The 71,686-nt window shown below is 42.1% G+C and overlaps 3 protein-coding genes, 1 long non-coding RNA gene and 1 other non-coding gene across 6 annotated transcripts; 3 read left to right on the top strand and 2 right to left on the bottom strand.

Moving 5' to 3' along the window:
- The first annotated feature begins 15,901 nt into the window (after window positions 1–15,901).
- On the top strand, window positions 15,902–16,007 carry LOC133453194 (U6 spliceosomal RNA). Its single transcript, XR_009783317.1, has one exon. It is a non-coding gene; the product is annotated as a U6 spliceosomal RNA (small nuclear RNA).
- A 5,489-nt stretch (window positions 16,008–21,496) lies between these two features.
- Window positions 21,497–25,135, top strand: LOC133452253 (dynein regulatory complex subunit 3-like). Its single transcript, XM_061731472.1, has 9 exons — window positions 21,497–21,575; window positions 21,828–21,963; window positions 22,039–22,155; window positions 22,779–22,945; window positions 23,089–23,235; window positions 23,433–23,552; window positions 23,858–24,025; window positions 24,123–24,260; window positions 24,992–25,135. Exons 2-9 carry the CDS (start codon window positions 21,843–21,845, stop codon window positions 25,133–25,135), a joined length of 1,122 nt encoding a protein of 373 aa, XP_061587456.1. The 5' UTR covers window positions 21,497–21,575; window positions 21,828–21,842.
- Window positions 25,136–25,280: 145 nt separating this feature from the next.
- Window positions 25,281–26,253, top strand: LOC133452068 (uncharacterized). Its single transcript, XR_009783236.1, has 3 exons — window positions 25,281–25,451; window positions 25,634–25,756; window positions 25,877–26,253. It is a non-coding gene; the product is annotated as an uncharacterized LOC133452068 (long non-coding RNA).
- A 3,669-nt stretch (window positions 26,254–29,922) lies between these two features.
- On the bottom strand, window positions 29,923–45,408 carry LOC133453034 (Y+L amino acid transporter 2-like). The gene is made up of 10 exons (XM_061732870.1): window positions 45,253–45,408; window positions 44,463–44,995; window positions 41,213–41,338; window positions 40,472–40,616; window positions 36,242–36,365; window positions 35,482–35,585; window positions 35,296–35,392; window positions 35,043–35,192; window positions 31,102–31,285; window positions 29,923–31,000 (listed from the first exon to the last, which is right to left on the bottom strand). The coding sequence occupies exons 2-10, from the start codon at window positions 44,980–44,982 to the stop codon at window positions 30,915–30,917; spliced, it is 1,536 nt and encodes a 511-aa protein (XP_061588854.1). The 5' UTR covers window positions 44,983–44,995; window positions 45,253–45,408; the 3' UTR covers window positions 29,923–30,914.
- A 5,254-nt stretch (window positions 45,409–50,662) lies between these two features.
- On the bottom strand, window positions 50,663–70,348 carry LOC133453032 (receptor-interacting serine/threonine-protein kinase 2-like). 2 transcript variants are annotated; one of them, XM_061732868.1, is made up of 12 exons: window positions 70,334–70,348; window positions 65,050–65,439; window positions 63,081–63,234; window positions 62,481–62,636; window positions 62,088–62,245; window positions 61,429–61,478; window positions 61,159–61,320; window positions 58,675–58,760; window positions 57,889–57,990; window positions 57,617–57,704; window positions 54,721–54,924; window positions 50,663–52,551 (listed from the first exon to the last, which is right to left on the bottom strand). In XM_061732868.1, the coding sequence occupies exons 2-12, from the start codon at window positions 65,250–65,252 to the stop codon at window positions 52,160–52,162; spliced, it is 1,755 nt and encodes a 584-aa protein (XP_061588852.1). In that variant the 5' UTR covers window positions 65,253–65,439; window positions 70,334–70,348; the 3' UTR covers window positions 50,663–52,159. The 2 variants fall into 2 exon arrangements, with proteins under 2 accessions (XP_061588852.1, XP_061588853.1); XM_061732869.1 differs by lacking the exon at window positions 70,334–70,348 and having other exon boundaries at window positions 65,050–65,468.
- Window positions 70,349–71,686: the final 1,338 nt, after the last annotated feature.

Here is a 71,686-nt window from a genome sequence, read left to right as displayed (position 1 = left end):
CCTCTACCTTCACTCCTTCATCCAGAGCTACTCTCCCTCTACCTTCACTCCTTCATCCAGAGCTACTCTCCCTCTACCTTCACTCGTTCATCCAGAGATACTCTCCCTCTACCTTCACTCCTTCATCCAGAGATACTCTCCCTCTACCTTCACTCCTTCATCCAGAGCTACTCTCCCTCTACCTTCACTCCTTCATCCAGAGATACTCTCCCTCTACCTTCACTCCTTCATCCAGAGTTACTCTCCCTCTACCTTCACCCCTTCATCCAGAGCTACACCCCCCACCTTACCTTCACTGCTTCATCCAGAGCTACTCTCCCTCTACCTTCACTGCTTCATCCAGAGCTACTCTCCCTCTACCTTCACTCCTTCATCCAGAGCTACTCTCCCTCTACCTTCACTCCTTCATCCAGAGCTACACTCCCTCTCGACAGCTCCGCTCAGCCAGTAAAAGACGTCTGGTTCTTCCACCGCAACGTGGCGTGAAACCAGTAGCTAGACTCTTCTCCTCCATTGTTCTCCATTGTAACAAATCGTGATATAAAAATGACAGTTAACTGTGGAAGTTTTGGTTAACATAAAGGTGGCATATAACACCCAAAGCATGCGCTGGCAGGTAAATTCTTGCATAATGTTGCTGCCAAGCCGTGATCACCAGAGTTACATTGGAAAACCTTCAGATATGATGAACCCCTCTTCAGTATGTGGGAACAATGCAACCAGACATGGACACACAAAACTGAAGATATACTGGATGTAAATGAAGGTAAATTGTTTTAACTGCCACCTGGTGGTCAGTTTTCGCCAGTGTGGTTTAGCAGAGAACGCAAAGGTAGAAAGGGGAGGGGATGATTCTGCTGCTTAATCTCCACACCTGTTGCATCTCAGCTGTTTCTCCCGTGGGTCGGCTTGGCGTTGTGCTCCGTTTCTTTTGTTTGTTTCATGACCTTTATTCAAGTAAGTTTGAATTTGATGACGGGTTTTAATTAAAATGGTTGTTATTTTATGGGTTTTCTTTCTTTGACATTAATTTGGGTTGTTGTTGTTTATTTTCAAGTTTGATTAATTGTCGGGATGGTTCCCTGAAGGCATCAATCACTGACACTTTCCTAACAAGCACCCTTGGTAGTGGAATGAGGTATTTGTATTATTATTTTAAATCTTTGGGATGTTCTGTTTCATTAAATGATGCTGCTTTTTCCATTTTTTTTTAAATTTTAATACATTTAGAATTTTAATAGTGGTCACTGACTGCGCTCTAATAAATGTATCTTTTTATATTTCTGTTCATGGATGGCATCATGGAATGTGATGTATGTATGTATGTATGTGATGTTTAATTGCGGAATGCTTGCTAATTTACATTAATCCCCCCTTTTTCCTTTTTTCTGTATCTTCCCGTCAGTTTTCATGGTGCCCGGTATGGTAATAAAATTTGAGCACCCGTACGAATCTTTCCGCCTTTTTATTGGAACCAAGGGTCCGCTACAGTGAAAACTCGCCCATCACGCCCGAGCCATCTTCCTGCATCAGACGTCAGGAACCGACGCAGCCTGCAGCCTTGCACACAGGCAAGAGTAAACAGTACGCCGCTCCTGCTTCAAAGGTATAGCCGAAAATGCGGTGAAAGACACTGGACTGAAATAATAAAGGAATGTAAATGGAGTAACGTTCTACAGTGCATTTGAGTAGAATGTTAAGAAATAAGCCCGAAGGTTATTAGAGGTTTTAAGGGTTTAAGAGCTTTTGTTAAAAGTTTGGTAAAAGCTGCAGCATGAATTTTCTGTTTTTAAATGATGTATTTACAATGTCACTTTAAACGAAACATTCGAAAGGGTTAAGTAATATAATTTATGTGATTATAGCACTTATGTGTGTTCAGTTTGGTCACTGTTTATTTAATGTCAAAATTTGTGACTGTGTTAAAGTATCAGTTTGGGAACCAAAAGAACCATAACCCAGCAGATTGAACACAAATCTTCTAAGTAAATCAAGCAACCAAATGCAGAGGCGATTCTAGGGTCTGTTGGGGCCCTAGGCAAAAATTTCTAGGGGGCCCCTCAAACCAGCATTCATCACCGTTATGTTATAATAAACTGACACCAACGAAAACTTTATGAAATTTTGTTTTTTATTCCAAATGTTTTTCTTTACCTTCGGCTGAGCTGAATCGGCTCCATTTAAAACTTCCAGAATGAACGTTAAATTCTGTGCACACGACACTGTGTAGTTTTTTTTTTTTTTTTTTTTGACACTGTGTACAGGTGGATGTTAGACGCAACTGCACTTCCACCCCAGAAATTATTAAGAAAATGGACGCCTGTCTCTCCCTCACCTGTTGAGATTGGGGAACTTGTTGATAAAAGGAAGGGAGATATTGAAGAGACGTTTAATGATGTACTGGAGAAGAAGCGGGTGAGGATGATGCTGAATAAGGAGAATTATGGCTCTATTTTTGGACGTACCAACACAGAGACGGTATGTTCAGAGACGTCTTCCACTCTTCTTCCTCTCACTCCTGTGTGTCTAGTAAACGAGCTGATGCTGAAGCAGAACTTGCAGTAAAATTGAAGCAAGCAGAGGCAACACAAAAAATCCAAGTTCAACAAGCAAGAATGTGCAAACTGGAAAACGACTGGAAATTAACTGAAGCAAAAATGCTGGCCGAAATGAGACAGAAGGAAGCTGAAATGCACCTAAGGAGAGAAAATGAGAAGTTGAAGTTAAAACAGCTGGAAGCAGAAAATGAGGTGGCGGTAGCAGCAGCCCGGGTGAGAGCTTATAAAATTTTTGAAGGCAGTATGAAGAATCCCGAGGAAGAGAATGAACCTGCTGAAATGCACTCTGTTCACCATAGGATGGAATCCAAAGATTCACTAAACCCAAATGTTGTGCCATTCCAGCCTCAGACACCTCATGAAAAAATAAGCCAAGATGTTGTCAGCTTAGCTCAAGTCATTGCAAGCTCTTTAAGTATACGTCGGCTGTCCCTCCCTGAACCAATAACATTTTCTGGTGACCCTTTAAACTTTATTGACTGGAAGATCTCCTTCACGGCCCTCATCGACCAGAAGCCCCTACCAGCTTGTGAAAAGATGCTTTATCTTAAACAATATCTTACAGGGGAAGCACGCAAGTCTGTTGAGGGGTTCTTTTACAGGAACTCTGAAGACGCTTATCAGAGCGCTTGGGCATTGCTTCAGGAAAGATATGGAAATCCATTTGTCGTTCAAAAGGCCTTTCGAGAAAAACTTATGAAATGGCCTAAGATTAGTGGAACTGACCCTTTTGCCCTTAGAGAATTTGCAGACTTCTTGAAAGGTTGTACTGAGGCTATGCCCCATGTTAAAGGGTTAGCCATTCTAAATGACTGTGAAGAAAATCATAAATTACTCAAGAAATTGCCCGACTGGATAGTGCGTCAATGGAGCAGGATTGTCACAGATGAGCTGGATGCATCTGGTGACTACCCAAGCTTTTCATGTTTTACAGACTTTTTACAAAAGGAAGCCAGAATAGCATGTAATCCCATGCCTCGCCATTTATGTTAAACCCCAAAGTCATGGATGACAGACTACCCAAAAGAGCCAATATTCTGAATACAAGTGCCCAGTTTAACAACTCTTCTGCAGGGATGCATAGAACAACCTTTTCCAAGCCAAAACAACCTTGCTTGGTCTGCAAGGATGAAACTCATGGCATAGCTAGGTGTCCTATCTTTGCAGAAACCCCCATTGAAGATAAAAGGGCATTTATTCGAGAAAACCAACTTTGCTTTGGCTGTTTGTGGAAAGGGCACATCTCAAAGGACTGTAAAAGGCGACATACATGCAACACATGTGGTTGGCGCCATCCAACTTGTTTGCATGAAGATAGGGAGAATGCATCTGTGGCAGCATTGGAGTCAGGAAGTCCATAATGTACTGTCCCACGCTGTGGCTCGAGGTTCTTCTTCTACCTCTAATATTGTACCAGTGTTTTTATCATCAGCAGAAGAGCCACATAGAGAGGTACTCACTTATGCTTTACTTGACGCACAGAGTGACTCAACCTTTATTTTGGAAGATCTACTCAAAGAGCTTAACGTGAAAGCGCCATCTGTGCGACTAAAGCTAAGCACAATGACGGCTGTTGATACTATCATAACAAGTAAGATTGTACAAGGTTTGCAAATCAGAGGAATTCATTCTGAATCCCATGTCCAGTTACAGAAGGCCTACTCTAGGGACTTCATCCCAGTGGACAGATCTCATATCCCACTAATCAGACGGCACTGCAGTGGCCCCATTTAAGACACCTGGCTGACAAACTATCTCTGCTACTTGACTGCGAAGTGGGACTGTTGATCGGATATGATTGTCCGTTTGCATTAGCACCTTTGGACATTGTTAGAGGTGATAAGAATGAACCCTTTGCACAAAGAACCGAGCTTGGGTGGGGCATAACGGGATCATCTAATAATCCCTATCTTGACAGACTGGGAAGCCAGAGCTTCGTCCACAGAGTTGCAGTAAAGGAAATGTCCACAGCATCAGCTGCTGACGTTCTTAGGATTCCTGAGTCAGATTTTAATAAAAGGGGTCATGAAGTTAAGTACGTGTCACAAGATGACATTCACTTCCGCCAATTCCTAAACGACAATATCAGGCAGAGGGAAGATGGACGATATGAGCTACCCCTTCCCGTCAAGAGTAGTACTCCACCCTCACTACCAAACAATAAAAAACTGGCTATGGTTCATCTGCAACATCTGAAGAAGAAATTGAAGGCTAACAACCGCTATAAGGCATTCATGGAGGAGCTCAGTGAGGCGAACAGAGTCCTATCCCAAGCTTTGGAAACAAATGGGCTGCATATCATGGACTTGGAAAGCATTGTCACTGACTTGAAAAATCAGCTCACAAGTAGCATAAAAGAGAAGTCACATCAGGAAATCGAGCACCAGTTACAAGAGACCAAGAAACAGCTTTTGGAGAAGAAGTCATTCACCGCAGACCTGAACACGCATCTGGAGAAACAAACACACCTTGAGAAACAGCTGGTTGATGAAAAAGCTGCTCATGAAAAGAAGTTAAAAACCACTTTAAATGAGTTGGAAGTTAAGTTGAAAACCCAGGAAACGAAAATGGAAAAGTTCAAACAGAAGGCCAAAGAAATGCATGAAAACTATAAGAAAAAGCTTCAGCAGATTGAAGAAAACATGAAGGAGCTTGTGAAAAAGGAGATGGCGCTTCAAGCCAAGGAGCAACAAGTTCAAGAGAAAATTGTGGAGATGGCTCAGAAAAGCTCCCAAGGCCTTAGCAGCGCCATGTCAGAGCTCCAGGCCAACCACAAGGAAGAGCTGGAGAAACTTCATACCAACCAGAAACACGAGGTGGAGGAGCTGGAGCTTCGTTGGCGAGAGAAGCTAGCGCAACAGGAGGAGGAAACCTACCTAGTTCCAGTCCTCCTTTTCGCCTTGACCCTATTGAGGATAAGGGCCTACTTCGGATTGGTGGGAGGCTAAAGGAATCATCCCTCAGCCGAAAAGTAAAACACCCAGTCATCCTTCCAGAGAACTCTCACATTACCATGCTCATTCTGTCCCATTATCATAAAACAATTTTCCATCAAGGCCGAAGCCAAACTCAAATGGAGCTCAGAACCAGGCGCGTCATTTTCGCCGGGGACAGTGGGGACGCGTCCCTACCACTTTGTCTGACGAGCAGATTTGTCCCCACCACTTAAAAAAAAAAAAAAAAATTAAGTAGTGAAAGTGCAAACGCCGCTTTTGGTGCAGAAGCTGAATTTTGGTTCAGAAGCTGCTCAAGAACGCCCCTCCCCTAGCCAGGCCTCGCCCTCCTAGTGACTGCTTTCCTAAAAACTATAATTGTATATCATGGCATTCTCCTAACCAAAGACTATTTGCTCCGCTCTGCTTTCACTCTCCTTGTATGAATGCGCTTGCCATCAGCCCCCATTCCTGTTAGCAACTATGTTGAATCCGCTCCGCTCTCACATACTGCGCTTGCGGTCTGCAGTCTGTTACAGTGTAACGAGCGATGAAAGAAGTCGCTGGTGTTGCAGGTGAAGATTCGTCAGTGTTCATGATGCATATCAGGCGAGATACACAAAAAAGACAATTAATGAAAACTTATTTCACAGAGGGGTTGCTGCTCGTTCACTCTTGCCTGACGTTTCATAGCCTGGCAATGTTTGAAAACTTTGTAAGGGCAAGGGCTGTTTGCCAGGCTACGTCTCCTGATGCGCTCTTGCTTGGTCGAGGTTTGTCTGAGATTTGTTGGTGTGTCAAGGGCTGTGCAATTACCGAAATCGTGTCTTGTACTGAAATGCGGATTTTGAAATACGAATAGGGCCTACCCATGACGAATTGTCCCAACCCATGATGTTTCCGACGACCTAAATAAGACCGCGCAGATGGCTTTTAATATGGGGACAATATCGCGTCAATACGCATCATCTAATGCAATGCCTATTATTTATCATGAAACCTCAATTCGGAAGTAATGGGCCTAGCTCGTACCCAGCACTTTTCAAACCTTACTCAGGTTTATGGTAAATGTCCCCAGCACTTCTGAAATCAAACTGACGCCCATGCTCAGAACCAACAGGTTTTGGCTTATTGGTGAGAGTAAATCCGTCGCCAAACTGGTACACAACCATGTGAGGTGTAGAAAGTTGCGACATCAAGTAGAGGAGCAACGACTCCCAAGAGAACTGTAAAACAAAAAAAATAAATCATGTATGATTCTCATGGTCATGAATTATCATAACATGATTGGCAGTGTTGGGCAAATTACATCCAAAATATAATACATTATATATTACTAGTTACTGTCATTTGAAAGTAATTAGTTACATTACAATATTACTATATCTGAATTGTAATGCGTTACACTACTTGTGTATTACTTTTGAGTTACTTTCAACAAAATAGCAAAAAAAGATAAATCTTGTCCCACTGGCAGATTTTTCTACTTATTTCAAGTGAAAATTTACTTGAAACAGGTGAAAATTGTCAAATAAGTTATTTTTCTGGTGTTATTTTTCTGGTGATGACTCTAAATGTTGAAATAGCAGTAAAACCACATTCATTGATGAAATGACATAAGGGATGGAAAGGAGGGATGGCAGTTTTACAGGGGGGATGATTTGGACTGTTTTTATTTCAGGGGGGATGATTTGGACCATTTTTATTTCAGGGATGATTTGGACCGTTTTTATTTCAGGGGGGATGATTTGGACCGTTTTTATTTCAGGGGGGGATGATTTGGACTGTTTTTATTTCAGGGGGGATGATTTGGACCGTTTTTATTTCAGGGGTGATTTGGACCGTTTTTATTTCAGGGGGGGTGCCATCACATCACCCCTCATCCCCTCTCAACTCGAATAGGCTACTGCTCACACGGAACTCAGAACTTCTTCATAAATAACTCCCAGAGAGAAAAAAAAACACCAGCAAGCTAACAAACAAACCAATAAAGCTCTCAGAGTTAACAAAATGAACCAGCAATCAACAACTCGCAGCTGTTTTAACCTCTCCTCCTGATGGGCTGCAGGTGTGGTTTAAGGCTGATTTATGGTTCCGCGTTACACCAACGCAGGCCATACGCCGTGGGTTACGCGAACTACTGCGTACCCTACGGCGAAAGCTCTGCGTCAATTTAACGCGGAACCATAAATCCGCTCTCACAGCGCGACTGACTGTGAGCCCGGCTCGGGCTCCTCGCCGACTCCGCGCTCATATATATTTAATAAATGTATAAAGCCCATATATTAATAAAGCCTCGCTTGGCCGAGCCCTAACGCTGAGACCATGGTAGATTTAAGTTACACGTGGACACGCCGCACTGTTGACTTTTCCCTGCCGGCTCTGCTCACTGAACAGTCCCCACACAAACAGTGTCCAGCGGCGCTACGTTCCGCCGCGCCGCGTTCCCAACGCTTTTTTCTGTTGTTGGGATGTCTCGCGGACGCGGTGTTGGTGAATTCTTTAAAAAACAACAGCTAAACGGGTTAAAATGCGTTGTAACGCGCGTTACTTAGATTGTAACGAGTAAAATATTACCGAAAATGTATTAGTAATGCGTTATATTACTGCGTTACAGCAAATAGTAATACATTACTGTAATTGCGTTACTTTTGTAACGCGTTACCCCCAACACTGATGATTGGAGTGTAAATGACGGTAAATTGTTTTAACTGCCACCTGGTGGTCAGTTTTCGCCAGTGTGGTTTAGCAGAGAACGCAAAGGTAGAAAGGGGAGGGGATGATTCTGCTGCGTAATCTCCACACCTGTTGCATCTCAGCTGTTGTCTCCCGTGGGTCGGCTTGGCGTTGTGCTCCGTTTCTTTTGTTTGTTTCATGACCTTTATTCAAGTAAGTTTGAATTTGATCACTGACTGCGCTCTATATATAAAATAAGAACTTTATTGATCCCACATATAGGCGGGTGCAGTTATGGTTTGACCCCCAAAAAATTGCAACAAAAGGTTTCTCAATGGTTTATTGTAGTATCAGGTGTACTTAATAACATATCAAAAGTCTGCCAAAGTCTGACCACTAGAAAGGTCTGATTTTCAAAATGGCCGCCGCCAGTCTCTAAAAATACCATTATTCCCTCATTATTCATCCTAGACAAGCAATCTTGGTGTCTAACCCCATGATTTGATTATCTAGAATTAAAATAAGCATATACAAATCATAGTGAAGTAATCCAAGTACAATTATGTATAAAAACAATTGATATTAAGCGAATATGTAATGAAATATGCAGTACATAGACATGAAAAAAAACAAAGAAAAACATTTCAAACATAATCTCCTTTTTCCACATGCCATAAAAAAGATGTCACAATGCATGGGGAAATGAAGTTTCTCTCAATTCACATTTGCTGGTGATTTCTGGAGATTAATTTTTATACTAATGAGGAATAAATCAATTATTACTACGTGGTACTGTGAAATTAGTCTAAACAGGGCTGCCACGTGAAGGCTCAGTACCGCTAGCCCCTTTTTTATTTTATTTTTATTTATTTATTTTTTTTTTTGTGTTTTTTTTTCTTTTAGTTTTTTTGTGTTTTTTTTTTTTTTTTCTTTTTTGTTTTTTTTTGTGATTTTTTTTTTTTTTTTTACCGTCTTACTTATATTTTCTATTCCTTTTTTCCACTCCGGAGTAACAATTAGTCATCATCACACTCTTCCTCCCATAATGCTTGATTATGTGGATTCTCACAATTTTCCACTTGGCATGATCCACAGGCAGGCATGCAGGGCAGTCCATATCTTCTACAACTACAACGTTGTGTACGGCAAGCAGTTGTGCAATTACAGTGGACCATCTGCAAGAGGCTCTCTGGGGCAGCAGCTTTTTTTGTCATAACTGGCAGAAAACGATTGTCCTCCAATTTCCATCCCCAATCAACAGGATTCATATCACTATCCATTTCAGTCCACACCATGATCTGGTAATAAACTCTTTGGCAATGATATTTCGTTGAGGACTCTGTAGGAGGGAGATGTTCTGGGGTAACAAATGCCTTCGCAGACACAATTTTCTTGCTGAGAAGATTGTAGCGCAAAGATGCAAGTGCATCGGTATTCTTGCCACCAAACATGACTGCCATCGCCTTGCTCCCAAGGTCCTCTATGGCAGCTTTTGCTTGCTTTGGTAGTGCAAATCCATTCGCACATGCCTGGATGGTCGTTTCCCCATTCACAAGTTTCTGGAAAGCAGTTTTCTTCCCAACACCAAAAATGCGTGATGTTGTATCAGCCTGTGAAGGCATGAACAAACATCAACAGACAACACAAGTCTTTACCCAGGACCTTTGCATCTCGCTTGATGTCATACACCTTGGGTACTTTTGACTTATCTGAACGAAAATAAAGGCCTCTATTGCTCGTCTCACCATAGTAGAGAAGAAGAACAAGTAAATCTGTATCTTCCTCTATCAAGGTTGTGGGCTGATGTTGTGACGCTTGGACTGCAGCCTTGACAATGTCCACATCTGCATCCCCTGGTGCATTGATGACAGTACAGCCCTTCTTCTGCAGTTCCTCAGGGACAAGAAGAATAAGCCCTTGTTTGTTACTGGATCTGGATAGGAAGTCATCCTTTCTTCCAACAAACTCAGTATTTGCATCCAAGCTAATAACCGGGTGTGCATGTTGCCTGCGCCGCTGATGTGTATTGTCTTTGATAGAAGGACCTTCACTATAACCATCAAAGACAACAGTTGCTTTACCATAATGCTTTATCGTAAAGTCTGCATATGACTGTGCAATGGCACCATAACTGTCACCCCTCTTCCATGCAAGCGATGAATCAGGGAGCCACCATCAAGGACATACTGTTCAGTTGGTGGGATTGTTTCAGCCTAGAAAAAAATATTTATTTTATGTATAGGAAAAAGTCTAAAGATGTATTTAGTTTAGGACAAATTTGATCCACAGAGCTATCCACAACCTGTCAATAATTAACTGATACTCCTCACCTGAAATGGGTGACCTTTTCAGATGGTTTTAATAGGGCAAATACAAAATATTGGATTTCATAATTATGTAAGTGTATCTCTGCAGTTTGGACAAGACCAGTGGATTCCCAGGCCTCATAAACATAGGATTAGACACAAAAATTACTTGTCTAGGGTATATAATAAAGGAGCTATACACATTTTAGGGTGATTTTGACCATCTGGGACGCCATATTGAAAATGACACCTTTTTAGTGGTCAGACTTTGGCAGACTTTTAGTATGTTATTAAGGACACCTAATGCTACAGAAAACTGTTGAAAACCCTTTTGTTGCCATTTTTTTGGGGTAAGGTGCTTTTTTTTCATATCTGCACCCGCCTAATAGGAGTAATTGATGTTATATCAGCTATAGAGAACAAGGTAGTGCCGAAAAACAATATATATCCCCCCTCACAAAAATAAGAAAAATAGAGAAACATATTATCTCATCAACAAAACAAATATTAATTTTTGTTTTTTGTTTTAAAAAGTAAAGTAACAAAATCTGAAAAATGGTTCAAATATGTTATTTTGTTACTTGAAAATATTTAAACATGTTTATGTAAAATATGCTTTGTTGATGTATATTGTTTTTCGGCACTACCTTGTTCTCTATAGCTGATATAACATGAATTACTCCTTTGTGGGATCAATGAAGTTCTTATTTTTGCCATCTGAGAAAATGAAATATATTATATTTGGTGCCTAACTGTTTCCCAAGTATATTAGTGCGTGTGTGAATGAATAAATGAGACGTAAAACGTAAATTTCTTTGTAGAAAGGCGCTTTATGAAAATAAGTCCATTTACTTGTATTAGTTTACAGCGCAGTCTTGCCACATCCAATATGGCGGCGACGTTGACGTATCGCAGCAGCTCCGTGGGGCGTCTACGTTTATATGTCTATGGGTGAAACCAGAGCAGTGGATAAAACATTTGGCCGACGTCGCTGTTCTGTCCTGTAAACCGTCAAACTGCTGGATATTCTTATGAATAAAGGGCCGTATAAAGGTTTGAAGATAACTCATATCTCTCGATACCATTTTATGTAATTACAAAACTTTTTTATCGTTACACTGTATCAAAATAAATGACCTGTCACAACGCTGTAACTTCTTAAATAATGTGATTTGTGTTAATGATATAAAGAAAAACTCGACCTAAATTAATTGGTAATACATTTTTAATGCAAAGCGAAGTAATGGAGGGGCTTGTATGTAGGCCAGGGGTCTCGGACTCAGTCCTGCATGTCTTAAATGCTGCCCTGCTGCAGCACATGGTGATACAAGGAGCTGTGTTGATGCAGGAAACATGTAAAACATGCAGGACTAGAGTCCGACAGACACCCTGATGTAGGTCAGGTGTGTGTTTTACCGAGCAGGACCTGGAGCTTGACCAGGACCGAGGCCTGGTCCTGGACCAAGATCTGCTCAGACCTGCCCTTATTTATACGGATTTTAGTAAATTTTTTCTTGTTGTTTATGCTTCTAGTTCCTTGTTTTTATTTGCTTCTAGTGTTAATATTATTATTAAATGCATGCCTTGTCACACGTTTTTAATTGCTCAATACAACCTTGTGTTACTGCTGCAGATGACAGTAAACTTCTTGAACGTGTTTGTAAACTGCATCCAAAATAACTACCCTCTTCTTAAATTGTGTTTTCACTGTCACAGCTGAGAAAAACATCCAATCTAGATCTTATGCTGCGCAGGGCCGGACTGGGCCCCCAAATCAGGCCGGGAGACATACATCAGTCAGGCCACTCACTCAATGCGCGTGCACATTTTTAAAATGAATTAATTCCCATTTTTACCATCCTGTGGATGTATTTTCATACCAGTATTGAGGACTCTATTTCTTTCTCCTGTAGACCTGTACTGCCTTTTGTCCAGCATATGGGCTAGAGTGTATGTGCATATTCTATTACCTTTGTATTTTTGTTCAGACCAACAAACTACTTTGTGTTTAAATTAGTAATACACAGTCTCTTTACATTTCCATTGCCATGGGAAAATAAATAATTAGTTAATTACTTTCTTACTTTCATGAATATTGGTCAGTGATCAATATAGTATTCTCTATTTCCAAACTTAGTGTAATAATGATCAAATGAAACAGACAAGGCTGGTGAAAATCACAAACGTATTATTATTGAATAATAATTCACACTAAACAATTCACACAACACACAACCAAAAATTATAAATACAAAGTAAAGTGAAAAACTAGCCATTATTGCACAACATTATTGCACACAACACACTGCAAAAATAAAGAAATATAACAAAAATAAAGGCATCTGGCTCCTTGTTTTGAGCTGTCCGGGTTGGGACTCAGTTTTTTTTTTAAATCACTAAGCAATTCACATACATTCTGAATATCCAGGAAGACATTGTGGAATCAATACAACTAGAACTAACAAGAGCCAACAAGAACTAAGGTTCATAATTTAAATTAGTATAAAAGACCACAATACTTAATATTGTTGTTATTTGTCATAAAATATTTGTATTAAATTGTTTCATGCTATAACCTATTGTAAATCTCACACATGCATTACTCAATATTATATAATTCAATGACTTGTCCCAATTGTAGTCTTTGTTGTTCTGTACCTGCCACTGCCTGTTCCTCTGAGCTAGTACTGGGCTCTCCTTCTGGAGTTCTGGCACTGGTATGAAATCCACCTTTGCATTAGGAAACATTGACAAATATTGTAAAACTTACTCTAATTTACAACACGGTGGACCCCACCCCATTGTAAACAAGTGTAATGCTTTATGGTGTTATCCACAGTTAACATTTTTGTATTGAGTTGTACTTGAAATGTACTGTAATTCTCCAAATCTGTTAATAAAATTCATCAATCAATCAAACACACACACACACACACACACACACACACACACACACACACACACACACACACACACACACACACACACACACACACACACACACACACACACACACACACACAGGCAGGCAGGGATATAAAACTGACTGCAACCAGCCAAATACAGCACTGAGCACAACCACACTGGCAAACACAATATTGACTAGGAGACAGCAGTATCACTTGTGTTTGATGTTGTTTTTAAATTTAAGTTTAATAAAATCTAATGTTGTTGTTGCTGAGGGTACAGTGGGGGTACATGGAACAACAAAACAATTTAACAAAAGTGTTCTATCAACATTCATTATCAATAATATCAAATTCATTTTTATATCTGGCCTGGCTCTCATGCTCCCATTTCCAAAACCACTCCAGTAATCAGTGTGACAGTTACCAGCCAGAAAGGAGAAAGCAGTGTGTGTTTTACTTTAAACTTACTTTTTGATTGCACTTGTATGACTTGTTCAGAAGATGACGACTGGCTGGCAGTGGGGCCCGGGCCACTGGGGGGGGCGGAGGGCCTGCCGAACATTTCTGTTAATTTTAGACATTTTGAGGCTTCCTCCTCGAGTGCCTTTTTTTTTTTTGTCCCTCTCCCGTTCCGCGCCACCTTTCCTCTTATTTTTCCGATCCATAACGTCACATTAACAGTTATATTTAATTACATTCGCCTGATCGCCTCTTCTCTCTTGACTGTCTCTCATTTTGACCAATCCGCTGCACTGCAGCAGAGGTAGGGGGTGTGCCCCAACCAGGCCAGCTGAGAGCGAGAGCCATGCAGTCCTGGGTAGAGTATCATGTTACGGTGCTCACTCACTGAGTCTCTGTAGCGCATAGAAACGCTGCCTGCCCTGAATGCCTGGCCTGCGCTGGATTTTTTTTAGAAACACTGCACCTGAATGTCTGGCCTATGCTGGATTTTTTTTTTTTTTTTAAGAAACGCTGCGCCTGGATGCCCATTGCCTGGCCTGCGCTGGATTTTTTTTTTTTTTTTTTTTTTTTTTTAATTTTTTTTTTTTTTTTTTTTTTTTTTGCAGGCAGGCAGGCAGGCCACTAGGTGGCGGGCCACCGGGAAATGTCCCGGTTTTCCCGATGGTCAGTCCGGGCCTGATGCTGCGTTCCATTTACCTCGGAACTCGGACCTGGGAATGACGTCACAGCCGAGTTATCAGCGTTCCAGTTACAAAGTAGGAAAACAAGTTTGTAGTTCGCATATACCACATGAAAAATGTGAATCAGAATCAGAATCAGAAAGGGGGTTTATTGCCAAGTTTTCACACGAGGAATTTGTTATGGGGATTGGTGCAACACAATAGCCTACAAATATAAAAACAAATATATAAGAGATAAAATAAAATAGAATGAAATGTATACACAATAAAAAGTATAGACAGTAAAATAAAATGTAGACCGGAAATGTACAAAATGAGGTTTTAAGTACACTATAGCAGCATATATATGCCGAACAATACTGATTTAGTGTGACCAAAACTAGAAAGAAGTGCTACGAATTTTTACAGAGCTCTCTTCTACTGTTTACAACCGGGGCAGCCATCTTGGAACGTGAACTCGGGGGTGGTGAAGACTCTCCCACTTTCCCAGTGGGAAATCCCACTTCGAGGGGCGTTCCAGTTGAAAAATCCGACTGGGAACTGGGAAATTCCCACTTCCGAGGACAAATGGAACGCGGCATTAGTGTACCCATTACATTTGCTTAAAACCTATTAACTGGATTCCTCTCCCTTTCAGGCGCTGGGATCCGCCGGCAGGCTGCAGGAGGGCGGTCAGACAGCGACATCAAGTGGCAGGCAAGTGACATTACATCAACAACAAAAAACAAAAACGACTTCCTTTTTATTTCAGTTTAAAACAAAAGATTATCAAAGCAGAAAAACATTTCTTCAGTAACGCTATCACTCACATGCACTTAATTTAAATACAGAGGCTCTAAGCAGAACTAACAAAAAACCCGAGAGCGTCTTCATGTCCGATCCAGATCTGTTCTGCAGTGCAACAAACAGCCAGGTTTGTGATCCGAGCAGGACACGAGTATCTCCAGGCCCGGAGGAATCCAGATTAGCCTTCTGGTTTATGTTGTACTGGAGTTCTCAGTCCCTGAGCAGGTTTTATTCATGGTTTACTGGTACCCGCCGTCTCGGGTTACTGTGGGGGAGGGACGCCATATCAGCCCGTCTTTGTCTCTGCAGCCACCCAATCACGACTGAGAGCCTGCTCTCTCTCCCTTCAGCTCACTGCATGTTTTAAAGAGAAAGCTGAGGCTAAATGTGACAGATCAGAACCAGATCTTGTCACATTGGGAAATGGATGAGTTGTTAAATGTATATATCTGTGCAGTGAAGTTGCAATACTAGTTTTTGAGTTGTTTTTATCCCATTAGAGCCCATTTCTGCCCTCCGGTGAGGCAGCCATGTGACTCTAGGGTCTGATACCCGGGGTAACTAAATACGGTTCACAGACACCTCTCTGTTGTGTTACTTCGGTATCACATATACTAAAATTGGAACGATACAGAGAAGATTAGCATGGCCCCTGCGCAAGGATGACACGCAAATTCGTGAAGCGTTCCTCATTTTTCCTTTTGATGCGTCCACCAACTCAAATATAGTTTTATATTAGAGTTGGTGGACCGTCTGAGACTGTCTGACCTGAGTTTAATCGCAGATTTTAGCTAGAATGTTCCCTCAGTTACAAGAATCCACAATCTTTCTCCAAAGAAAAGAAAATCTTCATCCCAGAGCCTTTTTCAGAGTAAAAAGTTTTGTATTTAACGTCAAACATAAAACCTTTAGGCTTCAGCGAAAGCTCTGGTTACACATAGACTTACAGGAAGCACAGGAGGATGCGCTAGTTTCAGATTGTCATTTGCCAAGAAGTAGTAAGCAGTCCCTCAACTCTAACTGTAGAATATCTGATTATATGCGTTTAACCGTTTAACCGTGACGACACCCCCGAGTTTTTATGTCAAACCATTCAAAAGTTATAGCAGAAAATAGGGACAACCAATCAGAAGAAGGGGCGGGGCTAATTTTCACCAATTATGGTCAAGGACTCAATACCGAGTCCGATGACACCACCCACGACTCTCTATGTCAAACGATTCAAAAGTTATAGCAGAAAATAGGGACAACCAATCAGAAGAAGGGGCGGGGCTAATTTTCACCAATTATGGTCAAGGACTCAATACCGAGTCCGATGACACCACCCACGACTCTCTATGTCAAACGATTCAAAAGTTATAGCAGAAAATAGGGACAACCAATCAGAAGAAGGGGCGGGGCTAATTTTCACCAATTATGGTCAATGACTCAATACCGAGTTCGATGACACCACCCACGAGTCTTTATGTCAAACCATTCAAAAGTTATGGCAGAGAAAAGTATTCTAGGGGGCGCTGTTGAGCCGTTAGGCCACGTCCATTAATGCAAACCATGAAATATCAAATTTATCGCCAGGCCTGGCTTGCATGCAAAATTTGGTGACTTTTGGGGAACTATCAAATATGGACCAATCAGATGAAGGGGGGGCGCGCTTTTTGGCATCTAGCGTTGCCACGTTAACGCTTTTGAAGAGAAAAGTAATGCGTGTCGTCGCAGGATGGAGACGCATATTTTGATGTATAACACACCTGGGTGCACTTTACGGTTCGGGCCGTATTAACTGCCGAAGGATTAGTATAAATTGCGCCAAAATTACGCGATTAATTCATAATGTTCAAAATGGCCGACTTCCTGTTCGGTTTTGGCCATGGTGCCAAGAGACTTTTCTTTAAGTTGTGACATGATACAGGTGTGTACCGATTTTCGTGCATGTACCTCAAACCGTATTATGGGGCTTGAGGCACAAAGTTTTTTCTGTCTGAACCAATCAGATGAAGGGTGGGCGCGCTTTTTGGCGTCTAGCGTCGCCACAGTAGGCCGTCAGGTCACCCACCTTTTCGTTTCATCTCGCTCCCACGTCTGGGGTCTACATTCTTTTCACTTTAAAAAAAATAACTTTATGTTAAAGGAGCTTGAGGCAGGATTTATGAAAAGAATTCGTATACGTTTTAAGTTTTCTAGTAATGTCAGATGAAGCGTTCCAAAAAGAATGAGCCCTCTAGTGTATCTCTCCATTGCCTTGAACAGGCTGTGTGCTGCAAAAGGTGCTGCAATGCGGGGGCCGAATTTCCTGCGCTGTCCTGCGGATGTGACGTCACATGACGCTGCATGCACGTTCTCCCGTGCCGGCTTCGCTGTTGGCTGCAGTACCCCCGATGGCCATCGTGGCGAAGGGTGGCGCTAGAGAGTCTCATTTCTTAAAAGGAGCCTCATGCATAGGATAAAAAGTTGAACTCGGATTTCTAGGAAGTATTTTCACAATCGTTATTTTAATAGCGGGACTCTTTCCAGCGGCGCCTGTGTCGAGGAGCGCTGCGGCTGCGTCACGTGATCGCGCTGGACCAATAACAGCGGCCCCTGATGTAAACAAACCTGACGTAATCCAATGTGGATGCAACCTTGTCTTCCCAAATATGTAGAAAAATACAATATAATGAGCTGAAAAGTGCACAAAATGACTAAAAACAGTGTTATATGATGCCACAATGAAGATGAATTATAAACTAAAGTGAAATAATAAAAAGTGCCCATAATGTGATTTCGTTTTTATCATTGTGTATCTATCTTTCTCTTTAGACATCTCTATGCAACACTATCCCATTAATGTCACAACCATGATAAGTAATATACCTAACCTCAAGTTAATATAAAACCATTATGTATAACACATGTAAAGTATGTTTATTTGGGGCTATTTCAGCATATCTTGATTGAAATTAAATTAATAACAATCATGGCCCTGTCAGTGAAATGGATTAAAAATAGAATAAAAGAAAGAATAAAAATAAAAAAAATTCCTACAGATACAATAGGGCCTTCGCACTGTCAGTGCTCAGGCCCTAAATAAGTGACAGAAGTGATGTTGAGGCCAGACAAAAACATTGTACGGTGTTTAATTAAAATACGGCTCTATTAGTACCGCAATACATTTTTCTTCTGTTTATAATTTCAGATCTTCCAAGCAATGCACCTGGAGCTGTTCAACGACACCTTCAGAAGAAATGCACGGTCCTTCCTTGAGCCAGCAATAGTGCATACATGTTATTTATATACAACTTATGTTTTATTTTTTTAACAATAAAGTTGCCATTTGTGAAAATTCAGTGTTGTGATTTCTTGTAACATATGAAATGATGAGGAATCTGAGTAACTTTGGTGTACCTGTTTAGAATTAAAAACAGAAAATCTACATGATTGAGAAGCAAACAGCATTCTTAATATCGTGTTGTTTGTGGCTGCTTCCGATTTGTATTTGTTCACAACGGTATTTTTCTTGTTCACTTCCTCCTCAGGAGGAGGTCCAGGGTCCTGAGGGCCAGCTAGGATTTCAGCATGTCCTGAAACTGGCCGGGGCCCTGGTGGAATCCAGGAGTCTCCAGGGGCTCGGAGAGAGACGGGTAGACAGAGCAGAGAGTCGTCTACCCGTCCAGACACCAGGACAGACACTCCAAGGGTTCAAGGCAGCAAAGGGGAAGAACACTTCCTGTCCTGGGAAGGAAAGTCTCCAGCGGTGAGTTTCGCTTCAAACAGATCTGGTCCTCCTTTTGCCGTCTGCCGTATTTTAACAGCGTCTCACCTCCACTGTCTTCCAGCTGCCTACTCCGACTCAACTCCTGCAGACGGGCCAGATGCAGCCGCCTGGTGGAGGCCGTTTGCAGGTTTTTACCCTGACTGGACTCCGAGACGGTAGTTTTTACTGTGAACTGGACTCTGAGACTGTTTTTTTTACGCTGAATTGAAGTCCCTGACCGCGTCTCCCCGATGGCCGGTGCTGTGGGTGACCTGACCCGGGCTCCGGTGCCGTTCGGCCGGCAGGCCGTCCCCCAGCTGTTCCTGTGGCTGCAGGAGCCGCACACCGAGGACAGGCTGGGCGTCCTGGCTTCACTCTGCGACGTCCTGCGCGATCCTCCTTCACAGTCCGTCAACACGCCACACTCACATTGGGGGCGTCTTACTGCCAAGTCTGTGGCGGACTGGAAGGAGGAGATAAAAGGACGAAAACAATAAGGTTTTGTATATAAATGTATATAGTTTTTTTTAAATTTATATATAGTTTGTTTTTATTTTGTATATACATGTATATATTTGCTTTTCATGTGTGTATTGTTTTTCTTTTTGTATGAATAAATGTGGCTTGTTTCTCTTTCAACTTTGAAGCTTTGTCGCGTTCCTTGTTAAATTATACATATATAGTTTGATTATCCACTTGAAATGATTGTTAATTATATGACTGGAACAGATAAGATCCCATTGAGAGAAAAAAAAACAAAAAAAAAAACCTCAGGGAATACCTTTAATTATAAATAACAAGAAGAACTGGAGTAATTAGCCAAAAACAAGAAGGCAACAAAACCAAATGACCAGGATGACTGAGTGGAAGCAGGATCTGGTTTATTTATAAATATATATTTTTGCAGCTTTACTATCCAGAGAGGACAAATTCTTGGCAGGTACGTCGTCTAGTTCTCCGGGTCCACGTATCTGAAAAGATATTTTATTATTCTTTATGGTTTTATCTAGAACGTTTCCCCTCCTCTCCGTTTGTTGCAGTGCATTTATTCGTCCAGCAGATCTTCTGCAATACAGTACAATGTTTTTGTCTGTTAAAGTCAGCTGTGAGTGTGGTGGTTACCTCAGAATCTGAGGAGTTCTGCGGAGCAGGAGACCGGTTTCCAGAGGCTCTGGGAGAGTCAGGGGCGGCTTGACCCGATGGCTCAGACCTGGGTGCCTTTAAATCACGTAAGAATGAAGGATAGAGAGAATGATGCCAATAAAACACAACTTACAATCATTCTTGCTGCCATTATACAGTTTAGACTGGAAACGAGCAGACCACAGTGATGTCACAGTCAGATATTGATCAGTGATAAGACAGTAATGGCAGGATGAGCAGGTTACAATCATGTGGTGTAATTAAACTAATCTGACGTCGCATACAGTTGTTACCGGCCAGCCCTGTCCCGTTAAGGCGGTGTGTGTGTGTGTGTGTGTGTGTGTGTGGCACAGGTATGAGAGGACATGCCGGTGGGAGCGTGTGAATTGAGCAAGTTATGGTTGTTTTGCAGTACAGGCACCATTAAACACAATGTTAAAGTGAGCGAGCTCTCCTGTGGCAAGATGGCCGCCGTGTGACGACGTCGCAGCAACGCGGACGAGTCATCTAGCCTTTATATATGTCTATGGGTTATATAATAGATCCATGCATGGGACACAGTTTGTGTACGACGCAGCCGGCTGCTCTGGCCAGAGCCCTGTGCGAGGGTCAGCGGGGGAGACGCGCCCGATTCGGGGAAATGTCGCCATCTGCTGGACGAAAAAATGCACCACAACAACAAACTGATGGATAATGGATACAGTAAAACGATAATAAAAAGATAAAACGATAATGGATAAAAAACAGATCAGCGGTTCCCATCTCATTTCATCATGTCCTGGTGGAGGCCGTTTGCAGCAGCTCTGCCGTCTCCATCCTGCCGCCACACGCGTGGGAGGATCAAGAAGACCCACTGGTCCCTCATCCAGTGTGAGTATAGCTCGAGATACTGTAGGCCTACTGCATTTTGGTTCTCAGATTTTTGTCCTTTTTTTTTTTTTAAATATATTTTTATTATTTTATAATAGGAGCCCCGACATGCATTGATAAAACAAACAAAAAAAAAAACCCATCCAAACACAGACAAAAAATAGACGCAGACAATGGTTAATAAATACAGCGAATCTATATACAGTGAATACATGAGATAGCAACATTTTTGACAAATGGTCAACTCATTTATTGAGTCATGTCAGTCCATATTTTCTCCCCCTAATTGATTTACGAGTGGAGACCACAGTTCACGGAACATTTGTTCTCGGCCGTGTCCTTTGAGAGTTAGCCTCTCCAATGGGAGATTTTTGTCCTTGAACGCAACTCAGAGTCAACTCGTTGCTAGGCAACAGTCGACAATCATAACCCAACTGACGGACGGCGGTTGAAGTTTTCACCTATTTTGAAGTTCTTTACATTGACAAAAATAACTACAAGATCACTACCTTCTTGTCAGTGGTAAGTTACGACATTAGGAAATGTTTACCTGAGCCGTCTCCAGGGGTTTCTTTTTCCAGTTTTTCCGCCTTCAGAACTATCTGTTAACCGAACCGTTAACGGAAATGTGCTTGATATTTCTGATAAAAGACCCATTTTTAAAGATGTTAAAGTGTGTATTGTACATTTTAGGGTTCCCATTTAGCTATATACAGTGTTGATTTTTTTTTTTTGTGTTTACCGAAATGTGCCTGATGTTGTTGCTTTTAACAGTATAAATAAAGCAGCATGGATTCAGCTCCGGTTCTGATGGATGAGAAGTTCCTGCTCCAGGTTCTCAGACAAAATTACACTGATATTTCCTTCCAAGATGTGGATGACGTAGACGAATTAGACTTGGACTTTAAAGGTGAGAAAGTATATGAAATTAACAATGAACTGATTTGTATTAATTTTACTCATATCAGAGGTGATTTGTTTACAGGAATTGTGAAAATTGAGCTCTTAACGAATTTCACAAATCTGGTCACCCTCAATCTGAACGGCAACCGCATCCAGAAGATTCAAGGCCTGGACGGCCTGGTTAATCTCAAATGGCTCCGTAAGATTAAACTTTCATTTTTATTTTGTTCAGGTTTTCTTTTTTCTGGCATTATTGTGAAGGCAGTGGCAAAAATATTAAATCACATCTTATAAGAACCGCGGTTGAATTGGTTTGATATTGGATATTGGATATTATGAATTCAACACCCATAAAACTTGTGATACATAACACCGATTGTTTTCATTAAACCTCATTAAATCAGCCCATAATATGATTTTATAATAATTACTCTCTTGTGATATATAGTCTAGATGACCATGAACACATCACAAGCAATATGACCAAAATCAGTGGTATGTATCACAAGTTAAATGGGTGTTGAATTCATTAAACCACATTAAATCAGTCAAATATATATGATTTTTAAATCAGCCCATATATATGATTTTTAACTCAGCCCATATATATGATTTTTAACTCAGCCCATATATATGATTTTTAAATCAGCCCATATATATGCAAAGTGGTTTGACCAAAATCAGTGGTATGTATCACAAGTTTTATGGGTGTTGAATTCATAATATCCAATATCCAATATCAAACCAATTCAACCGCGGTTCTTATAAGACACTCAGAAAATATCGGTGGAGCAATGACAGTCTTTTTCTTTGGGGTTTCAGATCTGTCATTTAACAGGATCAAAAAAATGGAGGGTCTGGAGTCGCTGCGGAAGCTTGAAGTGCTGGATTTGTCCAACAACAGAATCTCTGCCATTGAGAACATGGATACACTTGAGAACCTCACTCATTTTGCAATTAGAAACAACCTCATCAGTGAGATGAGCAATGTAAGAATGCTTTATTGCAGAAAATATATTTGCATTGATGCATTTATATTGCAAGCATCCTTTGACTTTCATGATTAACTGCGAATAAAATGCATATTGCAGAACTGTCAAACGACTTCATCCAAATCTGATGCATTTCATAGGTGATGTACCTCAGGAGATTTAAAGAGTTGTACCAAGTGTACTTTTCTGGAAATCCTATCTCTGAGGAGGGTGAATACGAAATGTTTATTGCTGCCTTTCTTCCAACCGTGAGGGGCCTAGACAAGATACGTTTTGACAAGGAGACGGTAAGTATACATCATGGAGTATTTTGACACAAACTGAAGCTTGCATCTTGTGTATATGCATTACTTTATACTCTTACCTCCTGTTAAAACAGCATTTTTTTCATCAGTTTATTGAAAAGCATGACTTTTGTCAGTTGTATTTTGCTATATTGATCCTGCATACGATAACTGTGCCATACGTGACTGTGCATATACAGAAGGAAAAAGCACGTGCCAACTACAAGTCCGCCCTTGACATGTTGGACGAGGAAGTAGTGCAGAAACAACAAGATGCTGAAGCTCAGATGAGGAAGGAAGCTGAGCTAAAATTACACAAAGTATGTTCCAGCTGATGTTTGTTGATGCACTTCATTAAGCATGCACACATTATGCCTCATTTAATTACTTCTCTTTTGCAGGATGCCTTCGTAGAGTCTTTTAATGGCCCCTGTATGTTTAAGAGCATGTTTGAAGATGACCCAGAAGCAGCAAGATTAAGCTGCATTCCAGGAATGGCTTCTCACCTTCAGGAATATCCCTTTTTCCCCCTAATATTTCTAGTACATGTGGCTGTATTTCTGACCTAGAGTGCAAACTGAGCAATTTATTCTTTAAATTCCTTGACTTTGCAATTACATTTGAGGGCCAAATGATGAAGCTGTTCAAGTCCTTATTTGACAGCGGGCTGGCTGAGCACAAACGTAGGGAAGCAGAGCTGAATGATTACTTCAGTGGCCAGGCTGACACTACCAAATACTACAGGGAAAAAGCAACTGAGGTGATGGACAAGTATGACGAGCAACATGACGAGGTAAGCATTTTCAATAAGACTTCCAGTAAACACAAATATCTTATAATAATATAATAGTGATTGGTACTATTGATTTCTCTTGTTATTACCTCTCTAGGTGATATTAAAGGTGATGAAGTTACATGTAAGTGACAAAGACCTGATTCATGCTGAGATTGAACCTCGTTTTGGTGAAATCCAACCACTGGTTGATCAACTCATGATGATCAACTCTGAGCTGACAGACAACCTGAATGTAAGAGTGTGCAAGTGTTTGTGCTTACGTCTGTGTGTATTAATCCTGTGTACTTTTTAAAACATCCTCTATTCAACAAAGCAGTCATTAAAAAAAAGAAAGAAAAACTGATAATATAATTGAATTTTAACGACTTACACTTAATATTCAAGAATGTTGGAACTGCATGAAAAATGAACATTTATTTCATTGGAGACAACAGGAATCACAGGTGTTTAATTATTTGCCTTATAATCTTAATTCTTTTTTCCTTTCTGTCCTGCAACACATTCCAAAAGAAGTTAGGACAATAAACCTTTAACAACTTTGGAATCTTACATTCCTTCTGATAACACGTTTATACTCTTTACTGTGTGATGGTCCGTTCAAGACGCCTCTGAGCCCAAAGATGTCACTGCATAAGAATTCTGTTTTTGCACTGTTTAGTTTTAGGTGGTATTTGTAAATGTTTCTCTGGACTGTGGTAACTACTAATGATTGATCCGACACCTATCTTTGCTTCTGAAAGACAGCCTTTTAGTGTTTTAGTAAATCGCCATGATTATCATCACCTTTTGGAAATAATGTTGGAAAGAAAATGCAAGATTGGATGTACATTAATAAGGAAATATCATGAGGTCACACTCTCAGCAAATAAATTAAATAAGTTCAAAGTAATTGTAAGAATCTTTGTATTTCAAATGTGCGTTTTCCATATACTTAATTTCACTGACAATTTCTGTTCATTTCAGGAAAACTTGTCGACGTTGGACAGCTGCATCTCAGAGATGGTAGACGACTTCTGTAAAACTGCAAAGGAGATATATCCTTTTTTTCTCAGTCAGCATAGGAGCAATTCATTATTTTTAGGATTGCTTCTTTACATTTTTAAGTGAAATGTATACATTGCATAATACATATCAGGTCAACCTGATACTAATGCCAAGTACAGACATTTTAATTGTTTATTTTTGAAAAAAAAAGAATTTCAAATTATTTTCTACTGCTAATTAAAATTGCATAGGATTTGGTAACGTGGCAACTTAGTAGTTGGAAATCCCAGACCCACATAGGTGAGCTCTTTGACACTGTCATACATTTGATCAATGTCGAGATCTGGAGAAGGATTATCATCTCAAAGTTCAACAAACGGCTGTTGCAACTCTGGAAAAAGTGGCCCAGGGAAATCTGGACAAGGATGAGCCAGATGAGGTGGCAATGGTCCCCTTTTTCCCTTTCCAGACAAACATTTTCAGTATTTTATCCCTGCAAATTATGTAGTTTGTTGTAGTGTTTAACAACAATTTTATTTTACTGCATTGAATCAGTGCGAAAAGAAAAATAAATATGTTAAATCTTTTTTCTCTTTTTTTTTCAATATGCTGCTGTTTAAGGACACAAAAGCAGTGATGAGTGCATTGGCCACCAGCCACGATAACCACCTGCTGAAGATCCGTGACTGGGAGAATCAGCTGCTTACACGTGCCAATGCCTGGAAAGTGTCCCTCATTAAAGGGGTAGGACTCTAAATCACTTTGAAAAAAGTACTTGGGTGTGTTTTTAAGTATATGTGACAACCTTTTTTTCTTTTCCTCTTTGTGCTTTAATTTTTGGCTTGTCTTTATTGATTATTACAGTTTCAAGAGAAAGAAGTTATTCATGACAGCACGCGCATCTCAGATATCCATCGTTATGGGCAGTACATAAGGGGACTGCTCAAGAAAGCTCCACAAATGGCCCGCAAGTAAAAAAAGATGTAATTTCCTATTGGCTATATTTATGTAATGTAAATATGTAGTAAAAGAGATTTAATGCTTTTTGTTCCTCCTTGTTCCAGTTGTAACAATATCCATGCTTATACTGAAATTAATCACATTTGACCCAAAATTGTCAGCAAAATGTATCTACCATATTTATTCAGGTTTTATTCAGTGTTCATTTTTTCATTGTGTAAATGAATGGAAATCTCAAAAACTTAAACTGCTGCCTTTATTTTTATTTTGGCTAGTTTTGTTTTGTATACAGTAGTTCAATATTTGTGAAGCAAACTGCTCGATGACCTTGATATAGTTATTGATGATCAAAAAATATCTTGATTATCTTCAACTGTATAATAAGATCCACTTTATTTTTGTGCAACGATATAGATGAATGAAAAGCTATATGGACAATGTTCTGCAGAACTCAATTCATACAATGTTCAGATTATTTGCCATCCCAGAGCCTTGGCACCTGTTTCATTTTGTCATTTGTTAGTTTGTTACGCCTTTTATTTCCCTCCTGTCACATTGTTACTGTTGTTGTGTTGAAATAAAAGTGACTACAATTCCCAGAATGCTTTTCGTTCAATATACAACATGAGTCTGGGTCAATCCACTGCACAATTTTCAGGCAACGCAATTTAAGCAAGGTGGGCCCTCAAATGAAGCATACAGTATTCCTCATCAGTCCGTGGGCAGGTTATGAATTTGACATGTACCTGTATATATAAATCCCATATAGACATTTTTTACGAGTGCAAGATTATATTTTCAAAAATTTCAGTTCAAATGGAGACACCTTGTGGAGTAACAGAACCATTGCAGTTAATAAGAAATCAATCAGTTTTGCAATCATACCACATGCATAAAATGGGGATGATTGTACAGTTTCCCATGCTTTATAGAAATGTATTTGATGTGTTCATTTGGTCTTGGGGAACCCACTTGTTTCGCTGCCAATTTTTCTTTAACATTACATCGACTGAAAGGAAGTTCAGTGGCTGCATAAAGTAACCATATTCAATCTGAAAGTAATGTTGAGGTTGTAATAACCACCTCATTAGTTACCAACTGAGCCAAATGCCAACTCATTTTCAAGAAATTCTGACTTTACATCAGCTGATAGACATAGATTATACAATTATACAAAGGTACAAACCAGCCCCAAAATACTGAGTGCTGGCCAAGAACACGAGGAGAAACACAAAAGTCAGTTTTACTTTGAAGCCCACCAAGAAAATCAAAGTTAAACATCAACCAACCTAATCCTTCCCACTTTATGAGAACCCCTCTAGAACACTCTTGATGTTTTCTTTTCTCTTCCCTTTTCTTCTTAACAAATGTTTATATAGAATAGAATGTTAAAACGTGTTGTCTTTTCGTGGCCATGGCTGTGAGAGGAGAAGGAGGGTAATTGCATGAGCTGAAGAAAAGATTAGGAAGGTAAGTGATGTGAGAAGTTGATTGTGTCAGGGGCTCAGCAAAAGGCCTTCTGCATATGACCCATTTTACCTAATTATAAACCAATTTCCAACCTTCCATTTGTATCTCAAATTCTGGAAAAGGTAGTTGAAACCCAGTTACGTGATCATTTGTATAGAAATGATCTGTTTGAAGTTTTTCAGTCAGGGTTCAGAATGCATCATAGCACAGAGACAGCACTGGTTCCAGTCACGAACGACCTTCTTATGGCCTCAGATAAGGGATTAGTGTCCATACTGGCAGAGGTGGACAGAGTACTCCACCCCAGTACTTGAGTAAGAGTACAAATACTACTGGTCAAAATTTACTCCGTTACAAGTAAAAGTAGCTCAGTCAAAATATTACTCGAGTAAGAGTAGAAAAGTACTTGCTTTTAAAAGGTACTTAAGTATCCAAAAGTAAATGCTTTTAAATTTACTTTAAGTAAAAGTAAGAGTAAGGGTAAGAGTAAATTTATTATTTTCCACATCAGTAAATTACTATATTTTTTCTAAATTAATTGTTGCGGCTCTGTCTTGACAAACGCAAGCTACTTTGGCGGTATCGTTTTGAGGAGGCTTGACGTATTTCCGCTTTACGTACATCCCAGTGGAGAGCGTGCACTGTGATACGTCTCCTCCTTTGACAAAAACAGCTTGTGTCCAATAGGATTTTAGGGAAGAAGAAAAAAGAGCAGACCTGAAAGTAACAAGTACTTTTCAGCCTTCCTAGAAATTTACTCGAGTAAAAGTAAAAATATTTGTCTTGGAAATGTATTCAAGTAAGAGTAATAAGTACCAAAGAAATCTAATACTCAAGTAAAGTACAAATCCTCTGGATATGTACTTAAGTACAGTACTCAAGTAAATTTACTCCGTTACTGTCCACCACTGCATACTGGTTCTACTGGACCTCAGTGCTGCTTTTAATAGTTTAGATCACAGCATTTTACTGCACAGGTTACAGCATGTTGTTGGGATTAAAGGGACAGCTCTACGTTGGATTAAATCATATCTGACAGATTCCTATTTGTTCATGTAAGGTTTCTTCAAAACAGACGAGGGTCTGCTATGGTGTTACGCAGTTTGATCGGTACAAATTTGTAATTTTTTTTATAAAGTGTAAACTGGAATTTACATTTCACCCGCCGGTGAATATCAAAGGATGTCTTCATGGGACCACATTCATTCACTTAAACACATCGTTTTGTACAGCAGACTACGATCTCAAAGGGCCTTAGTTCCTTGAAGAATGTTACTTAAAGCAGCTAATGCATAATATTAGTCAAATGTTGTAGCCAATTTAGAGTTGTGCTGTGTGTGTGTGTGTGTGTGTGTGTGTGTGTGGAGGTTGTCATTACATCACCTGCGCACCTGTGGGCATAGGAGGTAATTGTCAATCAGAGGTTAGATAAGGGAGACACAGGTGATCAGGTGCAGGGGAATTAGGAGCTGGGAAGCCACACCGTTTTTCAACCGTGCACAAAGTGTGTGTCTGGGTCTGCATGGTTTGTTCTATACAGCAGCTTAATGTGTTGTCTTTTTTGATCATATGCAAGCTTGCACTTTATCTTTCATTCAGCACCCGGTTTTTGGTAGGTGTTGTTTTTTGAAGCTTTGCACATGCAAAATAAAATGTTGAACGCAGCTCCCTGTCGGACCACTTCTTTCGGAACCAGCATGAGTTGGAAATGGCTTCAAATTCCCTCACATGGCATTTTTTGTTGATAGATTGCCATAACATGCAGATTAGTTATCGTAAATCTTGTAATACTGATGCAGAGTGAAATGTAAACATGCCTTGCCATGCCGACATGCCTTCCTATAAAGAGGCAGAGCCTTCAAGCTTGGAGGTGGGTTCTCCTTTTTCTGGAGCCGAGGTCACCGGTTAAGGAGCTCCTGGGTGCCCAGGCACCAGGGGTGAGCCTCATCCCTTAAAGCTCTGGATGTTGTGTGGCTGTCTTGGTGGACACGCCTGTGCAACATTGCGTGGACATTGGGGACAGTGCCTGAGATCGGCAGACAGAGGTGGTGTTCCCCCTCTTTAAGAAGGTGGACAGAAGAGTTTTTTTTTTCCAACTACAGATTAGATTAGATGGCGTACAATGACGGATTGTCCCTACATCAGTAGGATCAAATACGCCATCAGACAGGTGTGACTTTCAAAACGAGGATGGAGAAACATGGGGATGAGTGTTTTTTTGGCTGGGTTTTGCTTCTTGCAAAGCCCCGGGTTGTGATGTTTGTGGCCAGTTGTTCTAACAACAACAATGTTTGTAGGTGTTGTACAGGAGAAATGGGGGATTCAGGTAAAAACATCAAGATTTATGCAGCCTGGTTGGTGCTTTGTGTTCATACTTTGAATGTTTTTGTTGACAATTGCACAAAGCTAATAATGAATGACACCATCTTACATGCAAATATATGTATATATATGTATATATATATATATTCAAAGTTTAATTGTAATACAGCATGATGAAAAAACATGACAGATTTCACTCAAGAAAATTCACATTTGTCTTAATGTAGAAAAGGCTCTCAGTTTTCAAGACATCAACGAGTCACATCTTGTGCCGCCTGAAGACAATTAGATGTTAAACTTCACACTTTCATACGATAAAAAGACTAAAGACTGAAAGTGGCGCTCTCATATCTATCAAGACTTCAGTGTACAAAGTAAAAAGCAGTTTCATTTTAAAATATGAACATACAGAGTTTGTTTTGTACTAAATGAGGACGTCGTTGTTTTCAGACATTCAAGCGCCGTCCGACCACAGCTGGGCTGTAAACACCAGGACGGGTGGGTTAACTAGGCGGTCCGACCTTTGCCCTGTGCTGGCAGGAAACGCAGGCGCGGTGCAGGCGGGTTCTGCTCTCGTCCTGCAGATGAAGCAAGCTGGCGTTTCTAAAACTGCTCTGACGGCGGTAAAAGATTCTGGAGGATGAACTTGTGAACTTCCAAATAGGAAGATGAGGTTTTTGTTATACTCCTTGCAGTGAAACAACAGTGCGGCACGGCACGGCTGATGATAATCTGCATCTTTTTTTCTTTCCTTTTTTTTTTTTTTTACAAAGTGTTGTCTGTGAAACATAAAATGAGCACCTGCTAAACGCCGGAAGCTGAAAACTGAGTTTTAGCATTAAGCGTTAAGTAATGTGCTTTTTAAGTCATACTAAAATAATTCTAAACAATGAAATGTGTGCTGGAACTGTCTTTCAAAGGTTTTATTCAGATCCCTCGTGTCGGATCCCAGGAGAGAAGTCAATTCATTTACATGAGAGAGCAAGAGTTCGGGGTTTCCCGTGCGATCGCTGCTCCCCGGTGAGTCATTTCACCTGACAGATGAGATCTTTAAAAATGTTCCAAACCTCGTCCGTCTGTTCACGCCGGGTCTTGGTTTGTTTTTAGCTTTCAGAAAGTCAACGGATGAACGAAGGAGTTTTCCTGCATCTCACTGAGTTTTACCGTTTTCTGGATCATAGTCGAAGTCGGTCAGGCAGCAGAAGAGCATCATCTGGGTGTATTTGGTGGCCCAGGCTGCAGAAGGAGAAGGGGACGGAGGAGAGGATGGGAACAGACACAGAGGAAACCAGTCAGTTTTGAAATGTTCTTTCATGCGCATCGCAGCCTAAACCTACCGTTGAGTTTTCGGATGAATTTGGGCCTCCTCTCCTCAGGCAAGTAGATGGCCACGTAATAAACCGGCAGCCCGGACAGAGCGATGCCAATGCCGATGAGGGAGTTGATGGTGTCTCCGTACAGAGGCACGATGACCAGGAACAGGCTGCACATGCAGTAGACGTAGGGGAAAAACAGGGTCAGCTGTGGAGGAAAGAACACATACAGTCAGTTCGTACCTGCGTGAGCGTTTACCAGCAAAGCTGCAGTCACAGGAAACTGTTCATAGTCAGAGCAAATTCAAACCTGTCAGTTTTCCTCCTGACCCATGTTCTGGGTCTCTGGAAAGCACCTAGAGACAACTTCTGTTGTTTATAGACGCTATATAAATAAAATTGAATTGAAACGTTAACATTTAGCTTCATCCAACATCTAATTTACAGCCCCGTGACTGTGTTGATGAGAAATTAGATTTGGATTGTACAACCCGATAAACTCGAGTTCACTACAAATGAGTCCAACACAACTGGGGAGGAAAAGCATGAAGAACGTAAAGGGGACCTATTATGAAAAACATGTTTTTTCTTTCTTTAACATATATATAAAGTGGTCTCCCCTCAGCCTGCCAACTCAGAGAAGGAGGAAAGCAACCAAATTCTGCAGTGTCTGTACAGCCGCCCGGATGAGCCGTCCAGTGTGATGTGGATCTACGAGCCGTTCAGATTCTGCTGATTTTTGTTACGTAACCAAAATGCAAACCACGCCCACAACTATAAAACCGTGTAACTGCATGAGAGCGTCCGACTATCGCGTCGCACTGCGTGACATTGGACGCTCTCTGTCCATCTCCCTCCAGCAGCTGCCACTTTATTGAGGTTTTTGTAGTGAAATGAGGAGGAATCATAGAGATAACTTCTCATTTCAACTAACTGGATCAGCCGTTCCTCATCATGACTGTTTCCTACAGCGCTTTCAACCGGCTTTCAACGCGAGCGACAGGAAGAAAATAGAAGCAGGGCGTCCGGCAAATGTCCGACAAAACGTCGCGCTGCGTCGCGCTGCGTCGCGCTGCGTCGCGCTGCGTCGCGCTGCGTCGCGCTGCGTCGCGCTGCGCCGCGCTGCGTCGCGCTGCGTCGCGCTGCGTCGCGCTGCGTCGCGCTGCGTCGCGCTGCGTCGCGCTGCGTCGCGCTGCGTTGCGTCGCGCCGCGCCGCGCCGCGCCGCGTCGCGCTGCGTTGCGCTGCGTTGCGTCGCGCTGCGTTGCGTCACTGCGGCCAGTTAGGACAGTCCAATAGAAAATAAAGCAAATGCATGGATGGAATTGATTTTGTCGCTGATGCTTGCTCGCATCGCATGCAGTGAGGACACAGTGTAACTCCGCCGGCCGGAGCTTCCGCCATTTTTCCGTAGCGGTGTATCGCGTCATTCAGGCAGCCAATCAGCACAGAACCTCATTATCATAGCCCCGCCCACTCAGAATCCTGCATAGATAATGAGGTTAGAGAATGGGAAGATAAAGACATGGCTCAGAGGCTGAATTTCTAATTTATTTAGCAAAAACAATCAAAAGCTTGTTTTTAAGACATTCAAGGCCTGTTTAAAATAGGTATTAGATGCCATAATAGGTCCCCTTTAAATATCCACCAAGTTCAGTCTGATCTTTACAGGAATTACATCTCTGCATGTCTGACAGAACTGGGACTAGGAACTGGGACTTCTGCTCTGTCCTTTGGTAAAAACGCTGCTGGAGCTCGTCACGGCTGGACGGATACGACTGCTTTCCTCTGAACTACTGCCATCATGTGACAGGTGTCAATGTCTTCTGGATGTAACTGAGCCGAGCCAAGAGCCTCACGACAAACGGGTTAGATACATAAACACACTTCTCAGTATTAGATTTTACGTTTCATATATCTGCATGTATATTTATATTAATATATTTCATACGTTTATTTGACATTTTGCTTTGTGTCAGCTGTAGTCATTAAAAAGCGTCTGATTGGTGAGCAGACGACAACCCGACACCCCCCCTGGGAACGTGGAGACGGCACTAACCACAAAGTAAATATATATATATATATCTATATATATAGATATATATATATATATATAGATAGAGGTGGACTCGAGTTTTGGACTCTTTTCTTCAGGACAGACACGTCAGCTCAGCTCTCGACCTCCAGTCAAATGGATCTGAACCGCTGATTCTGCAAAGCCGAACTGTCACTGCGGTTCAAGCCTACAGTTTCTCTTTAGAGATCAGGCCACAAAAACAACACCTTGATAAACATTTGCTTGGAAGCCTGATTTTATGTTCATTTAAATGTCTTTTAAGAAAGAAAGTGCAGCATTTTTCCTGCACATAAGACAACAATGTTTGACGGATAAATCGATGCAGTGTTCACCTCTGAGACGATATAAATGCGTCTTCCAAGATAAAAGTTGAATGGCATTTATAACAGGATGATGCAGGAATTAAAGCAAAAAAAATATTTTTGACTGAAATTTTGTTTTCAGACCAGTTCATATTCCCCCGCCATCTATGCACTGCACCTATTATGAAAACCAGGTTTTTTCTTGCTTTAACATATATAAAGTGGTCTCCCCTCAGCCTGCCAACTCAGAGAAGGAGGAAAGTAACCAAATTCTGCAGTGTCTGTACAGCCGCCCGGATGAGCCGTCCAGTGTCATGTGGATCTACGAGCCGTTCAGATTCTGCGCCCGTCGTTATGTAACGATGGGAGTGATTTACATCGGTTGGCCTCACGCCCACAACTAACTCCGCCGGCCGGAGATTCCGCCATTTTTTCGTAGCAGTGTAATAAAAAATCTAAAAAAATATGAATATTTTATGAAATCAATAAACAACTCAACCATCAAAATGATAACAAATAAAGTTTGAACATGTCTTGCTTTGCATGTATTGAGACTATGTAATATAATAGTTTCAACTTTTAAATTGAATTATTGAAATAAATTAACTTTTACACCATATTCTAATTTTCCGACCTTCACCTGTAGCTATATTCTACATCTGGGCTGATGTGGACGTACAGTAGCATAGGAGCATAGGCTATTTCAGTTGCTAGTATGGTTGGCTGTCTGTACAGTCGTGCAAGTTCAATGCTATTAAAGCACTTTAAATCAAAGAATTTAGTTTTTTCATATAAAATAAATACATTTCTATGCCGTTTAGAAGTTTTGGGGATGTCCCTTTTTTGGCGGCTGTGCTGCTGAAATCAGGCGTTCCTTATTTCTATTTCTGAAAGGTGGAAACCCGAGAGGCGACCCGCCGGGGGGCGCCGCAGCTGGGGAGATCTGCGAGAAGGGCCCGGCTCTCGTCCAGAGTCGCCGCCGCCGACCACCGTACCCGATCCCCCCCGCCGGTCCGCCTTCCACAGGGCGGCGGACACCGCCCCACAAAAACCCCCGCCCGACGACGCGCTAACGCCGCTGGACGAAGACCCTCTGGCGCCTCTGGCGGCGGGGAGAGGAGGGCGACGGGGCGACTGCTCCCCAGACTACCCCCTTGATCCAACGCGCCCTCCTCTGTTTCTGATTGGCTAATACCAAGGCTCTGGCTCGCTTAATTGGTTTACAACAGCGTCAGTTTAATGCCTAAAGGCTGATTTATGGTTCCGCGTTACACCAACGCAGAGCCTACGGCGTAGGGTACGTGGCATCGCGCCCCGTACGGTGCGCCTCGCTGCAGGTTTCTGCGTGGATTTAACGCAGAACCATAATTCAGGCTTAACATGATAACGCACGTGCAAATGCAAATTGTTCTTTCTTTTTTTTCCTAATTTTCGAACTGACAGAAATACGTCTAGAGACGGAGAACTTTAATCCCTGATGATGTCACCGTATTGATTGGAACATCCCCGGGAACCATGGCAGTGTGTAAATACAGGATATTTTGTTCAAATAAATGAGTTCTGGACGGATCTGAGTGGGAAGACGCACCTTGACGGGTCTGTGTCTGTCCGGCTCGGTGTAGCGCAGGTAGATGAGGCCGGCCACGGAAAGACCGACGAAGAACCAGTAGCTGAAGCTGAAGTAACTGATGAGCTGGAACACGTCCTCCACACACAGGAAGATCAATCCCATCAGCCCCTGCAGCCACGCAGCACACGTGTAGCGTCTGAACTCAGCGTCACCAGCATTTGTGTGATGAACTGTTATCTATCTGTGTTTCGGTGGGTTGGGTGTTCCTCACATTGAACAGCAGGGCAGGGATGGGGGTGTAGCGCTGCGCATGGATCAGGCTCAGGCTGTTGGGGAGGTGGCCCTCTCTGGCCCCGACGAAAAACAGCCTGCACCACCGACACAGAGAACGAGGGGGGGTTAGACGTGCTCGAGCCTCGGGGCAACATGGCTGCAGTTTCCTCACACGTCTTCTTACCGTGAAGCAGAAATGATGGAAGCGTTGAGTCCTCCGTAGCAGGACATGGCCACAGAAACTGGGATGATCCACTTGAAAGGACCCAGGACTGTATCTCCAAACGTCTGCGGGGTCATAATCCCAATATTTATTACAAACTAACATGTAAACAACCTTTCTTTCATGTCAGGAGTCCTATTTGCATCCTAGAAGGAACACATCAAAATAAACAAGCAGAGTATCAATCCTAACTAATTAGTTTCTATTTATTTTTTTATGATCAACTTCATCAAATTTGTCAATATAATGGATTTTTACACGCCAGGCCTGCAGCAGAAGTTGATATGTGGGCATTTTAGTGGCAGAAAGGAGGCAAAACGAATAGATAACAATGCTATTTCAACCACGGGATGATGATCCAGTATAAAATCCAGGAGTCTAGGGACGCTAGGACAGGTGGAGGATCTCCACCGTGTCAAGAAAAGTGTGAGAAACTAATTGAAATGTTTAACAACAATGTTCCTGAGAGAAATGTTGGAAGGGTTTCCATATTTCTCTTTTAACGGTGCATAATCTCATTAAAGAAGTTGAATTTGAAGGAATTTGGAGGAATTTCTAAAAAAGTCGACGCCAGAAGCTTCATCTGGACACCTGTAAGCTCTGATCCCTCAGAAGCTCATCTTACACATCCACATGGTCTGCTAATGTCTTTGTCAGTAACAGTAAAGTGTCTGAGCAGAGTTGTGTTCAGCAGCAGAGGGCTTCCTCTCCGGCTCCTTACGACGGCGACGGCGTCACTGGCCAGCAGCGAGTTCATGTCCAGGACCACGTAGTACGCCACGTTGGTCAGCAGGTAGATGATGGTCACGATGGGCATGGAGATGGCGATGGCCAGCGGCAGATTCCTGCAACCACAGAGCGGTCAGTGACTCACAGACGAGGACAGGAGCTCCAGTGTGTGACGGTGACTCATTGATCCTCCCTGACCAGGATAAAGTTCCAGCACGAGGAGCTCAATGTCCACAGACACACTTTCAGTTGTGAAAGCAGCTCATGTGATTATTCTACTGTTCTTGTTCTGTTAAATGTGTGCGTTGCCTGTGAGAGCAGCGGAGAAGATGCTTGAAAACACTAAATAAATAAAGTAACTATGTGTTTCCATAAGCTGAAACTATTTCCTGAGGTCACCGTGACATCTTTGGTGAAAATACCACATATTTCACTGCTTTCAGACACACATCCTGATAATAAGGAAATGTGACCTTATTGAAACTCCTGCCACCTCTCTTCTTGCGGTTGCCAGTCAGTCTGGAGGAGCGGGGGGGGGGGGGTTACACTGGGACACTCTGAGCCGAGGAGGACCCGTGGGAAGCGGACGCGGGGGCTGGAGGCAGAGAGACGTGACGAGTGCGCGCATGGGACGGAGGGGGGCCTGGGTGGGACTTAAAATGAAGGCATCTGATTGGTTCTTTCCCCCCTGCCAATCCTCTGGATTTTTTTCTTTCCTTTTTCTGAACACATTATTCACTGGCTACTCTCAGGATGGAAGGACCGTTTCACCCAGTATAACAATAAATGTTTTTGAATACGATTACAGACTATACCTTTAATTAGCTCACGGTTTGACTGTTGCAACGCTCTTTATGTTGGAGTCTCCCAGTCGTCTCTTATCCCTTTAACTGGTGCAAAATGCGGCTGCCCGTCTTTTAACCAACATGTTATCCACACCACTCCTGTCCTTGACTCACCTCATTGGCTTCCTGTCCTTTACAGAATTAATTTTAAACTGTTTTTAAAGCTCTTAATGGCCTTACACCTTTGTATCTATCTGATCTTTTAACCGTCTGTAATCCCGGTAGGTCAACAAATCAACTTTAGCTGGAAGTCCCGAGGTCAAAATGTAAACACTGGGGTGACCGAACGTTTTCCGTTGCCGCCCCGAGGCTCAGGAAGAAGCTCCCCGCCGAGATGCGGCTTATTTCTGACCTCGGCATCTTCAAATCTAGGCTAAAAAACCCTCATTCAGGGTGGATTTTAACACCCAGTAGTGTGATGAAACTTATTTTATCTTCCATCCCTCACTCACTCATCTTCTCCCGCTTTTCTGTTACCGGGTCGCGGGGGCAGCAGCCTCAGCAGGGATGCCCAGACTTCCCTCACCCCAGACACTTCCTCCAGCTCCTCCGGGGGGAGTCCGAGGTGTTCCCAGGCCAGCCGAGAGACATAGTCTCTCCAGCGTGTCCTGGGTCTTCCCCGGGGTCTCCTCCTGGTGGGACATGCCTGGAACACCTCCCTAGGGAGGAGGGACATGCCTGGAACTCCTCCCTAGGGAGGCGTCCAGGAGGCATCCGGTACAGATGCCCAAGCCACCTCAGCTGACTCCTCTCAACGTGAAGGAGCAGCGGCTCGACTCCGAGCTCCTCCCGGGTGACCGAACTCCTCACCCTATCTCTAAGGGAGCGTCCAGCCACCCTGCAGAGGAAACTCATCTCGGCCGCTTGTATCCGCGATCTTGTCCTTTCGGTCACTACCCAAAGTTCATGACCATAGGTGAGGGTAGGGGCGTAGATTGACCGGTAAATCGAGAGCTTCGCCTTTCGACTCAGCTCCCTCTTCACCACGACGGTCCGGTACACCGACCGCATAACTGCGAACGCTGCACCGATCCGTCTGTCAATCTCACGCTCCATTGTTCCCTCATCGTGAACAAGATCCCGAGATACTTGAACTCCTCCACCTGAGGCAGGACTTCTCCACCCACCCGGAGAAGGCATGCCACCCTTTTCCGGTCGAGAACCATGGCCTCGGTCTTGGAGGTGCTGATTCTCATCCCTGCCGCGTCGCACTTGGCCTCAAACCGCCCCAGCACATGCTGGAGGTCCCGGTCTGATGAAGCAACAGGACAACATCATCTGCAAAAAGCAGAGGTGAAATCCTGAGGTTCCCAAACCGGATCCCCTCCGGCCCCTGGCTGCGCCTAGAAATCCTGTCCATAAAAATTATGAACAGGACTGGTGACAAAGGGCAGCCCTGCCGGAGTCCAACATGCACTGGGAACAAGTCTGACTTACTGCCGGCAATGCGAACCAGACTCCTGCTCCGATCATATAGAGACCGGACAGCCCTTAATAGAGGGCCCCGGACTCCATACTCACTCAGCACCCCCCACAGAATGGCACGAGGGACACGGTCAAATGCCTTCTCCAAATCCACAAAACACATGTAGACTGGTTGGGCAAATTCCCATGAACCCTCGAGCACCCTGCGGAGGGTGTAGAGCTGGTCCAGTGTTCCGCGACCGGGATTGTTCCTCTTGAGTCTGAGGTTAGACTATCGGCCGTAATCTCCTCTCCAGTACCCTGGCGTAGACTTTCCCCGGGAAAATCTTCCATCCATCCATCCATTATCTATACCCGCTTTATCCCTTGCGGGGTCACGGGAGCCTATCCCAGCTCATTTCAGGTGAGAGGCAGGGGTTACACCTGGACAGGTAACCAGTCCATCACAGGGCCACATATAAACACACAAACCATGCTCACAACCACACTCACGCTCACACCTACGGGCAATCTAGAATCACCAATTAACCTAATATGCATGTTTTTGGACTGTGGGAGGAAGCCGGAGTACCCGGAGAGAACCCACGCAAGCACGGGGAGAACATGCAAACTCCACACAGAAAGACCCTGCCGGGCCTGGGAGTCGAACCGGGAACCTTCTTGCTGTGAGGCAACAGTGCTAACCACTAAGCCACTGTGCTGCCACTTTATTTTATTTTATCTTATTATATCTTATTAGATTTTGATGTATTTTATTGTTTTATTGTTTTTGAATGTTCTTATTTATCCTCCTTTTATCTATTACTTGCTGTAAAGCACTTTGGCACACCGAAAGGCAGTTGTAAAGTGCTATATAAATAAAAAGTATATTTTCTTTTTTACAAATACAGGGTCATTTGGTCCAATAGAGGGAATGCGCATGGCGTCACAGATGCGACTTCACAGCGGGTTACGCCCACTGAGTGTCAGAAAGACTGAGTGTCAGAAAGACTGAGTGTCAGAAAGACTGAGTGTCAGAAAGACTGAGTGGCAGAAAGACTGAGTGGCAGAAAGACTGAGTGGCAGAAAGACTGAGCGTAAACTTTCAGTTTGAGCAACTTGAAAACATCTAAAATGGGAAAGAGCTGTTGTGGGATCGACTGTACTCATAGATTTAGCAAGAAATCAGAGTTATTGTTTTACAGACTGCTGAAAAATAAGCTTAAGAGAGACAAATGGATCGCTGCAATTTGCAGAAACAACTGGATTCCAGGCACCGAAACCTGGATTTGTGGTTCCCATTTTGTCAGGTAATCAGGTAATGTTGGATTTTTGGGTAGCTAACGTTAAACGGTCAAATCATAAAGTTCGGTGTCCTCATCATTTTAATTTCCACAACAAATCCTGCCTTGAAGTCGGACCAAGACTTTTGTATGCCTTCAAGCTTTGCTTCGTGTATTTCCCCGGCGTAGAAATTAAGTACATATAAATATCAGGAAACTGGATTCGTGGTCAAATATTAATGTCCATGGACCACTGGTTCTTGGTAACTGTACCAAATATTAATGTCCATGGACCACTGGTTCTTGGTAACTGTACGGGTCACTGTCAAGTCCAACTGCCTTTAATTTAAGCCGATAATCGGCTGTTATCCCGTCTTCTCCACTAGTTGCAGCTGTTTTTGCCACTCAGTGCGAATAAGGGGATGTGGTCCAGTGGGAGAGTGACGTCAATGCATCCTCTCTATATTGACAATTATTATAGTGTAGGACGACTAGTAGAGGTGTGCTACGTATTCATTATGTAATAGATCTCAGTCTTCTTAATAAGTTTCAGAGAAGAAGAGGAGGATGTTATTCCCCTTGAGTAAGTGTCCCTGGTCATCTCTGAAGGATCAAACATTAACAGCAGGATTTCCCCGGGTGCGTCAGGAGGAAATGGTGCGTGTCTGAGAGTGCGTGTGCCCCCATCACCTCTCGGGGTTCACGATCTCCTCCGTGACGAAGTTGAGCGTGTCCCAGCCGGAGTAGGAGAACAGGGCGGAGTAGAGGGCCAGGGCCAGGGCCCCCGGGTCCGTGGAGGAGCCCTCGAACGGGTCCTCGAAGGTCTTGCTGTCTCCTGCACGGAGACAAGCCAGAGCTCAGGAAGGGGGGGTTACTGTAGGACAGGGGTCGGCAACCCGCGGCTCTAAAGCTGCATGCGGCTCTTTAGCGGCGCCCTAGTGGCTCCCTGGAGATTTTTCAAAAATGTTTGTCTTTTTTTCTTTTTTTCTTCTTTTTTTTGCTTTTTTTCTCTTTTTTTCTTCCTTTACAATCTCGACATTTCAACTTTTTTCCTCGACATTTCGACTTTTTTCTCGACATTGTACGTCAACATTAATCTCGACATTTCGACTTTTTTCCCGACATTTTGACTTTTTTCTCGAAATTTTGACTATTTCCTCGACATTTCGATCTTTTTCTCAACATTTCGACTTTTTCTCAACATTTCGACTTTTTTCTCGAAATTTTGGCTTTTATCTCGACATTTAGACTTTTTTCTTGACATTTCGCCTTTCGCCATTTGCCTTCATTATAAGGCTTATACAAGACTTTTCATTTTTTGCGGCTCCAGACATATTTGTTTTTTGTGTTTTTGGTCCAATATGGCTCTTTCAAAATTTTGTGTTGCCGACCCCTGCTGTCGGAGCAGCACCGTGCGTTCCTCCCACTTACCAGACACTATCTTCAGGATTCCTACACCGATGATGAGGATGAGCGCCATGAGTTTGGCGTAAGTGAAGATGTCCTGGACGAGGGTCCCCCATTTCACGTAGGCGCAGTTGATGAAGATGAGAATACCTGGAAGAGAGAGCAGCCGTCATCCTTCATCAGGTTCTGCTGCATTTACAGACAAAGGGCCAATCCCAATACACCCCTTACTTTCTACCACTAGCTCTCCCTCACTACCACTACCCCTAAAAAAGAAGCCACAGATTTTAGGGCACTGGAAATCTTCCCAGGGGCCTGTCCCAATACTCCCACTACCCCTACTTTTCAGCATCACCCCTAAATTTTGCTTGCTACGTCACTGCGTGGTTTGAGTTTGGGTACTTAAGCGACTGTGTAGTTACGTTTGCACATACGTCACACCATATCAGGAAGCTGAGAGCCAAAAGCTGTTTTAATTTCAGCTGTAGCGCTGTTAATATGTCACTTTATTAAGTTTTGATATTTTTTCAGGCGTAAAAGTAACCGTTAAGATCCCCAACCTGGGCTCAGTTTATCCAAATAACAGTGTTAAGAAATTTGATCCGATGTTTTCGGTCCGGGGCACAGCAGCAGCTCACGTACAGACGTGATCGCCAGGTCAACCTGCGCCGTCGTCCCAGGGGAGAAACCTGCAGTTCTGTGGAGAATTACCGCTGGATGAAATAAATCATTTAGGAAGATAAATGAAGATGAACTGCCTGCTGGCTCGGGAGCTGATTTATGGTTCCGCGTTAAATCGACGCAGAGCCTACGGCGTAGGGTACGGCGTAGGGTACGGCGTAGGGTACGGCGTGCGTACCCTACGCCGTAGGCTCTGCGTTGGTGTAACGCGGAACCATAAATCAGCCTTTATTCTGGCGCGGTTTGACAAAGACTTCGCAACAACGGGCAAGCGAGTGATTATGTACATTCACTGAGTGAATATTATGAAAGTAAAATATATATTTCTCGCTAGAAATGTAATCAAAATGCATTTTTATGCAGAAACTAACTCAAAATATTGATTTTATTCACTAAAAAATAAGAAATGTCCGCCATGTTTGGTTTTTTTTGGATTCAGTCCGCAAATGACGACGAAAAGCATTCTGGGAAATTTTTCTGTCTCTAGATCAGCTAGTGAGCATCGGAAAACCCTCGATCCGTAGGGACAGATTCATAGCCACTACACTACTTTTCTTCACTACCCCTAGGTGAAAAGAGGAATTGGGACACCACTACCCTCACAGGAACGCGCAAAATTTAGGGGTAGGGCTGAAAACTAGGGGTAGTGGGAATATTGGGACAGGGCCTAACGCGCCTGGACTGATTCTCTCCCTAGTTTATGTGGAAGGCGAGGCGAGCAGATTCAGAGGCAGAACCCTGCAGCTCATGACTCATGACACCGCTGCTCTCTCACCTAAATAGCTGCTGCCGCGGAGGCAGACTTCAAGAACCATTAAGAAACATACAGACACATAAAAACCCTAAGAGAACATAATATATATATATATATATATATATATATATATATATATATATATATATATATATATATATATATATATATATATAATGTTCTCTTAGTGTTTTTATGTGTCTGTATGTAGAGGAGCTGCACCAAGAAGGTCCACCCTCCTCATTTGCATAATGAGGCATAAATGTATAAGGTAAAGTAAAAAGAGGAGACGAGGGAATGTAAACACAAAAAATGCATGTATAAGGAAAAGTGAAAACTAAAATATATATATTTCTGCTTTTATTTTTAATGATGGCAGTTTTGGTCCTCCATATAATAAAGCTCCAATTTCCCGGAAGCTGATGTCAGACGGCTAAATTTGGGGCAGGAACTCTGGATCACTTACATGTCTCCTTCTGCTTCTGAAATCTGATTTCCAAATCAGCGTATCAGTCATCTGAAGCTTTTCTCTTTGTATTTTTCCACAACAGCACAATATATCATCATTTCAGAATATTACACTCCCTAATACTCATTTTGGGTTTCTATTTTCTCCAGGTGTACAGTATCTGTCGGACAGAAAAACAGAAAACACCTTAATCTTCTCTAAGGTTTTCACTAGCTGAAGTTACAACCTTGAGGTGAACAACAGCACGACCTGTTCTGTCGTTATTTATTTAGAAAAAAACTAAACCGAAATGCAGAAGTGAAAAACAAAGTCCATGACTCAGCAGTCTCTAGAACCACCTTTCAGTGCTCTAGTTGGAAGATTTCTGTGAAACCACCACTCTTACATGTCGTGCTGGAGGACTTGTGGTCGACCCTCCTTCACCGCATTGCTTCAGGTCAGCTCTCTAAAGGTCCAATCACCGCATTTCGGTCAGCCTGAAGCCATGACTTCAACTGGACCGCTCCAAAACCTGGACCTGTTTCTCCTTCAACCATTCAGATGTAGATTTACTGGTATGTTTGGGGTCAGATCCAGGTCGACTCAATGACTGTTATTCCTGCGGCTGGAAAACAAGCCCCAACCGTCCCTCCTCCACCTCAGGGCTCCACAGTTGAGCAATTTGGTTTTAAATGCTGGATGGATTTTGGCTGAACATCTCCACCTTGTCACATCATCTATCATCTATTGAGATACGACACAAACCTGAATGCTCCAAACATCATTACAGAGGTCCTCACATTTGCCGACGATCAGTTAATCACGTGTATTTGACTGTCAGCATCCAGCTGCTGTTTCAATTCAATTCAATTCAATTCAATCTTATTTATATAGCGTCTAATACAACAAAAGTTGTCTCTAGACGCTTTCCAGAGACCCATACCCAGAACATGACCCCCGAGCAGTTATTACATAAACAATGGCAGGTAAAAACTCCCCTAGTGGGAGAAAAACCTTAAGCCAAACAGTGGCAAGAAAAACTCCCCTTTAGGAGGGAAGAAACCTTGAGCAGGACCAGGCTCATAAGGGGGGACCCTCCTGCCGAGGGCCACACTGGGGGTCAGGGACGGCAGCAGCACAGCAGGCAGGTGGAAGCAGCAACGGGATGACCAGGGGTGGGGACCGCAGGCCAGCACGCAGCCCCCGAAGCTCCGGCCCAGTCAGCAAGTTTCAGCTCTTGATTCACATACTGCTTCTGCAAATCGGCTCAGTTTTTGTTTGATAAATATTGACACATACAGTTTTCTATCAGAGACTGTATTCACCCTAATCTAAGGACAGAATGATTGTTCTTTCTTGACTGTGCATTCAGTGAGGGGAGTGTTTCTTACAGAGGCAGGCTGCAGCAATGAGCCGGACACCGTCGTAGGGAGGCTGACAGGTCGGGTAGAACGGCTCCAGCAGGTAGTTGGCGAAAGTCAGTGAGATCACAGCCTGGCTGGCCGGCTCGATCAGCAGGATGGACGTCCACAAACGAATGAACGCCAGGAAGCCGCCAAACGACTCCAGGATGTAGGAGTAACTGGCCCCGGATTTGGTGATGGTGGTGCCGAGCTCCGCGTAGCACAGGGCTCCAAACACCGAGAAGATGCCCGCCAGGGCCCAGATCAGCAGCGACACCCCGTACGAGGCGCTGTGCATCAGGACACCCTTCGGTGACACAAAAATCCCAGAGCCTATCATGTTCCCCACAATGAGGCAGATGCCATTGATGAGGGAAATCTCCCTCTTCATGTGCATCTTCTCTCCTTGGACAGCAGCAGGGGCCTTTAAATCCTCCTCAGACGCAGCTGCGGAACTGGGGCATATCGTCTGTGACATGACCCCAATCGTCTGTCTCAAATCTCCCATTGGTCCAGCAGTGCTTATATATGGAGACGAAGGAGCAACAATTAGAGGAGGCTGTTCACATTTACGACACAGTTGCTGTCATTGTGACTCACAAGGCTGAAGCTGAAGAAATGAAAACTGAAGATGGAGGCATTAATGTCCAAACTGCAAGAAAAGCTCGTACACCATCTCAAAGCTCCACATCATAGTCATCATGCTGTCAGACACCAACACTCTTCTCTAAGGATTTCAATCAGAACTTACAAGACAGAGAGAAACCGATCGGCTCACCTGCTTCACAACACAAATGAGTCTACTTGCTGCTCTGAGCATAAACACGTCTCCCACCAGCCGCCGATCACACATTGGTGAGATCACATCTGAGAGGCAGCAACAGTCAGCCGGTGTTGCAATCGCTGCGAGCCAGCACAAACACAACCTGTTTTTCCAGCGCCAGCCGAAGCGCACTCTCGTGTTCCCCCCTCTGGGCTATTTTCAGAGACGAGCAGTCCCCCCTCTCCCACCCCCACGCGGCCTTGGCGGGCCGACGCACAGGGAGCCAAGCTGCTGCCCAGCCCATATACAGGCCACGTGCCATCGTCGAGGAAAAGCTGCCCTCACCACCGCTCGCTGGACGGCTCTCAGAAACATTAAATAGAAAAAAAAAGATATATTAAAAGTCACCAAAGCGGTGGTTTGGTCGTAAAACCCATGAAGAACTAAAAAAAAACAAAAACACAGAACACATTTAAAGTTGCTTTCTGGCGACAAAATTGAATTCAACTTTATTAATATCTTTACTGATGCATATAAGGCTAAAGACAGTAAATATCTTATATCACAAATTTATAGAAGATTACAAAGTTCCAAAAACTATTCCACTTTCCAGGTTAAGCAGAAATGGGAGGGGGAATCTGGCCTGGAGATATCTGAGGATGACTGGAGAGTGTGGCAGGGTGGAGGAGCAGCCACTCACCTCTCCACCCTCCACCTCTCCACCCTGCCTGCCTTCATAAAGATATTTGGGAAAGTCTCGACAGGCCCAATTCCAGGGCCTGGCGGGAATTCTGCTGGAAGAACATAATAAGATTCTTTATCACTCCAAAACTGAAATTTAAAAGGCAGGGTTTCCAGGGTCAGGATATATGCTGGAGGCAGTGTGGACAGGCAATGGCAGACCACTTTCATTCTGGGCGTGCCCCCTTATTCAACCATATTGGCAAGAATTTACTGAAGAATTACAGACAATTTCCAGACAAAAACTTGAGATTTCCTTTATTGTATTGTATCTGGGTAAAATCGCAGATGGATTTATGGCCCAGGACAACCATCTCTATAAAGTGCTCTTGGCTGCGAGCAGGCCATTACACGGAAATGGCTGCAGACAGGATATACGGATGTACGTCACATGGAAAAACTGACCCTCTCCTCAAGATTACAGACTGAGCAGTATATAAAATACTGGGAAATGTAAAATCCTGTTTTTTTTGGGGGGGGGTTCTTTATTGTTATTAATGTATGCCCTAAGTCAACCTGTTTGTTCTCTTATTTTATTTTTATTTATTTATATTATATATTTTTACTTTCTTTATTGTTGGAAAAAACTTGAAATCACCAAAAAAGAGAAAGTTGCAAAAAAAAAGCTTTCTGGTTTATGACAATTTGCAAGTCTTTTTTATTCACAATAGAACGTAAAAACTGTGCCAAATTTACCAGTACCAGTTTGGGGTTTTGAATAGTAACTTTTAATTAAAAGAAAAAAAAAAGGTTGGGACAGAGCACTTTGTTGCACCGTCTTGTTTTAACATGCAGGCGCTGAGGAGAGCAGCTGGGGATTTCTGGGGAGAGGAAGGATTCCCGTCCTGGGGCCGGATTCACAAAACATTCTTAACCCTCTGATGAACAACATGGGTCAAAAGTGACCCGACAGAGATTTTATGTTCTTTATCTTTGTAATAGATTAGTTTTATCTTTTGGTCTTCCAGGTATTCCTCAATTAACTTGTTTTTTATCAGTTAACATCCTTATTTTATTATTTGTTGTCTTACTTTTTGAATAAAAACGTTTTTTGTATCACTACACTTCTAATGCACAACATGGGTCAAAAATGACCCACATTCATTTTTTGTGTTATTTCATGTATGGCTGAGTGTTGCTTTGCTCTGCCTTTGAAATACATGTATTTTATCATCCACTATTCCATGTATACAGTAAATAACAGGTTTCTATTCAGCACTAGTCATCATTTTTCTTTTCTTACTTTGTGAACAAGCACAACTTTTGTATTCCTACATCAACTTTGCACACATGCACATGCACCTGCATGTGCACCTGGTAGGAACCTTTGACCATGTTTGAAATTAGGAATATAATGACTGCGAACATCTGCTAATCACCACCTGCTCAGCACTGCCTCTAGTAAGTAAGTTGCTTTACCTAAGAAAATATTTGATGACTTGATGACACACAAAGATAACTGAATTGAGTTTATATACATTACTGAAAGTATTGTGCTTTTGATTTACTTTATCCAGAGTACTGCTTGCAGATTTACAGCTGAAATGGTTCTGAGAATGTTGGATGAAGAACCAGATGAGGATGCTATTGGAAGTGATTTTGAGTCTGAATTTTGTGGCCTTGCGGGAGCAGTTTCTAGATCTGCAACAAAATCCAATGTGCAAGGCCACTATGGGGCTCAGGAGATATGAAGATATCCGGCACTTCATACAATTTGATGACAAGAGGACCAGGGCATTGCGTCAGGGAACAGACCACTATCAGTTCTATTTTATTTTACTTTGGTCAACGCATCATTTTATTTTTAGTTATCTATTGTCAGATGTATTTGTGTGTTCCAGAGTGAGAAATAAACATGTTTCAAAAGTTACTTTTATGAATGTTTGGTCCAAATCACAACTAAAATAGTTATTTGAAGAAAAATATTGTTATTATATGCCTTCATTTATCTTTAAATCATACTTGGATAAACAGGTCATTTTTGATCCATCTGTGTAAACTTGATATAGTAATACAAAAATGAAGTAGGCCTATATTCAAAAAATAAGGCTGGAAACATAATGATGCATGGTACTCAAAAACAAGATATCTAAAGAATATGTGGATTATTGAATACTAAAATACATTGATCTAAAAAGATACAGGAAAGAAAAACTCAGCCTGCATGAGATGACATGGGATATGAATGCGCGTCATTTTTGACCCATGTTGTGCATTAAAAGGGGTGTCCTTATATTGTGCATCAGAAAAAAAATCTTCTTAAGTGTCATTTTTTTCTTAAGTTCAGTCTTAAGAAGAAAAAAGAGAAGAAGTCATATTCTCCAAAAAAGTTCTAAGTATTTTCTCAACTTAAGAAAAAATGGTATTCTTAAAATAAAAGTTCTCAAATTTGTTCTTGACTTTTTTCTTAACTTTAAGACAACCTCGACCTGTCTTAAAATTTCTTCTGTGAAAAGTTAAGACTCTAATATCACCATTTTAGACAAGTTTAGACTAGTAGGTCATAGTTTGAGGATATACTTTGTAATTAATTACACAAAGAGCCTGTTAGCATGTTTGTTAGCATGTTAGTTAGCGTGGTAGTTAATTATTATTCATTTTCCCCAATAGTAATCTCATCCACCAGAACCTCAAGCTCCTGCTTTGAAAAGTTCCTGCATCTCTTTTTCTCCTTCTCCATGTTTAGTGAGTGACTGACGGTTAAGACCCAAACTATAAATAAATGTTTGTTGGAGCGTGCAATGCAATGACATATTGTAAGAAGTTCTTAAGTAGGAAAAATAAGAAATTCGTAAGAAATGACAGTTCTTAAGACGGTTCTTAAGAAAATATTGAGGAATTGCACTTAATAACTTTCTTATGAACTTCTTAATTTTAGATCTTAAGACATTTCTTAAGATTGTTCTTAAGAACATATTGGTGAATCTGGCCCCTGGTCTGACGCAGGACTTGAGTCTCAGGACCCGGAGCTCCGATCTGAACAAGTGGGAGGAGGTTAAGAGAACAAAAGTTATTGTAATGACAATAAGAAGGTGCAGTTTTAATGAACCATGCAATACAACACTGTTTTTTTTTTTTTAATGGTTCAAAGTGAAAATACACATCAATTGGACTTTCCAGAAACACATCATGGTTTGACCAACTCATGCTCTTATCTACTAACTTACACCAGAAGGCCTTTACACAGGCTGAGATCAATACTTCCTGAAAACAGTGAACACAGATGGGACGTACATAAAAAAGTATGCAACCGTCTTTAACAGAACATAAGATACAACATATAGAGGCCATGAAATCAGTAGCATTTTACTCAACGTTGATTTGTGTTTAAAAGGCTTTCGCATGTTGGAGTTCAGACCAATGTGAGGCACGGTTTCTAAAACAAGGCAAAACACACGCAGGCGCTTCTCTCTTGTCACTTCACTCAATTATGGAGTATAAATAGATCTAATGCTGCGCCTGTAAGAGCGGCCGCCTCGGCTGCATGCCGCTGTCTGTCTGGGAGAGCAGGCCGGTTACTGGACCACGATTCAGTGCAGGGAGAACTTTTGTTTTCCCTCCCTCTTTTCTTTCGTTTCATTTTTCTATGGTTCACGTTACGACGGCACACAGTAAATACCGAAGCTACGTTACTGTCGGAGCACCATTTGGGGGTGTGAAGGCAGAAATAATACAACAGCGAGGCCTGTCACAGAAAACCTCCACATATAACACACACGCATGCACGCGCACACACACACACCAAACAGCGTAGGGTTAAAAGAGTTAACAAATCAGTGAACCTAACCCTGATTTGCAGCTCCCTGGTCATTCACTAACGGGTTCAGGCTCTGCAGATCCAGACCAAATCAGAATCATCCAGCTGCCCATCTTTATCTCCACCCAACTTCAAATTATGGACTTCACACCTGTGAAGCGGGCGGCTCAAATATCAGCATCTGGAACATCAGCATCTGGAACATCAGCATCTGAACCATCAGCATCTGAACCATCAGCATCTGGAACCATCAGCATCTGGAACCATCAGCATCTGAACCATCAGCATCTGAACCATCAGCATCTGAACCATCAGCATCTAGAACATCAGCATCTGGAACATCAGCATCTGAACCATCAGCATCTGGAACATCAGCATCTGAACCATCAGCATCTGAACAGTCAGCATCTGAACAGTCAGCATCTGAACCATCAGCATCTGAACCATCAGCATCTGAACCATCAGCATCTGAACCATCAGCATCTGAACCATCAGCATCTGGAACATCAGCATCTAGAACATCAGCATCTGGAACATCAGCATCTGGAACATCAGCATCTGAACCATCAGCATCTGAACCATCAGCATCTGAACCATCAGCATCTGGAACCATCAGCATCTGGAACCATCAGCATCTGGAACCATCAGCATCTGAACCATCAGCATCTGAACCATCAGCATCTGAACCATCAGCATCTGGAACATCAGCATCTGAACCATCAGCATCTGAACCATCAGCATCTGAACCATCAGCATCTGGAACCATCAGCATCTGGAACCATCAGCATCTGGAACCATCAGCATCTGAACCATCAGCATCTGAACCATCAGCATCTGAACCATCAGCATCTGGAACATCAGCATCTGAACCATCAGCATCTGAACCATCAGCATCTGAACCATCAGCATCTGGAACCATCAGCATCTGAACCATCAGCATCTGAACCATCAGCATCTGAACCATCAGCATCTGGAACCATCAACATCTGGCTGAAAAGGAGCTCTTGTATTATATCTGCAGTATTTAGCGTGTGAAAAACCTTTCAGCAAGACCTCATGAAATGGTGTGAACTTGTGTGAAAAAGTGGGTAATAATACGTCTCCTTTAACTAAATGAATGCAAACGTTTCTGATTTGGCAGCTTTGAAGTATTGATCAGTGCTCCAGTGCCAGTGTCAGTGATTTATGTGCTGTTTATCTGCTCTAGTTTGGCAGGAAGCCTAGGCTTTATGCACATGTAAAAGTTAAAAACAGGTTCTACCTGCTGCTACTTTCCTATAGGAACTCATGTTTTGCATGTAACAGCATCAAGCCTCCTGATTGTTAACCAGGCGCTGTCTTATAGAGACGTTGATTGTATTTACAAGTGTTGCTAGTTTTCTGAGCAGAAAACGCTGTACGATTCCCTGGTGAGTCTGAGCAGGGAACTCGTCAGACTTTGCTACAAGGGAAGCAGGTTTCTCCACCGATGCCTGCACTTTGGAAGAGCAGCTCAGGAAAACGCTCAAACGACGGGAAGAAAAGTCCGCTAAAAGTTGCCGGAAGCATCCAGGAAGTAGGAAGCCTCTAGGAAGTGAGCGTGATAAAGATTGCTATGAAGCGAGGCCACTGTTGATCCGGCCAAAGGGATGCAAGATGAGGAGTCATTTTAGCCTGGTTTAACCCTCGAAACACACACACACACACACACACACACACACACACACACGAATCTCCTCTCATACTGAGAGCTAAACAGAAACCTAAACGTCCTCTTCCCTGCAGCGACTCTTAACTCAGCGATAAAAAGAGGAAACACAGGTACGACAAACGGCTCAAATCCTGTTTCCATTCAAACTTTCATCTGAGTCACGCAAGTGTTACCCTCCAAAACCACACATCTACACTAATACTTCCCCATTTACCCTCCAGCTGATTAATGCTGGCTGTGGTCTTCCATCGCAGACCCTCCGGTTTCTATGAATCATGAAAGTGGAACAAGAAAAGAAGCTTTCAGATACGTTTGCTACTAGGGGGAAATATTTTCCCTGTTGGTTTTCCTCGACACCGCGTGTGAATCACTCATTGAACATTAACGACGGAGGTCTGGAGCTCACAGATAAAAGCCGTACTGTTCAATGCTGTAATACCAACAAAGAGAATATAAATAAATCACATCAAATACAAAAAATTTTAAATAAAACCACAGATCCAGTCCAAGTCTTCTGATTTTGAATATAAAGAATAAAACCTTTATTGGCGTGAGTGGGTATTAACTTTGTACCTCGGCCTCTTATTGCTCAGACAGCTCATCTGCAGGTTTCCCGTGTAAAGCTGGTGGAAACCACGGTGCCTCTGCTGACCACCACAGAACCTGAAGGGGTTTAGTGTAAAGTTGGCACAGTCAGTCCGACGCGTTTTCCCCGCGTTCGGCCGCGACCCGCGCTACAAGTTCCTGGGGATGTTGTAGGGCAGGGACAGCGGCGGCGCGCTGGGGACGGCGGCCGCGGTGGGGGAAGTGATCTCGGGGGGGTACGGGTGCAGGCCCATCTGCTTGTTGTCGAACAGCTTCTGGACGATGATGCGGCAGAAGTCCTCGTTGTGCTTGTGACAGTTGTCCAGGAGCTGGCGGACCCTGGCGGTGCGCGTGGTCTGGTTGGTCACCAGTTCGTAATCCTCGCGCATGAGCATGGAGCGCGCCAGCAGGGCGTCCAGGCTCTGGTTCAGGCAGGCCTGCGTCATCTGGGAGACGATGTCCTCGCGCCGCGTCGCGATCCAGACACCGGTGGGGCCTCGCGAGGAAGGGGGAAGTTGCAGCGGAGGACAGCAATCAGCCGCTGGAGGGGATAAAGAGGAGCCACTTGAAGTTATTCTCTTCGATGGAATAAAAAGTAATAAGAACAAAAAAAGGAGATACAGTTGGGGAAAGAGCAACAGAATGGTCTTAAATACAAGACTGTCTCAGAAAATTAGAATATTGTGATAAAGTTCTTTATTTTCTGTAATGCAATTAAAAAAACAAAAATGTCATACATTCTGGATTCATTACAAATCAACTGAAATATTGCAAGCCTTTTATTATTTTAATATTGCTGATTATGGTTTACAGATTAAGATTAAGATTCCCAGAATATTCTAATTTTTTGAGACAGGATATTTGAGTTTTCTTAAGCTGTAAGACAGTATCAGCAATATTAAAATAATAAAAGGCTTGCAATATTTCAGTTGATTTGTAATGAATCCAGAATGTATGACATTTTTGTTTTTGCATTACAGAAAATCACAATATTCTAATTTTCTGAGACAGTCCTGTAGATGCATTGGATTATTGAGGAGTGAAGATTAAAGCTCATCACATCATCATGACGATACCAATATCCCAAAAACAAACAAATTGGGCAATAAATGTTAGTTTACTATATTTCCAACTTCAAGCCCTGATCATCAATAATATATCTGACCAATCAGGTGGACACTCACTCCAATTGTTAATGTCAGCCCACCTAGTAAAACCTTCGGCCCTATCCCACAAACTATCACCACCATTCATCAAAACACTCATTTCAATTTCTGGAAGCTGTGAAAGGAAACATGACATGACATGAATATGACAGTAAAAACCCAGAACTGCTGACTCCTCGTGGGAGGAAGTGATTTCTCCACAAATAAGTGATGCTGATGCAGCTATTTGCTATGAAACTGTTGAAACAATCAGCAAACTCGTCAACAGAAGCAAACCACAAGTGATTAATACATTGAAATCATGACATGGCTGATCATCACCGCTGAAGCAGCAGTGGGTCAAAGTGTTTCAGTGCGGGTCAGTCGGCGAACACCGCTGTAACCCTGAGAGAAAAGGGACGCCGCCTCAGCCTCGGCTGATTCAGGAGCAACAGAGCAGCAGGGAAGATGTTTCTTGTGCAGGACTTACCGGTCCCAGCTGCTCACAGGGCCGCAGGACTGTGAGCAGCTGGATCTAGAGGCAGAACCTGAGAGACGGGTGAAAAGCAGCCAGAACAACGAGGCTGGATGTTCTTAAATATCCTGCGTGGCACAAATGGGTCTAAATGTTGGCTCGCTTTAATTTAACGGTGCCTAAAGGTCCGTCTGAAGGGACACGTTTCCTCCATCCTGCAGGGTGAGCTGGTCTATTGCAGTGGTCCTCAACCTTTTTTCAGTGACGTACCCCCTGTGAAATATTTTTTCAGCCAAGTACCCCCTAACCAGCACAAAGCACTTTTGGTTGTAAAAAAAAAAGACCTAAAACAGAGCACTGTGCCATCAGTAACTGTTTTATTAAACATAAAAATATTGCTGCTACGCTTCAACCACGACTCCATCGTTGGTCCAAGTGATTGACAGGTGAAGCCAGGTGATTGACAGGTTAGGTGGAACCATCCTGGTGTGGGGAATACTCTGGGGTTTTAGGATAATAAGTTGAATATCCTACTCCTGAAGATAAAATTCATTTTATGAATTTAGACTTATATTTTCCTCAATTATTTATGAAATATTTATTTTTAAAGGATTTTTGCATGGATGCTACTTTTTAAATATATGTATATTTTAAAATCTCACGTACCCCCTGGAGTGCCTTCACGTACCCCCAGGGGTACGCATACCCCCATTGGAGAACCACTGCTCTATTGCCAATATAGCAACTGCTGCCAGGTTCTTTTTTTTTTTTTTAAATAAATACAATCAAGCAGGTGTAGTCCAAATGATGATATGGCATTTTTGAGTGTCTTAATAGGCTATTTGCTGTTTGGGGTCCTTGTTCACAGCAAAGCAGGAGGACATCGACACCATACACTCAAGCAATTGGTTATATAATCTCAAAACAATGACATCACATAGAACATCTTTTTTCTAATATTCTGCAGCCCTAATCATATAAACAAACACCGCAAAACAAGGAAGTTGTACACAAACAATATCAAGCAAATACGAGAGAACGTTTAAAAACAAGAAACAGACACAAACACAGTCAGTTTTCCTGCTCGTACCTTGCTGCTGAGGCTGTGGCTTGAGTGTGAGGTTATTCATCTGTGTCTCATAGTCTGAGGGAGGCACCGCAGGTCTGATGGGGATGTTTAAATCGTTCAGGGGTTTTGCAGTCTGGTAGCCGTTCAGATTGCTGCCCAGGCAGGAATCCTTCAAAGACTTGGGAGGCTCCAGACTAGGAGCGATGAACGATGATGGAAGACCCTCTACAGAAGTGGAGAGAAGGTTAATGCTGCGAGCAGCCTGGATCGAGCCCTCGCACCTACGGCTACAGCCCCGGGTGGCACGCCTGCTCACACTGTTCTGCAAGGTCACAAACCTCTGTATATCCCTGAGTACGTCCTCTGCCCATGCCATTACAGCCATGCCCTTCAATGTATACCTGACATTTCTGTAAGACATCATCAACTTATTAAATACTTCCTCACAATATCTGAAATTCCTCTAATGCAAAGCAGAACTAAACATTAGTCTACTTTACAGCTTTCACCACATGGTGGCGCTATGAGAATTAGCAATTATGAGCATACGGGTCTGTTCGGGGGTGGGGGTCTGGTTTATCAAGGTGTGACTTATCACCTCATGTTTCGTAGCGCCAAGTAAAGAACTTACAATGGAGCAGAAGATCACTTCATGTAATCAATAAGCCACGTCATGACAGCCATCCCCCTGAACATACGCTCGTCATCATGTCTGTCAGACACCATCACCTTTTAAAGTATTTTCTCAGCACCTTTGACATGTCTCTGATCTTTCTGAGGTAGAGCACATCCAAATCCAAAGAAAGACGCTTCCTTTCACCACATGGTGGCATTACGAGTATGAGCACACTCATCTGTTCAGAGCAGAACTCTGATCATACTCAGGAAACCTGAAGTCCCTTGGACAATGCAAAGCATAATACAAAACCTGTTTGCTGTTGCCAACAGGTGGCGCTACAACAGAGTTGGACTGAAAAAATGTGCATTAAATTTAGGCCTGCCTAAAGAATGAATGAGTTACACCCAGGACGAGCCCCAAAATGCTACATCTGCCCCTGCTTCTCTCTGACTGTAAACAGTAAAACCTTGTAATATGGTGAGAATAAATCATCAAAATTCAACCGTCCACTGAAAAAAATCAATCATATACAGCTACTTTCCCAGATATATTATATGTTTGCTGACACTGACTTAAAAATAGGTTGTGGTAAAAAATATGTGTTTGGTGTCCACAATTCTAAGATGTCACTGTACGTGTAGCGTTTGACTGAGCTGAATGAAACTTACAGGGACTATTGAACTCAGGCTCGACAGTGTTAGTGGTGAGTTTGAAGTTGATCGGAGGTATGATCATCGGTTATGATTTCATATTTTCAAAAATATAGTGATGAACTTCTCAATAGATCTTATGTTGCAGTGCATGACGTTTGCCTACGTTAAAGGGATCAATGAATCTCCCCTTTGACGGACAAACAGGTTATTTTTGAGGATTTTTTCCCCCACACATGTCCACTTTCTGTTTCATGGCGAATGACGCTGCGCCGTTTGTGTCCATGGACAAAACTTTATTACTTTTAGTTTACTTTAAGTTTATCCAGTACAAATCTCAGTTTTCTCTGTCAGTCATCGGGTTTGAGATAAATCGGCTCAAAACAATATTTGATTCCATATACATCCTCATATTCTCTCAGAAACACTCAGCAACCCTTCTTTTTCGTTCCTTTAACGTTTAAAGAAATTGGCAGACGTGCTTTTAAGTTCAAAGCCCCATCAGACTGGAACAATTTACCCTTCAATATAAGACAACTTAATTCATTACACCTCTTTAAAAACTCACTATATTCCAACCTCAATAAACCATGTAGTTGCCTCTAGTGGTATCGCCTTCTCATTTCATTTTTATTCTATATATAATGTATCTATTTCTTCATATATTGTATCATAATGATGATGACAATGACTATTATTAATATTAATATTGTTGTTTTTGTTGCTATTACTGCATTATATGCAGTATTTACTTGTGTTCTTCAGGTGTGGTAGGTCCTGGGGACTGGTGTGTGGGCGGGTTGGTGTGTGAGAGTCTTATGTATTATGTATGTTGTATGTAACTGTTTTGTACTGTGTTGTATGTTTTTTGTTGGACCCCCTCGAAAACGAGATGATTCATCTCAAGGGGCTATCCATTAATAAATGTACTTTATCTCACTTAGAGCAGGGATGCGTCATGTAAAACATGACATTCCCTGTTGCCAACAGGTGTTACTACATCCGCTCCTGAATATTACTCTGTCGATGTGTTCAGGCTCAGACTACAATCGTACACATCAGTATTGGACCAGATTATATTATAATTTAGCATCGGCCATGTGTCTAGACTGTACATCAAAGTTTTGAGCCAATCTGATTAAATATGTGGGAGCAGTTGGTTGGAAATTACCAAAATACAGGAAAAATGACATATTCTGTTCAGGAAGGCAGACCCCCCTGTGAGAGTTAAGGCAGGGCTCAGAGACACTTGTTTGTAGGTCTTAGTTTGATACATCTGTCACAAATTTCATCAGTGAAGGTCAAAGTGTATTGTGGTGCTCGGGCCTTATAAGAATAAACGTAGAACTCTAACAATCAATTAAAATGTCCGTCTTGAGAGTGAACGTTCAATTGAACTCGCTGTCAAATCAAATGCTCTGACATAATATGACCACTTATCATCTCTTTCAGTATAAAGCTTAAAAAAAGGGAACTAGACATTCTTTTATTGGATCTTAAATCATAAAAGGGAGCTTTAGTACTACAACAATGTGGTAATTTCAGCTAAGACTTCAACAATCTTTGTTAAAAGACTGATGAATGTATAAAGGATGATGGTAAAGTCGAAGCTCAAGGTGGTAAGAGGAAGGTCAACAGGTGTTCTTACGTTGAAAAGGAGAAACGTTGCTCATGGTGAGGGCTCCTGGCAGAGATACGTCTGTGTCGTGGGAGGGGTAGGACTGTGAGCTGCACATCTGCCACATAAAGAGTCCAGGTTCATGAATATGTCCATGCAAACATAATAAAATGCCAAAATGTTGAATAGAAATAGCTCATATTTCTGCACTGCCGTCTTGTCATCAACGGTTTTGAGATTATTTCCAGAAAGATAACAAAGTTTTCCTGTATTAGTGTGGGTGAGGTTGAGGGAACACTTACAGGCGACAGACACGGCCGCTCCGTCAACACAGCCAGGGATTCCTCCTTATTTATCTTCTTACACACCGTCTGAGCTGAACAGCAGCCAGTTTGCTGCATCAGCTGTGGATGTGGGTGGAAAACATGAAACACCACAGGTTAGAAGGAAAACTCAGAGAATACGATTAAAGAAATGTAATAAACCTTGGACACAAGGAAAAACAGACAAAAAAAGGAAATCAAACACTAAATTTACAAAAACAGGAATTATGATAAAACAATTTTGAAAATGTGAAGAGGAAGAACTCTGAAGTGTCTTACCACAAGGTTAAATATTATTACGACTACTACTACTACTACCATTTAACTACCACTCTCCCCAATAAACATACATTTCCTCCCCTTTAGTATTAATCTGATTTTACCAGTGACAGTTAGCTGTGTCCCATTGATTATCAGTCGAGTTATAACCAGTTTTATTGTTGTTATTCCAAAAGGCACTTTTAACCAGTTAATTCCTCATATTAATGTAAATGAGAGGGTCACAGAAACAAAATGCACCATAGTAATAATAATAAAATATAACAACAACATGTCTTTTAGTGTTTTCAACACAATTACAGCCTGGTCACCATTACTTTAATGTAAAACACGGGGGGGTGACAACAGGGCTGAAGCAATAATCCCCACCCCCACACACACAAACACTGAAAAGGGGAAGGATGTGTTAAGGGGAAATCATTTTTTTCTTCTTCTTTTTTCTTCCGGCGTGTGTCACCGACTGTGACTCATGTTTTAATATCGTACCTTTGACCTCTTGATCTCCAGCACGGCCTCCAGAAAGTCCATTTCATCGAACGTCCTCACCATGGGCTCCAACTCAATCAAACACTCTGAGATGGCAACACAGTTGTCAAAAAGAAAAAGATAGAGACAAACTTCAATCATTTCCAGATATTACATCTGTAATGGAGCAAGGCTTCAGTGATTTCTTTTTTATATTCATTATTACTTCATAATTTTATCATGAAAGTACAATTATGTATTTATTTGTACTTTTTGTATTTTATCATTTTAGGCGTTATGGATTTTTGGCTTGTTTTGTTCTTTAGGTTAGTGACAGATAGACAGACCGGGAGATTCCTCTTGTGGTGCTGCGTGAAATTAGCATTACATTTTAAACACTGGAGGAGAGGAGGTTGAAGTGGAAACCCCGACTCCATCGTTTCAGATGGGCTTATTTGGACAAGCCTGTGAAAGTGACGGAGCGAGCAATGGTGTCCATCACGTATTTACCATTTCTGTAACACCGCACAGTGAATCAATTTGGCAAAGTCCTCAGACTCACAATACTAACAACAGTAGGGGTGGGTTAAAAATATCGATATATCGATATTTCATCGATATACATGTGTAGGAACGATTATCGATACATAAATCCAAGTATCGATTTAAAAAAAAAAAAAAAAAAAAAATTTTTTTTTTTTTTTTTTTTTTAAATCCCGATTTTTCCCCCCCATTTTATCACCCAGTGCTCCTTCCTAAGTTAGTCCTGGGCATTGCTCCCTCTAACAGCCCCGGGAGGCCCTGCACTGAGCTCAAGTCTCCTCTTTAACCTGAGGAGTGAGCAGGCCGCTTCTTTCCACCAGTCAGGGTGAGGCTTCTCTGGCCGGACGTGGCGATGGAAGGATCACGTTATTCCGTTATTGTAACTAGAATATCTATATCGAATCGTATCGGAAATCGTATTGTCTTGGGACCTAGTGTATCGGAATCGTATCGTATCGGGAGGTCAGTGATGATACCCAGCTCTATTTACGAGCACTATACTTATAGTGAACTATACTTCCGTATAATCACCACTACAGCACCACATAAGTGCTGTGAGCGTTCCATGAGTTACAGCTTTCTTACATGTCATTTTGTCATAAAAATAAAGCTATTAAACTTACTCTGCCGTGTTAAACAAACCTATGGTGGAAGGTGGTGGTTAAAAATACTGATTTATAATTAGAGCACAAGCTGCAGCTACAACTCAAACACTTCTTTATAATTTTTTGTCATTTGTTTGTCTCAAATCAGGGAACTAAAGTATTAATACCTGCAGAAGTGAGCTGTAGCTTCTAGGGAAGGCGGTGGGGGGTTGGACAGCTCTGTAGTTTATGTACTTAATAACATAGTATCATATTCTTCTGAACAGCTGATCATATGTCAAAACCATTACTCTGTTGCAGACTGATGCCCTTTTAATAAAAGTTGACACTTTTTAATGACTTCGTATTGAAATGTCAAGCCACTTCAGGGATACAAACGCACCACGATGTGAAGATTCACATCAGTAGGGGGACTTTGTTTACATTTCAAACTCAAGTGCAGAGTTATTTTTCCTCTTTGAAGATATGCCATTTGATGTGACTGCAGACATTTTGGCTCTTCAACCTAAAAGTGTTATAAACTGTGTGAAATATTAGATTATCAGACGCTTCTTGTAAACCCTAGTGACTGTAACAATCATAAAAGTATCACGGTCACCGTTTTCTTTTTTAAATCTGTATCTTTTTGGAGTTTTGGGGTCAAAAAGTGATTAATCATGTGGCAAGAATTAATACTAATACATATACAGGAAATCAACAATCAGAACCAACACCAAACTGAGATGCACTACAGTGGCAGCGGTGGATGTATGGAATAAATTAGATAGGGATTTGAAATCATGTAGAACCTTAACCTTATTTAAAAAAACATTGAAAAGAAGGATGATTTCTTTATATCAAATTAATGAGTGGTGATGCTTGCTATGTTGAGTTGGGTATTTATTTAATTAGTGATTTGATTTTTTAAGGATGAAGGTAACATGTAGACTGCACCTTTATTTTAAATTTTTTTTATTTCTTGAGGAAATTTTGTCTCTTACTTCTTGCTTTCATTTCATTACTTTAAATAATCTTTTTGAGGCTAGGCAAATAATAAGCTTTGCTTCAGCCTACACCTTTTTCAGTCTAGATGGTATTTGTATATTGGAAGTTTTTTGTAATGTTTTCTTTGAACAGTGTATTAGTTTTCTTGTTGTCATTTTTATTGTTTTTTTTTTTAGTGATGTCATGACCGAAATAAACTAAACTAAACTACTTAGTCAGTGGTTTCTTCATAGAAGGTTTTGCATGATTTTGCTGTTATGCAACGTGAGAAATGTATGTCACTTCCAACAGTGGAGCCGGTTAAACCTGCTGTCATCAAACGCATGGTCTCGTTAGAGAGATTCCTGCGGTTCCGGTGTTTGGATGAGCTTACTGAGGAAGGAGGGTCGTTCGTCCGGGTTGGCGGTCCAGCCAGAGGTCATTAAAGTGATGAGTGTCTCCCTGCTGGGGATGTCAGCGGGCAAGCTGTCCGGGCTGGTGTCAGGACGCTTCCCACGCAGCACGCTAAACATGATCTGCATGGGGTTGGTCACCTCTGAGGACACAAATAGACACACGTCAGCAATTCGAAAATAAAATGGAAAAGAGGAACAAATATTGATTTAATTAAACACAGCGGTCTGGTTAAAAATAAATAAGTTACCTTCAAATGGTATCTGCCGTGACAGGACCTCCCACATGATGATGGCGTAGCTATGATGCAATAATGAAAGTTAACAAGGGGATTGTTAGGGGATTGAAAATTGCTTCAAAGTTTTCAGTTGGCATTCCCCTTCAGAGCACACGGGTTTTATGAGACGCTAACCAGAGAAGCTGCTATGGGGAAGTGTAACCGCCTGGTTACAGCAATCCAAAGCGCTTACACAAAAAGCTTAAACGAAGGGATTCACTCTGTCCTTCATTTCTTTTCCTTTGGTTGTACAATAACAAAAATTCCCTCATCAATTCTTTTAAATCAGACCATTGCAGAGTTACTGGTCTGACATGATTAGCACATAGAGTCTGTGGCATTAGCTCTTTTGGTATGACGACAACCTGACTCCATGCCGGCAAAGAGTTTCATTTTTCAAGGAAGGAAAAACTCTTTTTCCTGCAATAACGTTTGTGTTCAGGAAACACCAGCACATTTTATCAGGCAAGTCATCAAAAGTTCAGATATCCATTACTCTTAGCTGTAATCAACCAATCACAACATGATTTTTATGCACATCAACCATATTTAGATGCAATCCATATAGCACATATAACCTAACCAGAATCAATAGGAACGCAGTCGCTCCGACTTGTCCTTACTTGTCTTACCTGTACATGTCATGTTTGACATCAGCCCGCCGGTTCTTGGACGGCTCGTACTCCTCGGGGGGCATGTAGATCACTGTACCCTCCATCTCTGTGGGCTTGGACCCCGAGCCTTTGCTCACTGACAGCTGTCGCCACTTTGACAAGCCAAAGTCTGCAATCTGACGAGGAGAAGCAGCAAAGCGTAAACGAGACAGAGAACTCACGGAAAAACACATTTTAAGGATTTGGTGATCTTAAATTGATCTTTTATTCTGTTGATTTCAGGTTAACAGCAAGGCTGTTTGACCAGTGAGGTGAAAAATGCAGCGGAGGAATGGTTTCTATGAAATATGAACTTTTTAAAATCGTAAATATCACGTAAATAAAAAAAACGTATTTTTCCCAAATACCAACCTTAACGTGATATTCGCCATCCAGCAGTATGTTCTGGGTCTTTAGGTCATGATGTAAGAGGGGCGGGGTCATGTTATGAAGGAAGTTGACCCCCAGAGCAATTTCATACAGAATCCTCAGACGCAAAGGCCAGGCAAGGACGGGGTACGTTTCCTTCTGTACAAGAGACCAGAGATGTTGCAAGAAAGAGCACAATTATTTTCCCGACTGCAATGAAGACACACAAGCACATGTGGGAATTTCCCTCAGACACCAGAGAGCTGGCCTCTTGCTTGTTTCAACGTTACGTCAGAGCCTGGATGCTTCTTGGTTTCACTTTTATTTTCTGTATCACTGACAGCGCAGTGAAAACAAACTAAGTATTCATGTTGAGTGATGTCAACGTCCCAAAAACAGAGTTACAGTTACAGAAGAACAAAGCGACTCCCTCCCGTCATCCATTTGCGCAATAAAAGTCACAAAACAATAATGGCAACGCTGAGCGGAAGCTAACTTCTCCAGTGTGGGAATGTCAGCAACTTTGTATTCAGTGTTTAAGCGCTACTTCTATTTCAAAATAAATGTTTCATAGTGATATCCCGTTGCTCTATTTGAAGCTACCTGATGGAGCAGCTGATCCAGAGAGCCGTTGATCATGAACTCTGTGACGATACAAAAGAACTCGGGCTCATTGCAAACGCCAAAGATCTGGATGATGTAGTTGAACCGGGCTTTGTGAAGCACCTCTGCCTCCTTGAGCAGGCAGTTCCTCTCTCTGAAAAATAAAAACATTCAGTCATGATTTATGTTACAATGCCGCTCAGTACTTGGTATCGCTTCAATTACAATAACTATTAGTTTATAGCTGCAGCTTCTTCTTCTTGTTCTCCATCATTAAAGGAAACCATTGAACCATTGATGATGACTAACTTATGAATCACACAGAATCATCATCACATGATCATCCTGAAACCATATTGGTATCACTACACAGGAGAGATATAGATATGGAGGTTTGTGGAGGGCTGCTGTTGTCATCTATGGCGCTGGTCCACTACCTACTCGGCTCGGCTCAACTTCACTTAGACCCGCGGCTGATACTGAAACCGGTCCTCCTGCTTTCTTTCTTTTTAAACGTGGTAAAAGTTTCTGATAAAGAAAAACAAATCCAGATAATGATTCATCCTGTGCCTGAAGTCCTCGAGGACTGTCAGGGAATCAGGTACATGCTGGTACACAGTTTGTGCCCTTAAAGTTATGGGAAGCAAGCCAAGGAAGATTAACTGAAAAGATGAGTGACATCGTTAAACAGCAGTCACGTGACCGTGGGACGTCAGGTGCCGTTTCAAATAACTTATTGAAGGTGTAGATTCTGATCAAATCCTCATCCTGATCTGATAGAACATTCTTAGGGGTTGTTATTGATTGTAAATCAACATGGAAACAACATATTAGATACATAAAAGGAAAGATTGCAAAGTCAATAGCAATCCTGTATAAGTCCAGAAATATATTAAATCATAAAGCACTACATTTAACTTATTGTTCACTAATACTACCTTATATATAGTATTGTGTGGGAGTTTGGGGCTCGACGTATAAGACAACAGTAAATCCTATAGTCCTCTTACAAAAACGAGCAATAAGTATTATTAATAGGGTGGGAAACTATGAACATTTTGTCGATAATGTTTGTGTTGATAATGCTTGTAGTGTGATGTGACTGAATAAAGAATTTCAATCAATCAAATCAAGAGTGTATGGAAGCGCATTTCCACCAGTAAAAGAAAAAAAATAAAGATGAAAACTTAGCCTTAAAAATAAAAATATCCCCACGATAATTCATAATTATGAGATAAAAAGTCGAAATTATGAGATATAAAGTCGAAATTATGAGATAGAAAGTCATAATTATGAGATAAAAAGTCATAATTATGAGATGAAAAGTCATAATTATGACTTTCTATCTCATAATTATGACTTTCTATCTCATAATTTCGACTTTATATCTCATAATTTCGACTTTTTATGTCATGACTTCCCGTGGGGATTTAATCTCATTTTTTTCTTTTACTGGCGGAAATGGGCTTCCATAAGAGTGTCATCCGCAAACATGTCATGAATTCGCCATCATTAAAGGCTGATTCATGGTTCCGCGTTACACCAACGCAGAGCCTTCGGCGTACGGTGCGCGTCGCCGCGTTCTCTACGCCGTACCCTACGCCGTAGGTTCTGCCTCGATTCAACGCAGAAGTATAATTCAGGCATTAGTGTATGTTTAAGTGTATATTGATCAGGTGTCGTGCCAAAAAGTGATTGCCTGCCAGAATCTGATTTCTCTCCTGAAAATGGGTCTTTTTACCTGCCAAAAATTGATTGAAGGCCAAATACAGTTAATGAAAAGTTGTTTCAGCCTAAATATGACTTGGTCTCATTCCTGAGCTTCATAATCTGAAAATCTGACGTTTTAGCGCTATCGTTCAGCGGGCTGCTGTGCGCGCTCCCGCGGCCAGAGATCAGAATAAATCAGATTCTGGCAGGAATCACTTTTTGGGCCAACACCGGGTCTCGGCCTGGGCGGTCACCTCACCTCTCTCCCACGGAGTCCAGCTTCAGGCACTTGATGGCCACGGTGGTCCTCCAGTCGCAGTGCTGCGCCTTGAACACGGTGCCGAAGCCGCCCCTGCTCACGAAGTACAGGTCGGTGAGCTTCTGGTAGGGGATGACGGGCAGCGTGCTGGTCAGGCTGCCCATGTTGACGCGCCCCGCGGCCGCGGCCATGGGCGGCTCCATGGCGCTGCTTCCCGCGGGAGGACCAGCTCATGCGACCCACCTGGAGCCGTCGGTGCCCGGGCTGATGCGAGGCGGGGACTCCACCCGGTTCACAGCCGGAGCTTTTCTCCTGGCAGCCGTGGATAAGTGCGCCGTCAGCCGCGCCAGCTCCTCTCTGCGTGTTTGCCGTGGACTCGAACCAAGATCACTGAAACACGGAGGGTTTGTTGTTGCCGGTGACGACACGCTTCCGGGTTCACGTGATGCGTTCACTGGCTTCACGTTTTTAGAGATTCGAGCACTGGCGTTATTATTTTACAGTTTACGTTTGTCACAGACATTCGTTGAATACAGATAGTGAAGAGCCAGGAAGTTTCCCCAACACTTAAATCATTTTATAAATAAAAAAACACAATTTGAAGCTCCTTAGATTGTTTTCACTTGATTATAGACAGACTCTTCAACAGCCTCAAACTTGGGTTTTTTTTTTACTTTAGGGAAATTCCCAATGTTGGGGAATTCCACTAAATATATGGGTACGCGTCCCTAAAAACAAATACTCTCGATCAGACTGTTTTGATTTTGTTTTGTTTCTATTTTTTAGTTTCTCCATTCTACACGTCCTATTGTAATAACTGTAGTTTCATTGTTCATATTATTTGTCTGACTATTATTGTTTATTCTATTATTGTATTACTATCACAGGAGCGTCTCCCTGGACTTGCCATCATCACCATCAATCATACAGTTGCACAACAGATTTCGTATGATGATGTAATTGATGATTTTGCTGCAAAGAAGGCTAGAAAAGTCAAGTTCTAGATTGCACTTTACCACTTTACACCTGTTGTGAAAGGGTGGAAGAGCCAGGTTAAAAAATCTGCTACAGTCTGAGCACTCAATTTTTTTTTTTTTGTAATTTGTATTTATTCATTTTATTTTATTCATTAGTTATACATTTGAATGTGTGAAGGATTAATGTAATTTACACAAGGATTTTTTTTTATACAAATAAATGTATTTAATGTATTTGTCTTATTCATTTATGAACAGTTCGCCCAGGGCGCAAAAGTAGCCAGGACCGCCTCTGAGCGAAATAACCTGTGAAATTCCTTGTCGGGCAATGTTCAAACGTGGCCAATAAAGCTGATTCTAAATTTTGATTCTGATTTCGTCCAATGGGAATGTGACGGGGCGGAACTAAGCAGTGTGTTTGACTAAAGAAGAAGAGACACTATGACATCAGGTTGGTTTGCACTATTTCCTGGAGTCCAGTGTGATCCGATACTGTGGCAGCAGTTCTTGGACGTCCCACAGACTGTTATATTAAGACCTGAACTCTTAGGAAGCGTCCCACTTGCTTTCCTGCAGTTTGAAGGCATTACAATATTATAAGCCTAACTTTAGAGGAACATAGACGTATAGGCCCAGTGTAGAAATGATCAGAACCGATTTGAAAACTGGTTTAACTGAACAACTTTTGAGTAATAATCTACAGAAAAGGACAAATGTGACAAATATGCTGTCATATAAAATAGAAACTCACTTTCAATAAAACAATGAAATGTTCTTCGAAAGATCTTGAATTTCAATAGTTCATCCTTAGATGAATAACAAGTAAATGCATTTTATATCAGGTCCTTATTTATTCAACATAAATGAAACCAAAATGTAGAAGTGGTAGGCAAAAAACTAGTAGAAACAATTTGAAGTAATTACGTTTACATGCAGTCAAAATTCGGGTTATTGCTAATATTCCGGTTACTGAAACATTCAGAATATTCCGTTTACATGGTAATTAATCATTTGGGATATCTCGATCAAACCAGCGACGCGCGGGGAACATCATGACGCAATTCCCGCCATTTCGACTTCTTGTTCCTGTGTCCAAATTCAAAACAAATGCTGCTTTGCGCAAGTTCTTGTAAATCTCGCTATCCCGGTACTTTCTACCATCTACAAATGCCAAAATGTTTATATCCTTCATTACATTTATGAAGTGATTAGTCTCCTCCTCACTCCAAAAGTGTGGCCTGGTCTTGCGTTTCTCCATGTTTAGAACTACGTCCTGGACTCAAAAGATCAAGATTCCTTGGGAACAGAGCATGCGCAGAAAACAAATTCATGTTCCGTTTGATCGGGATATCCCGTTTGGCGTTTGCATGACCGAATATTCGGGTTTTAAAAGGAGTAACCCAGGGTTCATATTCGGGTTTTTAAAAACCAGAATATGAGCAAATTCGGGTTATTCAAAGGGGTTATTGGTGTTTACATGGCCGTGCAAATTTGGGTTATTGCCAATATTCGGGTTTTAAAAGGGTTATAGGGCTTGGTCGTCTTGACGTCATCACTTGGCGGAGCCGCCCTGTTGGAAGCTACCTGAGATGCTCTTCGGACCACTATGTACTGTGTACAAACGTGCTCCCTCTTCGTTTTGTCTTAACACACCGGTACTTGTAATCGTTACGTTCCGTTATTCTGTAAACCATGGTAACCCGTTGCTGTGTTGTAGCTGCAGCAGCTCCACACATAACAAACGTAGGGAAAAGATCGCTAATGGTTTAACTTTTTACCGCTTTCCTGCTCAGAGGCAGAACCACGGAGGCCGAGTATCTGAGATAACAAAGAGTCGTCGGCTCGGTTGGATCGCGGCTGTAAGATGACCAAACATAACCTTCCACAGTAAACCACAAACAAACACTCTCACAGACCAGGGTCGGATCATTTACACGGGTTTTATTCCCCACTTCGCCAGCTAAACGCAGTTGCTGGACAGCTCTGCGGTGCGATTAACCACAATCTTCAGATAGAACTAGTTTGTTGAGGAAAAAATATGAACTCTATTTGTAGCTGCAGAGGAAAAAAATAATCCCACGAGGAAAACAAAAATATTGCCTCATGCCATTGCAAACATGTACTGTATGTTCAGAGCCGGATTAAATAAATGGACTACACTAGGCAGACTGTGATTTTTGGGCCCCCCCTCCATCGATGTTATTTATGAAATCTTAAACTTACCAAAGTTACTAATAAAACTTAATTCGCATTTTACATAGCAAAGTCATAGTCAAGTTGGTTCTTTGTATTCCAAAATAAGTCATGTGTTGTATATTAAACAGTCTATCAGACTATTTTTAGATTTTTATTATTTATACGTTGTTATACATATTACAATGCTCTATTAAATGCTATTAAATTATCCTTATCTTATCGATTGTGAGCATTTTGCAGAAAATCTTAATTAAATGTGTTGATTAAATTGAATAGTTAAATAAGAAGTCAAATCTACAAAGACCAATACAATTTGCAGTAAGACAAAGTGTGCTGTAGTATGTATGTTTGTATGTGTATATGTATGTATGTGTATGCGTATGCAGAGCCGTTTGAGAGATTTGCGAGGCCCTGTGTGAAATAGCCAGGGGGGCCCTTGCACGTGAGCGTAGCGAGCGCGCGCGAAATTTTTGGGTTTTTCGGGTCGGATCGGGTGTCTATATGCGCAATTTTAACTCTCCAATTAGCAAAATACTGGATACCTTCCCCTGCCTCATCATCATCCGGGCTTACCTCGACGCGGGGCCCCATGGCTGCTTGAGACCCGGGCGGTTTCGGTGATTTTTGTAACAAATTTATCAAACGTGCCTTTCAGAGAGGCATTAAACTCTTCCATTTTCTTTTGTTTTTTTCTTTTTTCATCCCCTGATGGAAATTTCCTGAATCTGTCTCGTTCTCTCAACATTGTGTGACAGTTTGTTCCAACTCCACCCGTCTGGATCAGACTAGCTTGTGTCCGCGCTTGGTCTGATCAGTTGTATTGAACAACAGACACGCGTCATCATTGCACATATATTTATTGATATGCACAGACTAGTACACATTTAGGTCTGTAATGGAACGCCCATAGCGCGCCAGGCCCCGTGCGGTCGCACGGTTCGCACATCCCTTGCGGCAGCCCTGTGCGTATGTATGCATATATCTATATGTATGTATACTAAATATAGTAATAATGCACATATATATATGCCTTAGGTTTTTACCGGCATGTTATCAACCATTAATATGTGTGCAGACAAAAAAAAATAAAAAATCTTTTTTTTTTTTTTTTGTCCCTCTGTCTGGGCCCCCCCCCCTGTCGGGCCCTAGGCACGTGCCTAGTCTGCCTTTGCGTTAATCCGGCTCTGTGTATGTTGTACTATTATACTAATTTATTGAAACACATGGCGAGTCAAACATTTACCAAAGCAGCTGCCAAACACTCCTAAACAAGGTAGCCGAAAACGCTGGTTGTGCAGAACTGCGGCAGTAAGTCCTTACCAAAGAGTGGAGCTCCACTCTTTAGTAGGGATTTCATATGGATCCAAACCGTTAATAATCATTATTTTCTCCATATACCGGTCCCTGGCTTCCTTGTTTAAGGTATCCCGGTAAATTCCAGATCCTTTCCAGCAGTTTAACATCTTTTTTTTGCGTTCCATCTGTTCACTTGGTGCTACCACACTGCTGTTTGTTTACACTCACGAGGCATCCAACACGGCCACCGCGTCCCAGAATGCACCTTGGTGACCAAGCCCTATTGACTGCATGTAAACGCAGTCACTGACTGCGTCATGTAAACGCCAAACGGAATATCCCGTACAAACGGAACATGAATGTTTTCTGCGCATGCTCTGTTCGCAAGGAATCCTGGTCTTTTGAGTCCAGGACGTACTTCTAAACACAGCGAAACGCAAGACCACGCCACACTTTTGGAGTGAGGAGGAGACTAATCACTTCATAAATGTAATGAAGGATATGAACATTTTGGCATTTGTAGACGGTAGAAAGTACGGAGATAGCGAGATTTACAAGAAGGTGAGCGAAGAGTTGCGCGAAGCAGCATTTGTTTTGAATTTGGATACAGGAAGAAGCGGAAATGACGGGAATTGCGTCATCACGTTCTCCGCGCGTTGCTGGTTTGATCCAGATATCCCGAATGATTAATTAACATGTAAACGGAATATTCCGAATGTTTCAGTAACCGGAATATTAGCAATAACCCGAATTTTTTAAACGTAGTCATAGTTCTCTAGATCTCTGGTTGTGAATTCCTTTTTGTTCATATTTACCACAATGCTTCAGGTTGTGGAGGTTTACAGCCACTCCTTTGGGCGCAGCTATCCTGAAGCACAGAATTTCGGGTTGAAGTCTATATTTATAATTGAACAATTGCAACACCTTGACTCTTTTCTGTTTCAGTCATTCTGGTGTAGATCTGCTGCTGTGTTTGCTACACAGAGGAGTTCATGGTCGACTCAGTGAGTGCAAAGTTCCTGGCCACAAGGCCACATCCTCACCCCACCACAATACAACGCCATCCTGCAGTTTTGTTTGCGTTGTTATGTTGTGTTTGGCTTTCAAACAAATGCAATGGTGTGTGTTCACTTTGGCCGTGTCTTTGGTTGCGTCTTTGGTTTAGCAAGTCATGCTGCCGTGTTGTTTTTTTCAGGAAGTCACTGTAAGTATGCTATATTTGTCCAGGTATTTCCAATTGAACTTCATTTGACATCGTTTCATTTGACATCATTTGCCACGCATGTTTTTGGCTTGTGAGTAATCTTCCTCTGTAAAATGATGGACTCCACATTACTTGTAATAGATTTATAACCCTCCCCCAGATTGAGAAGAAGCAACAGACTCATGTTCTGGGTCTCTGGAATGCGCCTAGAGACAACTTCTTTTGTAATAGACACTATATAAATAAAATTGAATTGAATTGAATTGAACAGTTACTTCTCTAAGACTATTGCTGGCGTCTCTCTTACTTGGCATTGCATCAGAAAATTACTAAAACGCCTGTTTCTATGGAGGTCTACACCTGCTGATAATCAATGAATCAAGTGGGTTTGATCATGTATATGACCTTATATTGGTATACTTTAATAAGTAAAAACACTTCTGTGTATATTATGTTTGGTTCATTTTTATATAATTATTCTTCTTTTTGAGTTTGTTGCAAACTCAGATGTCATTTTTATATAATTGATATGTATCAACACTGCCCCCCCCCCTCCTACCCCTCCTCCCCTTTACTTTGTCCTCTACTGTTTACAAATACTTGGTTGTCCTATGTTTAAATGTCTCGTTCTACAACAACGCAACACGTTACACACTCATTCACCTGCACTACAACACATCACACAGTCACCAAACTGCAGCCATCACTGTCTAGTGTCTAGTCTTTTCTTTCCTGGTCTTTCATGTCCCACCGTCTGTGATTAGTCCTCTTTGGCACACACACACACACACACACACACACACACACACACACACACACACACACACACACACACACACACACACACACACACACACACACAGACATGTACATACACACGCACGTATACACACACATACACTCACACACACACATACACACACACATGATCATATACATACACGCACACACACACATAGACATA

The sequence above is a fragment of the Cololabis saira genome, chromosome 10, assembly GCF_033807715.1.
Source record: "Cololabis saira isolate AMF1-May2022 chromosome 10, fColSai1.1, whole genome shotgun sequence".
Lineage (NCBI taxonomy): Eukaryota > Metazoa > Chordata > Actinopteri > Beloniformes > Belonidae > Cololabis > Cololabis saira.
This window is presented reverse-complemented; position numbering and strand designations above follow the sequence as displayed.

Excerpts from the sequence above, each read along its gene's own strand:
- LOC133453032 (XM_061732868.1), bottom strand. The coding sequence starts at position 65,252 with ATGGAGCCGCCCATGGCCGCGGCCGCGGGGCGCGTCAACATGGGCAGC. Across the intron at positions 61,321-61,428 it reads ACGGCAGATACCATTTGAAG|AGGTGACCAACCCCATGCAG; the intron begins GTAACTTATTTA and ends TTGTGTCCTCAG. Across the intron at positions 54,925-57,616 it reads CAACGTTTCTCCTTTTCAAC|AGGGTCTTCCATCATCGTTC; the intron begins GTAAGAACACCT and ends CCACTTCTGTAG.
- LOC133452253 (XM_061731472.1), top strand. The coding sequence starts at position 21,843 with ATGGATTCAGCTCCGGTTCTGATGGATGAGAAGTTCCTGCTCCAGGTT. Across the intron at positions 22,156-22,778 it reads GGTTAATCTCAAATGGCTCC|ATCTGTCATTTAACAGGATC; the intron begins GTAAGATTAAAC and ends TTGGGGTTTCAG. Across the intron at positions 24,026-24,122 it reads ATGACGAGCAACATGACGAG|GTGATATTAAAGGTGATGAA; the intron begins GTAAGCATTTTC and ends TTACCTCTCTAG.
- LOC133453034 (XM_061732870.1), bottom strand. The coding sequence starts at position 44,982 with ATGGGAGATTTGAGACAGACGATTGGGGTCATGTCACAGACGATATGC. Across the intron at positions 35,586-36,241 it reads CCAGTGACGCCGTCGCCGTC|ACGTTTGGAGATACAGTCCT; the intron begins GTAAGGAGCCGG and ends ATGACCCCGCAG. Across the intron at positions 35,393-35,481 it reads TCCATCATTTCTGCTTCACG|GCTGTTTTTCGTCGGGGCCA; the intron begins GTAAGAAGACGT and ends TCGGTGGTGCAG.